Genomic DNA, 71,817 nt, shown 5'->3' on the forward strand with positions numbered 1-71,817 from the left:
TGTTCCCATCTGAAGAATGGAGATCACAGTCACTCCTGCTTCTCAGTGTTGCTAGGGAGTCCCAGCACCAGGCCTGGCACAGAGCAAGGGTCCATGAATACCAGTGACTACTTATGTTATTATCAGGGTCTCCTGTTTTAGGAGTGGGATGCAATCGAGGGACCATTACAGGCCAGCCTGGAATGGACTCTAATTTATTTTTCGAAAGTAAATGACGTGTAAACTGCTCTTCTGCTATTATTTGTGAATGTAGTGCTGAAACCCCCATAGCTGATGGAGATATAGCACAGGACCCAGTGTCAGGGACGAGCGTCTAGCCACCTGCCCCAGGCCACCAGAGATCCAGGGGTCATGACCTATATTTTCTGAGAGGAACCCCGTCTGTCCTGGAATTCAGTCCTGTGAAATCCATGGCCTTACTAGGGGCCTGGGTGGTGCTGGTGGTTCCAGCTGGGCTTGCGAAGGAGCAAGCCACACAATAGACACCGCAGTACTTAGCTAGGAGGTAACCAGTCAACCTGCCTGTTCTTAGCCAGAGGTTACCCTCTCTTCTCCCTACTTTCCACCCAGGGTTGAGTGTCTGGGAAAAAACTGAGCTCCGAATACCTGAGCTGAGGTAAGCAGGGTACCCCTGAGGCTCTGAAATTAGACCAGAGGGTACAGACAGACAGATTTTCACCAGGGACAGGTGCGTCTCCCCATAGCCACTGCCCTGAGAAGCTCTGGAGCTGTAGGAAGAACAGTGCTCAGAGAGAGGCCCTTTCCCCTGCTCTGCTTCTCGGTTCCCTTGACTCAGGAAGGAGGATTGGACTACGACTCCCCTGTGATTTAAGATCTCTTCCGGCTAAAACAGGCGAGGAGCCGTAGCAGCACAGGCTGAGAGAGGGGACGGCAGATTGAGGTGGAGGCTGCCCGCTGCTGGGATGTAGCTTCCCTGTCTGTGAAAAGGAGCTGCTCCCTTCCCTCCTCAGGAGGGGCCCTGGGTTGGGAATGATACGGGAACTTCAGGGCCCTTCCAGTTGTGGATTTATGAGCTAGGTGGCCCTGGGTGCTGACATATGACAGAGATCTCTTTAGGATAGCACCTGGTAGATATGCAACAGGGTGGTCCCCAGGAAAGGGGGAGGTTCCCTGCCCCACCCAAGGGAGGGTGGAGCTGAGCAGCAAGAGAAGAAGCTGCAGGAAGAGACAGAGGAAGGAAGCAGGATGGAGCAAGGAGACCTGGAGGAGGCGCATGGAGCCTAGAGACACGTGAAGAAACTGAGCTTGTCTTTTGGTCGTGGACTGGGTGACACAGATGTGGGTGAGACCCGTGGGGAGGTGACAATGGCAGCTTTTATCTTAATGTTGATTTTGCTCTTTTCCTTCCGGACTTGTCCGGTTGTTTGTGACCCTTCTCTGTGGGTCCCCACTGGAAGATGCTTTAGACTTTTAGCAGGCTTTGGGGCTTTGCTCTGGGCCAATCCCATTTGGATGGACTTTTACCCACGAGGGGACGGGTAACTTTGGATGCTTCATTTAGAAACTAGATTATTTGCCTTACCTGTATTGTTTCCTAGTTTTATTAAAGTTCCTTCCCATTAAAGTCTCATATGTTTTGTGTTGATGCGGCGGATGGCAGAACCCATTTAGAATAGGCAGTTTTGCGGGGTTTGGGCTGCCTCTCTCCCTGTCCTATAACAGATTCCCCAAGGAGTAAGGTAGGTACAGAACTGAGAAGGAGGGAATAAATGACTGGCTCTTAGAAGCAACCTTATGAATAATCAAAATTAAAATTTATGTAGCATTTAATAGTTCACAAAACACAGTGATATCTAACAATTCCCCAAATCAGCCCAACTACCTCACCAGTTTTATTGCACCCTACTTATGTATGAGGAAACTGATGCTTGAAGAGATTAAGTCCTGTCCCTAGAATAAGGGGAAACTTCCTGGCTTTATGATTTTTCCAGAGGCATAGCTGAGGAAGAACTCAGGACCATCCTAGGCAGTTGATGTGATGGCAGCCCTGCCATAGACGGTTGGGCAGGTTGTTCACTGTACCAGGGTTCCTGACTAAAGGTTATGATTATGACTGGGATCCAGTCTCTCTGCTCACCAAGTCACACTCCTTGTGGAGCTGCAGTGCCTGGGGCGCAAAGACACCATATAGATCAGTGGCACCATGACTGCGCTAGCTACCCTGTGGACTGCTTTGCCCTTAGTTTCCTGAATTGAAACACAGGATAATCTTCTCTTTTCCAAGTTCCCCTTCCCTCAAGGGAAGTAGAACCAATGAGCAGTGGAGAAAATCAATACACTAGAAGTGCTTTGAGCTCCTTGAAGATAAGCTTCCTGACAAAGAGAGAGGTGATTAAAGGCAGGGCCACTTACTTGGTGGCACTGATAGGGATCACAGAACGGGTCTGGATGTCTGGGATGGGTGTGTGTGTGTGTGTGTGTGTGTGTGTGTGTGCATGTTTGTGTGACAGACATTAGCCTGTGGACACTGGCTTCAGGATTTGGGGGACCAAAGCTTGTGTTTCCTGGTTTCTGAGCTCCCATGATGCTCAATGACTGTACCTGTGGGAGTTTGATACACATTTGTTCTCACTGAGTTGAATTGCCTGTACATTCCTATCATTGCTTCTGCTCCCTCTACAAAAATGCAGTAACCCACTAACCACACCCAACAGGGCGCTGAGAGTGCAGAGACCAGACTTCAAAACCTGACTACATCAGGAAGATGCTGCAATCTCTGACATCTGGCGCTCCTGATTTCAGTTTCCTGGCATGCAAAGTAAGGTGTTGGACCAAAGGGCTTATGGCGGGGCTCCCTCCATGCAGTCAGAAACAGTGGATGCCTGGATATGTACATGCATCTACACAGAGCCCCCCTCTTTTCTCTGAAGGCGTTGAGATAAAACAGAGCCTAATCTACACCAGGGAGCTGGGCCTTTGCCTGAGGGGCTGCAGGCACAAATTGGGCCGTCGTGTTTCATTACTTCCACCAAGTTGGGTCCCACCATCTCACCTCTATCCCCCGGCAAACTGGGGGCGACAGGCAGACAGCGCAGTGGGGGCAGGAGCCCACACCACCACCCACCAGGCCCCCTGACTCTACCATCAAAGAGGACAGGAGAGGGAGGGGGCCCAGCCGGGGAGGATTTTTAATGACCCCAAATCCTGGCAACTCATTACGTCTCAGATAAGGCAATGGGAGCTGTCACTCTGAGATGCAGCCAAGGAGGCTCCCTAGAGAAATTTTGCCGCCTTCTCGTTAATCTTCTTATAAACATTGTTATTTATTTTTTCTTATTTTATCCGACATGTGTCAAGCAGCCCCTGCTAAGCCTGTGACATCTCCAGGGAGGCTGGAGGAGGTTTGAGGATGGCCCATGGCTCCCCCAGCCTAGCCCCTCCCCAGGCCTGTCCTCTGACTAGCCAAGCTCCTGCCCCAGGCTGGTGGCTTTGTGATGCTTGCGGGAACCAGGTCTTGGGCCAGGACATGCTGGACATCTGGGAGCTGGCCGTCAGAGCCAGGAGATCACAAACCATGCCAACCCGGGCTGGTTCCAATGCAGAGAAGGAAGGGCTGCGTGCCACCACTGGCATCTGGGAGAAGCACACAGCTGCATGGAAGCCCCCAGGCTTGCTCTGCATGTATGTGATTAGCACCCAAAGCAGCAATCGTCACCTCTGCCACCAATAGAGACCTCGTGCCCAGCACTGTGCTCAGTGCCCTTCAATCATTAGTTCTTGTTTACTGCCCAGAGCAGCACCATGAGGTTGCTCCTGATATCAGTCCTGTTTTTAGGTGAGGAAAGTGAGAGCCAGGGAGGTTATACCACCTACCCAAGGTCGCCCAGACTGGAGGGCACAGGCTGAGGGTTTGAACCCTGCTGCTCCAATGCAGAGCTAATACAGTGCTTTCCTGCCCTTCCCGTGGCAGCCTCCTTGGAGCGTTCTGGAATTCTGGGAGAGAGGCAAAGCGGGGGATCCTCTCCCCTTTTCAAAGATAAAGAAACAGGCTCAGAGACTTGCCTGGGGCCATGCTGCTATCGCTAGAACCCAGGTCTCCTGGCTCTGGTTCAGAGTTCTTTCTGGAAGTCCTCAAACATCTTCCATATAACCTCTTCTGAGTTCCGAGGGGCCTTCTGACCCTCTGTTACAGGGACGGGGCAATGCTGGGAGTGTACAGAGAAAGGGTCACAGGGCACAGGGAAATCAGTAGAGCTCCCTCCAGTTATAGTTCCTGGTACACATTTGTAATGAGCCTTATGGATTTCGCACGGTGGGTCCCTGTTAATAAAGTGGGCTATAAAGCAGCAGACCCCCTTTTAGTGAGTATGTATTTATTATGTGTATATGCATGCTCCCCCCCACACACACGGGGGGGAGGGGGAGAGAGAGAGACATTGCATAGGAAACAAAAGATTGGATTTGTTGCTTTGCTTTCAGAATAGCCAAGGCAATATTTTGAATATTTCTGGGTTTTGGGCGATCCTGAATCAAGAAAACAGCACATGTGGTTTTTTTTTTTTTAAAACCTTTTATTTAAAAATAATTTTAGGTTTATAGAAGAGTTCCAAAACAGTAGAGTTCCCATGTACCCTTTACCCAGCTTCCCCTAAAATTAGCAATGTTAACATCTTGTTTCATTTTGAATTTCATCAGTTTTTCTATTGGTAAAAAACTGGATCTTTATCACATCCTATCAGAGACCCATGGCATCAGCAGGACTTCTCACTGGAGATGCTGACCTTGATCACAGGTTAAGGGGTATCTGCTGGGTCTCTCAAATGCTGTGTTGCTACCTACCTCTCCATGCTCCATTCTTAGAAGCAAGTTGCTAGGAGAGGATTTAAGCCCCACCTCTTGGGATATGTATGACTTGGTGGGCGTATGTTAAAACCACCATACTAATTAAGAAATTTGGGGTGGAGGGAAGAGGTACTTTGAAACTATTCAAGTTTGCCCCCTAATTTGAACAGCCTTCGCTGGGTGCAGCCAGCATCAATGCCTACCTTGGTGATCTAACGGGGGTTTTCTACTTCCCTGATCCTTCTAATTTATTAGTTGGAATTCAATATTCTTGTTATTTATTGTGTCATTTAGCTGCTTCCAGTTCTGGTCTCTGGAAGCTCTTGCAGGTTTGCTCCTCTGTTTTTTTGATATGGTTCCTCCCCCACCTTTTATTTTTTGGCTACAAGCCTATCATGTAGTTTTTGTTGCTTTGTTTATAGCACTACCTTTCTTTCTAAGACCACAAAGTATTCCAGGATGAGCCTGTATTTTCTCTGCCCAGCCGTGGAATCAGCCATTTCTCCAAGGAGCCCTGATCTCATTTATTGGAACATATACTTAGAAACCAAAATCTGGGTGCTAGGAAGGCACACATCTTGGAAATCACTTTTTTTTTAATTCAAGATTTTATTTATTTATTTTTTATTATTTTTTAAATTTTGTATATTTTTTACATCATTTTTCATTTTTGCACAATGTATGCATTTCATCTTGGTTATGGCCCCCATACAATTCCCACCCCCTTTGTTTTGATCCTGCTCCCTCCCCCCCCTTAGTGTGTCTCCGGTTTATAGTTGCTTATTGATTTTGATTTTTACTTTATTATAATGAGTCTTTTTCCTGGTCCCTTATTTAGGTTTGAAGTCACTTTTTACACTAATAAAGTATCTGGTACTTGGCTATTGGCATCTGGCATCATCAGGGAGCCGTATACATTTGTGGCTGTGTATGTTTGTGTAACACGCCTGGACCTCCAGGTCTCCCTCCAGAACGACTTTGGAAGGTCATCTCCAGGGCAAGGGATGCTGCTCCAGATTTAAATCCTTACTGCTGGCATTATAGTGCCATGCAGTCCGCTCTTCATCCGGCCTCCAGTATAAACATCCAACTTTTCATCCGCTCGGGCAGGATGTGCAAGCCAAAGAGTTTGACACGTCTTCAAAATGTCGATGAACCATTTGGGAAATATTAAATCGTCATTTAATGATTCTCCTCAGATTTTACTCAATTATAAATTTAATATTCCTGACATTTTCCTTTACTCCTATGGAGGCTCTGAGGCTCCAGAGACTGGGGAGAGAGCCCCAGAAACAAGTGTGAGTGCAAAGGAAGTAGGGTGGGGAGGGTGCCTCACCCCTCTGGCTAGCTTCCCAAGTTACATGGGAACAACGGAAACAAAACCGAGGCTGAGAAAAATGAAATGGGAATAGTTGCGAATGGGTGCTGTTCTGTTTGCATGACAGAGTCCAAGCTCAGGATCCAGATGGCTCTCGCTTCCACACCTGCCTCTGTCGGTGCTCACCTGTGTGACGTGGGTGAGTGAGCTCACCTCTCTGGGCCTCAGTTGTTATGTCTATAACATGGAGTAACAGTTTCTACTGCAGGGGGTTGTTACAGGGGCCAAGTGCTTTACCACAGTGCTCACAGATGCTCAATAATAATAGCAATACTTAACAGTAAGAAGGGAGTCCCAGTTATCAGTCAGTGACAATGTTATCCTGATCACCTGGAGTTAAGATCAAAACAGGAGTCAAATTTAAGTATCCGGATGGTCTCACTCATAGCAGGAATTTAGAAAACCTAAATAAGGGACCAGGAAAAAGACAAATTAATACGAAGTAAAAATCAAAATCAACAAGCAACTATAAACCAGAGACACACGGCGGTGGGGGGTTCGGGGGCAGGGAGAGGAAGGACTAGGGTCAAAATAAGGGGGGGGGTGTACTTGTATGGGGAATATAACCAAAATGATAATGCATACATTGTGCAAAAATGAAAAATGGTGTAAGAATTTGTAAGAATTATATAAAATAAAAATTAATTAAAAAATTTAAGTATCTGTTATGCACATTTTTTTTTTTAAATAGGCTTTATTTTTGCAGAGGTTTAAATGCATAGCAAAATTAAATAGAAGCGATAGAGATTTCCCATAGCTCTCCTGTCCTCCCCCAGCTTCCCCTACTATCAAAAATCTCACACCAGAGTGACACATTTATTACAAGTGGTTAACTTAATTGACAGGTCAGCACCCAAAGTCCATAGTTTATATGAGCTCAAGCTTGTTGTTATATAGTCTCTGTGTTTGGACAAATGTATAATGACAAATATCTCTATCATTATAGTGTTAAACAGAATAGTTTCACTGCCCTAAAGAATCCTCTGTGCCTTGCCTATTCATGCCCCCCTTCCTCCCATAATCCCTGGCAACCACCAACACTCTTACTGCGTCCATAGTTTTGGCTTTTCCAGAATCCCATATACTGGGAATCATATAGTATGTAGCCTTTTCAGATTGGCTTCTTTCACTTAACCTTATGCATTTGTTTCTTCCACACCTTTTCATGGCTTGATGATGTATTTCTTTTTAATGCTAAATAACATTCTGGATCTACCATTGTCTAGATGTGCCACAGTTTACTGACCCAATCACCTATTGCTGGACATCTTGATGGCTTTTTGGCAATTATGAATAAAGCTGCTATAGATATTGTGAGCTTTTTGTTTGGTACTAAGTTTTCTACACCTTAGGAAAAATACCAAGGAGCATAATAAGAGTATGCTTATTTTATTTTTGTAAGAAACTACCACTCTCTTCCAAAGTGCCTGTACCATGTTGCATTCCCATCAGCAATGAGGGAGAGTTCTTTTTGCTCCACATCCTCACCAGCTTTTTTGATGGTGTCAGTGTTTCAGATTTTGGCTGTTCTACTAACAGGTGTGTTGTGGTTCCCACTGTTGACACTGTTGTTTTAACTTTCAATTCTGTAATGACATATGATGTTGAACCTCTTTTCACATGTGTATTTACCATCAGTACATTTTCTTTGGTGAGGTGTCTGTTAGTATCTTCTGCACCTTTTTTAAAGGGTCTGTTTGCTTAGTGTTGAATTTCAAGAGTTCCTTATATATTTTGGATAACAGTCCTTCATCAGATGTTATTTGCAAATAATTTCTTCCGATCTTTGGCTTGTCTTCTCATTCTCTTAACAGTGTCTTTCATAGAAATGGTATTTTTAATTTTAATGAAGCCCAACTTATCAATTATTTGCTACATGGGTCATGCTTTTGGTGTTGCATCTAAAGAGCCAGCAAAGTCATCTTGATTTCCCCTTTGTTATCTTCTCAGAGTTTTATAGTTTTATATTTTAAATTTAGGTCTTTGATGCAAGCTGTGATAAATTTTCTTAAGAGTATAAAGTCTGTATCCAGATTCATTATTCAGTTGTTCAGTACCATTTGTTGAAAAGTCTATCTTTGCTCCATTTACAGGCATTTTCTCTTGAGTTGTTCAAAAACATCCCAGAACAGAGTGCCCTATAGTCCCCACACACCCTGCTTACCCACTGCACTGGGAAGGACCCTTTGGAGAGAGGCCTTGGGCCTGATCTACAGATCACGGAGTAGGGAGGAACTTCAGTCAGGCATCCTTCAATATCAAGGGCAGGGACCTCATGCTGACCAGGATTGGGGACAGGTGGTTCTCAGAGCAGGAGACTAGGGGATTAGTCTCCATGTTAGCTTGACCAAGGGGTTCTCATGGTTGAGGAAACTGCAGCCTCAGACCTCCATGAGTTAGGAGCACAGCCCAGGGGTGGGCAACCCCACAATTGGGCACACAGAAACATTCATGCACACTCACCTTCTCAGGAACCTGGATAGCTGCTCCCCTGACTGACCAGTTATACTCTGCTGTTGTCCCCTCCCCTTGAGGGGTTTATTTTGGGGCTTCCAGCTAGCTTCTCAGTGGCTGGGGGAGGCAAGGATTTCTGTTCAATGTGGGTCTCAGGAGGTCGGGGAGGAGATAGGTCTGTGTATATGGTGCTGTCCTCTGCCCCCAGCCAGCCCTGTGGGATGACTCAAGGTCTGTTCCCCATCAGTGAAACGGGCAGCACGAGACCCAATCCTCCCTCAGGACAGAGTCTTGGTCCTTCAAAATGGAGGCAGGGACACCAGCCAGCCCAACCCTCCTCCAGGCCCCAACTCCTAAAGGCCTTATTGGCCTGGCGGCTAGAAAGTGGGGGTTCTGAGAGACCCAGGCCTCCCCCAGCCCTGTCAAGCCTGTCTCTGTACAGAGAAATGGATGCTACTCCTGACATGTTTGCCACCTGAGCCAGGTGCTGTGCTGGCCCCTTCCAGCCATGGTGTCTCATTTCATCCCATGATAAGCCTGCAGACCTGGCACCACTGTCTCCTCCATATGTGAAGCCCAGAAAGGCAGCTCAGCAGGGTGGTCAGAGCTCCAAGCTATAGCTTGGTATTCTCAGTCTCAGCTTCCTCACCTGTCAATGGGAGTAATCATACCCCCTCACTGAGCTGCCGTGAGACGTGCATGAGACGGAGCTAAAGGACACAGTGGCAGCGCAGAGCAAGCGCTGGCGTGGATCTCTGCTACTGTGAGTGCAGCCCTGGGTCTGAACCAGGAATGCCTGGCTCTGGAAACCGCATCCTTTCTTCTCCTCACTCTCCTGCCCCCCACTAGACTGTCAAGGCAGGTGCTCAGGATGGGGAGACGCGCAGCCTGTGGGAGTGAGTTTTGAGAGCTAGGGTTCGGATATGGGGGAGCTCACTCCGTGGGTCCAGTACCTTGTCAGGCGTGTTCCTCTGCATCATTTTGTCACCTGGGCTGGGACCAAACCAGAGATGGTTGGGACCAGGCCAAGGTCACCCAGTGGGCCCCTAGGTCCCAGCTCCTGCTGTCCCCAGAGGAGCCACACTCCTGATGAGCAAAGCCCTCACGTCTGCTGCTCTGTAACCACTGACCACGCTGTGCACTTGTCCATCTGGGTTGGACACAGTGTCCCCAGGGCATGAAATTCATTTTCTTTATGTCTGGTGGAGGATTGAGTGCTCGGCTGAAATCCAACAAATCATAGTGATTGCAAAAACAAGCACAGCTATGGCCCTGTGTTTGCGGGACACACTCACACACACACACACACATACAGGTATGCACAGCTCCTCACACACACACATACACTGCTTCACACACACCCTCATGCTAGCTCACTCACACACACAATCTTACTGATTCACACTCACTTATAATCTCCCACACTCACACCCATTCACCCTCATTCAGACTCACTGCTTCACACACACATACTTTTACCAGGTCTTGCTCACAGACAGTTTCACACTTAAGCACATATACACTTATGCACTAAGAAAATAAACACACAAATTCACACACACACACACACTCACACAAACTCAGGTGGCTGTTGGACTCCCCATTCTGCATCAGTGATGCTCTCCCAAGCGTGGGAACATCCGAGAAGAAGCTACTTCCCCTTCTCCCCCCTTGCCTTCCCCTTCTCCTTAAATTTTTCCAAGTCCAGCTCCAAATTCACCTCCCCCAGGAAGGCTCCTGGACTTCACCCCTAACCTGGACTTCCCTTCCTCTCTGGGCTCCCATCAAGTTAATGGCAGCATATTTCTCTGCCCTTGTTCAGCAGCCAGTGTTTGCGGAGCACCTACTATGTGCTGGGAACAGATAGTCCCTCACATCTTCCACTGGATGGAGAGATCCCCCGGAGGACAGAGCAGCCTCACAGCATTTATGCTCTGAGGGTGTGGCTCCTACTCAAAGAGTAGAAGAAGGCCTGTCTTCTCCAGATTCCTGTTGGCCAGTAGCCTTCCTATGACCAAGTATCCCCCAAAGCTTGCTCTCACTCATGCAGCTCTCCTGCCTCCGCACCCCTGACCCTCCATGCCCACCTCCTCCTGCACATCCACTCAGATCCAGCCAGGTGCCTCAGCGAGTCCCCGCCCAGGGACAGTCTGGTTTAGTGTGGCCCCTGCCTGTCTCCCTGTGGGACCATGGACACCTGTCGGGCAGACAGGTCTGTGTTCACAGAGCCTCCCACTGAGTGGCTTTTGTTGGGATTTGAGCTGAGCATCCCAAGAGGTGCTTTCTCAGTGTAAAAGTTTTTCTCTCCAGAGGGATGCAAGCTGGTGCCCGCTTACTTTTCTCTGTACATCTGAAGCCCAGATCCCGTTATGCTGCAGTTTATAGACTCCACAGACCTGAGCCTTGGATGTGAGTCCTCTCCCCCCAACTTCCTTTTCATGTCTCAATTGAAATTCTCCATATACTTGGATATATACTTCTCAGTATACTTTCTCCAGGAAGTCTGGAGAAATTTATCCCAAATCTAGGTGCCCCCCTCTGGGCACCCCATACTCCATCATAGCTCCATCTTGCTCTAGTACAATTGCTTGTCTACCTCTGTCAGCCCAGCCTGTTTTCTATGAAGACAGATGTTTGGTATGCTCCTCACTGCTGCTGCCTCTCCAGGGCCTAGCATGGTGCTTAGTACACAGCAGGCATTCAGCCACTGCTCCAGGAAGGGGTGAGGAGTGCAATACATCCACTGGCTTCTCCACACTCTGTGATCTTGCAGACTGTGAAGTCGAAGGGAATCCTGGATTTTCCTTTCTACAATGCAGCTCCTCCTGGGTGAGCGTCCACCTTGGGCTTTTCTAGTCCCATGAGCTTCATCCTTCTTTGAAAACTCAGTCTTTGCTCATTACTCCCCCAGGTATTCTCTGTCCCCATCACTTTCTCAGATGCCCGAATGTCCCCATGAGATCTTCTGTGCTGAGTGCCAGATCCCAGAGGCTGTCCCAGGATATGTAAGACAAAGAAGCCCCATGCCTGGGAGACTCCTGACCTAGGGAGACCTTCCTCCAGTTATTTCCCCAATTCCTGGACTGCTCCCTCCTTTGATATTGACCTCTTGGGGGAACAGCTTATATCTCTTTAGGCACTGCCAGGAAAGTGAAGGCAGAACATGCTTCTTCACATCTGGGGCCTGAGAAGGGGAACTGGAGAAAATAGTTTTCACAAATTCCTGGGATTTTGCAACTGTCAGAGTTTGATGGAAACTGGGGAGTTTGGGGCCATGGCATCCTGGTGACCCCAGTGGGACACATGGCTTGGCCCAGGACCCACATGAGTCATGGCTCTGAGGCTCCTTCCTGTGTGACCTTGACAGAGCCAAGAAACTTTGCACGTCTCCTTGGCCTATAATTCAAGGGTCTTCACCCTCTGGCCTGAAATAGTCTTTTCTACCACGCTTATTTCTTTCCTTGTTGATCCCAGGCAACCAAATTCCCAGGATCTTCTAATATCCTGCCTCAAGGACTTTGCCTTTTATAGGTGCCTCTGCTGGAGAGGCCCCATCCCAACTCAAATTATTATTTGCTGCCTGCTTCTTGCTGTGTCTCCCACCAGAAGCTAATCAGTCATGGTTATGTATGCATCTCATGGCTCAGCCTTTGGCGTAGAGTGGATACTCAATAAATCCCTGTTGAATGAATGAGTTGAATGGATCAGCTCTCCTGGAAGCAAGCAGAGCCTGAGTGAGGGATTCTCATACACCTGTTAGATTAGGGGATGCTCCCAGGTGAGCCCCATAACGGTATGAGGACACAAGAAAAGCTAGCCCAGACTATGAACACAGTGGCAATCTAGCCTCAGCCTCAATCGACTGGGAGGGACATGTGCCCCCTTTAGGCAACATGTCAGCTTTTTCCTCCTGGTACCAGTCAGACCCCAGGTGCAGGGATAAACTCTCAGGCACTTCCTTTCTCCCAGTGAGGGAGACATCAGCAGCCAGCACTGGCAGGTACTGGGGGAGGGATGTACAAGCCTGGGTTGGGGAGGCACACCCACAGTGTGCCTGAGCTGAAGGGGCCCAGAGCTGAAGGGGCCTTGCAGCCTAGATATCTCAGGATGGGCTCAGTCACGCCTGGTGAGTAGCAAATCAGACATCTGACAGCTCATCTCGGTCTCCAAATGTCACTTAATTTCTGTCCCGTTCCTACCTCCTAGCCTATTTTCTCGTTGCGTTTTCCCACTGGCTATGAGAACAGTAGGTGAACATTTTCCTCGGAGTCACCACCCCAATCTGTGTGTCTGGGAGTTTCTCCCTGCAGCTTATTTCCTGAAAAAAAAAAGGAGACCCAGGAGACAGTGTCCCCATGGCCACACGTCTGAGACAGCCCTGGGAAGATGCACCGTGCCCCAGCCCTTCTTGGGACTCTTCGAGGTGATGCGGAGGGCAGGCCAGGTGGGCGGGGCTCGGCAATGACAAATGGACTCTTCCCTCCTCCGACAGCTATTGACGACTGGGGCATTTGAGTTTTTCTCTCTTCTCTGTCGGCTCTTTTAATTGAAAAATATAAAGAAAACGCCTATTGATTCCTTGTAACTGATAAGCTACTCACTCCTGGGTCTTTTTAATCAGGAGCCTGAGTCTGGCTTGAAGCCCAAGGGAAGGAAAGGGGTAGGAGGGGAGGAGCACAGTGAGGGCTCTGGGCTGCTCTCCTCTCCTCCCAACACACTTGGCCAAGAGGCTTCAAGACTGAGGATTAAAGAAGAGTTCAGGAGCCTTCCCCTTCTGAAAGGTTTAAAGTTTCTAATTTTTGAAGCACATAATTATCCTTAACATTTACACAACACTTTGCATTTATCAAGCAATTTACATTTGCAAAGCTCCTCCATATTAATTGTCTCATTTGATCAAACTGTTTACTGCAGGGGACAGCTGGCCCAGGCATCATCCTCCACTTACCAAGCTTCTGGACGATGGAAACTGCTCGCAACAGTCCTGGGAAATAGCCTGGGCAGACATTACTGCCCCATTTTATAGATGAAGAAACTGAGGTTCAGAAACATTGTAACTGGGCAGTAGAAACAGTCCAGAGTGAGACCCCCTCCAGGTGGCTCTGCACTAGAACCCCTCCAGGTGGCTCTGCACTAGAATTGAAGTTCTGGGTTCCCCTAGTTGCTAAGATACAGGAATCATCTATACAGGTTCAGCAGGCTCCTGTTCAGTGTGGATCCCTGTCAGACTTGAAGAAAATCCTCCTAAGAAAAATGGTGATTGATCATTGTCATGTGCTAAGCAGAAGATTTTCCCTTCCACAGAGAGCGTTCATCTCAGGCAGAATCTGTCAGCAAGGCGATGGACGAGATGACCCCTCTAAGCCCCTTCTGGCACAAGAAAGCTACGATTTGCAGAGTTCTAGGAGAATGACTGCCCCTCAGCCTAAATGGAGGAAACTCAGCCTACTTGTTTTCCTTTTGGCACACACCAAGACATGAGTCATAGAAGGTGAAGGGAAAATTTATTGTATTATCAATATTTAATATCTCCAGGGAGGTGACATCAGCAAAATTGCCTGTCCTGGCAGAGCCATCTAGGTGGACGGTGGGAAAGGCCTTCATCTCCCGGACACCCCGCCCTTCCCACACAGGAGCAGTGGAAATTTATGGGCTTCTGGAAGAGGCACAGGCACTGTGGAGGGTGACGCATCCTCCGGCACCTGTGCTGGCCTGGGGATTGCTCCCCATGGCCCCTCGCCTAGTCAAGATCCAGCAGAGGTGGAAGCTGGTGATTTATTCCTGGGCCTGGGGCTAGTGAAAGAACAGGTGAGTGTGGGGTGGTTGATGATGTGATGACCCAGCCGGGGTGGCGACCTCACCACTGTGAATTGCCTGAGATATGATCTCAAGCCCCTGGTGTCATCAAAGTTAGTGTGAATCTGACAGAAACTTGGCCTGTGGCAGGAAGACATCAAATAAGGAAGAGAGTCAACATCTTGTGGCCTCTCCTGCCCAGTGAGTGACCTTCTAGAACTTTCCCTGTAAAATGGGAGTTATTGGCTCTGCCTCATTTATTGTGAGTGTTGAAAAGGTGATCCTCTTGATCTGGCCTGGCCCAGGGCTGGTCCAGGAGAGGCTCAGTCCCAGCCGCCTCCACTGTGCCTCAGGGGAGCAGGCAGGGAGAACCCGGGGAGCAGGTGGTATGCAGGCTGTGATGTGCAAGAAGGGGAAGGAAATGGAAATGAATGTGAACTACGGGGGAGGGGGGGTTGGTAGTGGTGGTGGTGGTGTGTGTGTTTCTTGGCTCTCTGATGCCTCTCATTTAACCCCATCATTGCTTACTGGGAAAACTAAGGCTCAGAGATGCTACGTGGTGTGCCAAAAACTAAATCTATGGCTATTTGACATTTTTTGTGTTCTTAACCTGCCCCAGGTAAGACTGGGGAAGCGAGCAGTAGCAGAGACAGTCCCCACAGCCTTAGAGGCTAGAGCACGCCAGCATCCGTCTCGCCCAGCAAGGATTCCTCTTCCCAAAAGGGTCTGGGACTACTGGGGTAACCACCCCAATCTGACCAGTGTACCCCAGCATCTCCATCAGGAGCAAAAGTCTGACAGTTATAGGGCCTCCCTGGTGGCACAAGGGGTTAAGTCTCAGCACTGTGAAGCTATTGGCAGCCACTGCAGCACAAGTTCAATCCCCCGGCCAGGGAGGTGACACATATAGCACAGCAGACCTCTCCTGTCTACCCCGCTGCTCCCCTCAGCAGTGTGTTTCAGTCAGTCTGCCTGTCCTGTTCCCCACCCTGTCTCTGGTGAGTCCTCTTACCACCCCCCTGTACCCTAGTCTACACCTCAGCTCTTGTATGCATAAATAAATAAATAAATAAAAAAATCCTGACAGTTATGAAGTCTTGAGGTACCCAGGAAGTGGCTCCTGCCTCCCCCAGGAGACCAAAAGGACTGTTCGCAGGTGCTGCTTCTGCCTGGGGTCCTGGATGGCTGTGTGACTGTGTGCAAGCTCATTCTGCTTTCTGGGTCTCAGTTTCCCCATCGCTAAAGAAAAAGCTGGACTGGATTATCACCACCAGCTTTTATGTGACAAACTTCCCTGGAGAGCACAAGATGGACTCTGCCCATGGGAGTTTGCGTGCCATGAGTGACTGTGACAATGAGCATGTCACCAGCTAGGAATGAGTGCCCTCAGGGTCAGCCAGAGCCAAGCAGGACCCAGGGGGCAGGGCCACTGCTGGAGAAGAGGCAGAGTTTTGGAGTATGGGTGTGGCTCAACCGGATGAGGAGGGGCCAACAAGGACATATCCAGAGCTGTGGGGTGGGAGGGGCAGCTCTGTGTCCCCAAGTCAGGCAGTGAGGCTGGGTGAGGTGAGGATGAATGAAGTTCAAAACAAAAGAAATGGCAGAGAAGGGACTTGAGGTCAAGTCGGGAGTGAGCAGCCAGCATGCCTTAAACTCATGCCATGTGAGGTCAGTGAAACCGTGGGGGCAAGGTAGAAAAGTGACCAAGCTGTGCAGAGAGGAACCTATTAGTGTGTTCGGGCTACAGAAACAAATGGCTGCAGATGGGTGGCTTAAGAGGACAGAAATAGATGTGAAATGCAAAAGTCCAAAATCCAGGTGTTTGCAGGGTCCAGCTCCTCGGAGGCCTCTGGGGAGGATCCTTCCTTACCTCTTCCAGCTGCAGGGAGTTGCCAATTTTGTCTTTCCTCTGCTTGTAGATGTCTCTGTCCAGTCCCTGCCTCCACATCACAGGGTGATCTCCACATGTGCCTCTGCTCCCTCCAAATGATACTCTTCTTCTAAGGATGCAGCAATTGCATTAAGGCCCACCCTAATCCAGGGAAACCTCACTTTAATAACATCTGCAAAAGCGCTGTTTCCAAATAAGTCACATCCCCAGGTATTGGCTGGAGGGAAGTGGAGGGACACCATTCAGCCCAGTCCTGGAGGGCTGGTGGCAGGTGGGAGCCAAGCATGGCTGCTCTGGCCTGAGCCTGTCTGAAAGGTGGCATCGTCCTGCTGAGACCAGGCCTGCTGGCTCCCAACAGGGCTTGGTAGGAATGGCTGGGATTTGGGGTGGGAGTCACTCTTAGAAGTTTTTTAGATATTTGGGGCCCACTTTTAGAAAAACTTGCCACTTTGTGTAGCTCCTTATGAGTATAGAAAATTCTAGGCAGTGGGCTAATGGGCCAGAGGAGAATGGATTTCCTCCTGCAGAGCAGGGTGGTGCAAGGCAAATGCAGGAGCCAGGAGCTCTCCTAATCCTTGCCTGCCTCACTCACTGTGTGACCCTAGAGAAATGAATTCCCTCTCTGAGCTTTATTCCCCCATGTGAGACACAAGGCTGGGACTCACTGACCTCCACAGGTGCTTGCATGAGTAGAACTTTATATGTATATGTATGCGTGTATTTGCATGTGTATTTTAATTGAAGTAACATTGAATTATAACATACAAGTTCCAGGTGTATATCATAAATCGTTATCGATCAACATCTGTATAAATTGAACAAAGCTAACTACCAAAAGCCCAATTCTATCTGGAGGTTTGTTTTGGAAGACTGGTGCACCCCATGATATGGGAGTCAATCCCAGCGATGCAGGGGCTCCCTGAGCCTGACCCCTGGACATGACCACTCACTCTGGCAAAAGCTGGCCACTTGTCAGCGCAACATGGGCTCAAAGGATCCCCTACCCCTCAACACACAACCACACTCATTATTTTTTTTTTGAGAGAGAGAAATCAGAGGATCTGATGGTGCTGAGTGAGGCAGATGGGGGGTGGGGGACATTGGGGGACATGAAAGGCAGAGGGCAGGGGCAGAAATTGTGCTTCTCCTAGCAACCCTGGCTCTGCAGCTCCCAGGACAGGGGTTGTATGAGAGATGTCTCCAATCAACAGGATGGTAAATAAAACTGGGCTTGGTCTGCCCCACATTGAGGCCAGAGCAGAGAGCCACCCACTCTGGCTGTGTGTAAATATCCAGGCATAAAGGACTCTCTCTCTCTCTCAATTGCTCTCTCCCCCTTCTCCCCGCCCCCCACTCTCCCACTCTCCCCACCTTGGTCTTCTCTGCTCCTGATCCCCAGGCCCTGGGAAGCAGAGAACCTGGCCTTTTCTGCTCCCAGAACATCCCTATTCTCTTAGCACAATGGGGGGTATACTCAGTAATTCCCTGCAATCATGTCCCCCCAGGGCCCCACTGGATTCTCAGAAGGCTGGAATAGTCCTGCCCTCCATGAGGTCAAATCCAGCCTCTACCTGGAGGTGACAGACCCCGCCCCTCTGCTGGCTGCCCCTGGGGTCTGAGGTAGCCAGAGAAGGATGGCCAGGGGAGCAGACTCCCGAAGCCTGAAGCCCCTTGATTCTGAGCATATGAACACACACACGCGCACACAAACACACACATGCCCAGGGCCACATCCAACCAGGTTTACATATATAGACACACCCACCTCCTCATATTCACATGCAGCTATATACAAAGCCCCCCAAACATGAGTTCCCACCATCCCCAGAATCAGTCCCTCCCTAAGTGCATGCTGTGGGCTCCAGGTAGAGGCCCAGGATGGGACCTCATCCTCCCCAACCTGCCATCAGGGGATCCTGTCGTGGTCTGGGCTAGGACACTTGTTTGCTCAGAAAAGAGCAGCTTACGTCTCCCCCTCCCCGTCCTGCACCTGTATAGGGCACACCAACAGCACCCAAACTTCTCTCCCATCATCACCCTATCTTAGCTAAAGTACCCATGTAAGCTGCTCTCAGACCAGAATTTGGGGCCAATAGTTTATTTGGGAGGTGATACCAGGAGATGTGGTGAGGGAGTGAGGTGTGAGGCAGGGCGAGGGGTGGAGGGTGTATCGAGAGTGGGTTCCTGCAGAGAGCAACTAGAGCTCAATCCTGCTCAGATCCTTCTGGAAGATTAACTACTACAATCCTCAGAACGGCTCCCCTCCTGGAGGGGCAAGGATGCCTGAGTATTTACCCATCAGTTCCCATCCCTCATTGCTTGAGGGTCTAATTCCCTGGAACATCTGTCTCCTCTCTAAGGCAGGCATGCTTCTTGGCCAGAACACCCTCCAGAAGGGAGATTTGGTACAATGGCACAACCCAGCCGGGCTGCTGGTGACCTCTGGGATATCCTGAGGGGATCATCCCAGTGCTCTGTGCCCCACCCACTCTAGTCATGTGCAAATATCCCGGTGTAAGCTACACACACGCACACACACACACACACACGCACACACACACACGCACACACACACACACACACACTTGTGCGCACGCGCTCTTTCTCTCTCTCATCTTAGCCATTCCCCCTGCTCTCCCCACCCAGATCCTCTCTGCTCCTGGTCCTGGGAAGCCTTTCCCACTCCCAGAAGATCCCCATCCCCCTGGCAGGAGGACAGGTCTGTCTCCCCCAGCTGTAGGAGCCCCCATTCCCAAGGCCCCTCCTCACCACCATCTTCCATTTGGTTCTCAGGTTTCAGCGCCTGGCTTCAGCCCAATCTATCAGCGGCAATCTCAGGCTTTGAAGCTAGAGACTCCCCAGACAGACAAAGGGGCGACTGCAAGGAGGGGGCTCTGGGGTGCCAGCCCAGGTGTGCAGCGATTATCTTGGGGGCCTAATCAAGGTGCCTTGTCCCCAGCTCAGTTTATGAATGACGGCCACCCCCGCCCCTCCAACCACTCCCCATGCTGGCTGCCAGGACGGCGACAGACACCTGCTAGGCTCTGGACCCCTTCCCTCCCCTGCCCTGCATCCTTTTGTACCAGCACAAAGGGGGACAAAGCCAGGGCCCACCTGCTGAGGGGGAGGCCCTAGGGCTCCCACTTCTCAGCTGTGACCACACTCTGCTAGTGAATGCCAGAATTTCCTTTTGGGCAGGGGGTACCACAGAGAGATCGACAGACAGACGGACAGCAGCCCGAGATAAATAGCAGGATGAGAGCGGATCCATCCTGGATTGCTGCCGAGAAGAGGTGCCCCTGGGGTGTGCAAGATGAGTGCCCTTGGTCACTGAGCTGGGTGCACCCCCACACTCCCCAGGGACCCTAGAAGATCTCCTTCAACCCCATTTGGGAAGCAGGACCAGAACCAGCCCCATCTTTTACAAAAGGAATTGGAGAGAAATAAAACTCAGAATAGTTGAGTCTACAATGTTCACCCAACGTGGGGCCCTGAAGCCAGACTGCTGGATGGCACCTCTCAGTGTCTGAAGCACCTGCCCTCTGCGTGGGGATGGGGAGGGCCACGTGGGTATGATGTGGAACAGGTGGGTTTAGCAGGAGCCGGAGTGGACTGACCCACGTTGACCTTGACCAACCTCCTGTCTCCTGGGCCCCTCAGGGACAGGGGCAGCCAAGCTCTCACCCCCTTCCAAATCCTCTTCCTCTTCCCAACTCTCTCTGAGCCTGCTACAGTGGGGGGTTGACTCATATACAGTATGTGTGGTGTGTTTGTGCAACATGGCGGCCTCAGCTTTTCCTTGGAGCCTGGGGCAGAGGGGAAGGAGAAATACAGAGGGCATGGAGAGAGACAGAGGTCACCTGAGCCTCGGCCCCCTAGAAAAGAGCTGGAACCCGGGAGCTAGACAGAAATAGAAGGGAGCCAAACTAGGCAGTGATGTTTCCTGGAGAGAGACCATCTAGCTAGGCTCCTCTGCGCCCAGACTGTTAAGATGAGCCATGGGCTTCCCCGGGACCATCCTTCAGAGTTGGGGAGGGCTGACGAGGCAAGGGAACACATTATTCACAGCTAAAGAAAGACTCATTACTTTGCACCAACCTTTGGCTGGTATTGAATATACCATCGTTCCCCTCTTAACAAATGGCATCTTGAGGGTTTAATTAACTTCTTAGCACCCTCAGGCAGGCGGCCTGGCCCCCACCACCAGATGAAGCCTGAGTCAGCCTGCTGAGGTACAGTGATGGCCTTCAGGGGAGACAGCTGCAGCTGATGTGGACAGGCCCAGGGGAAGGGCAGGACCCTCCTCCCCCTCACCACTCATGTTGTAGATGGGGACACTGAGTCTGAGAAGGGAGAAGGTGACTTGGGCAGCTCACTCAGGTTCTATAGCAAAATAACCAGGTCTAGAATTCAAGCCATGAGCAAGTGGGACAATTCTGGAGCTTTAACTTCCTCAGTTCATTTGCTTCAGTGTCTGCATGGCACAGAGTGATTCTGTAATTACTGGCTTAACTTGAGCGAGATGCATGGCAAAGCTGGCTTGAGACTAAGTCCTTCCAAACCATCATTCTCATCACCGTAAACACTCCCCAAGCCCTTCCGCTGCATCCGACACTGAGCTAAGTTCTTTCATGCACTGTCTTCTTTAGTGCTTATGTCGGCCCCAAGAGACCAGTGTTATTACTGGTCCCGTTTTTCAGATGAGGAAACTGAGGCTCCAAGAGATTAAGTAACACTCCAGAAGGCCCCTTAGCTGAACCCGTAAGCCTGACTGCTTCTGTGGAGAAGAACCAAGCCATTTCACTGAAAGGAGAAACCGAGGGTTGCCCAAGGTCACTCAGTGGACTCGTGGCTTCTGATTCCGGGTCCAGTGAAGACCCTTTCATGCGCGGCACGTAGCCAATCCTTTATGCTCCACTTGACGCTCTCCCCTCCCCTCACCCATTGCCTTTCCCTCTTGTCGGGCCAGGCCCCCAGCTTCATGAACCTTGCTGGGAAGCCCCAGAGCAAAAAAACTAACCAGGGCTCGGGAGTCAGGCCCAGACCGTATCTGCTCTGTCTGTCCATCCTGTGGTCCTGAGGCAAGTCACTCCCCCTAGCAGAACCTCCATTTCTTCATCTGGCAAATTAAAACGTGCCTCACAGGACATTTGTGAGAATTAAATATGTGCTTAAAGCACTTAGCCCGATGTATGTCATATCATAGAAAGCACTCGATAACAGTATCATTAGGATGAAGATTTGACCTGGCCAAGAATCAGCCCCTCTCTCCTGCATCCAGCTACTGCACTTGCCCACACTCCTTGGGATGGGGACCTGTTCAATAGCCCCTGCTCCCTTTTTGGAATTGGGGCAGAAAAGTCCTGGAGCCCAAAGATGCCAGAACAGGGCCTCCCCGCCCAGAGGAGCAGGAGGGCTGCCTCTCGGGCTGCAGGCTAATTAATTGTGCCTGCTGACAGCAGAGAGGGGCTGCGCTTTCTGCCGACGAGTCCAGAGCAATGATGGAATAATGGGCTCTAATGCACTGGTCTTCTCCGGGGACCTGTCTTTCATCCCCAACAAAACTAATTAATGATAGCAATAAATAAACCAATCCAGCCCACACTGCCCGGAGCAGCCAGGGCTCAGGGAGAAAAGCCTGTTGCTGGCCAGACCAGGGAACATTGTGACCCAGGTCCTCCGTGCAGGTGGGGTGGAGAGAGGACCCTAGAATGTCAGGTGGGGCTGGGCAGGAGTTGTGAGGCCCAAGATCTCCACTAAATTTGAGGCTGGAAACTTGGGAGCTATGAGTTCTAATCCAAACTAGCCACCGCCCGTTGCTAAATGACCTTGTCAGGTCATTCTAGATCTCTCAGCTTAGGATGTTAATGCCATTTGGATAAAACCCAAGTAACCTGTAAGTCAGGGAAGGGCATGTTTCCTTTTATGGCCTAGAAAGCCGGATAGGTCAGGCATCTTACAGGAAGGATATCCTACCCTTGGGCCTTGGGTTAGTGGTTGCTGCAACTCAAAAAGCACTAATATCAGTGGTCTTCAACTTTGAGCACCACTCAGGACCCTGGAGGGCCTGATGAAACCCAGATGTGGCCCTCCCCCAGTTTCAGAGTCAGAGGGGACCTGAGAATCTAACTTTCTAGCAAGTTTTCCAAAGCACATCCCCTGCCTCTTCTTGCACACCTCCACTAACAGGGAGCTCACTCCCTCCCATAGCAGGGTACCCCATTCTAAGATTATATAGAAGTTTATTTTGCCATTTTGTTTTTAGTACAAGTTCAAATCAGCCTCCCACAATAAACTCCCCTGACTACCTCTATTTTGGGACTCAGTTTCCTTAAAGTTCCCTTTCAGCCTCCCCGGTGGCCCAGCAGTTGAGAGCTGGGTTGTGAAGCTGCCCGCAGCCTCTGCAGCACCAGTTCGATCTCCGGCCAACGGGCGAGGGTCCCACATGGCGTGCAGACCTCTCCTGCTGCTCCCCTCAGCAGTATACTTTGGTCCTTCTGCCTGCTCTGCTTCCTGCTCTGGCTCTGGTGAATTCTCTCACCCTCTCGTGCTTCTGATTGTACCCAGTGCTTGTATGTATAAATCAATCAATCAATCAATCAATCAATATATAAATCTTTAAAAAATAAAAAATAAAAAAAGTTCCCTTTCAGCTTTGATACTATAATCCCTGGATTGGAGACTGGTCTCTACCATTCACTGGGGCGTTGGGAAGGCCAGTGTGAACTCTGAGCCTCCATTTTTCCCTCTGTACAATGGGTTAGGAATAAGATACAGAGTTGAGTATGTAGAGCTCAGTGTGGATGTGAGATGCTATTGCTGTGTTATGTGTACCTTGAGTTCAGCTGGGAATCCCATCTCTAGACCAGTTAATTTTTCCCCAAGCCTCTCTATTTGCAAGTGAGGTGAGCTTCATCTCCCTCCCTGGATGTACTGGGGAGAAAGGATGTCCTGAGCAAACTCCATACAAGTTTTGTGGACTCCACTCCTACTCCAGACCAAAGCCATCAAGACACTGGGAACTACAAATCCCATCATCACCAAAGGGAGGGCTGCTGGGAACTGAGGGTGGAGTCAAGAGCCAGGTTTGGTGTAAAATCAGACATGTGGGCCTTGAGAGATCTCTCTTGGCCTCTCAGCTCTTGGATTGACTTTTGGCTTTTTGCCAGCTCTCAGCGTGCCATTGGGATTCCAGGTCAGCAGAACTGGAAGAATGCATGCACGAATCTATCTCCCTCTTTTTCTCTCTGAGTTATTCATTTCTTCATTTCCACTTCTTTTGTAAATAAACCCTTTATTAATGTTTTTGTGTGTGCCTGCAATTGAGTGTTATTATTAGTCCCTCTTTTTTTTTTCCCCAAAGATTTATTTATTTATTTATACAAGCACTGGGTACAGTCAGAAGCATGAGAGGGTGAGAGAATTCACCAGAGCCAGAGGGGGATCAGAACAGGCAGACTGACGAAATACACTGCTGAGGGGAGCAGCAGGCGTGGCAGGAGAGGTCTGTTGCACCATGTGGGATCCTCACCGGCAGCCGGGGATAGAACTGGTGCTGCAGAGGCTGTGGGCAGCTTCCCAGCCCAGCGCTCAACCGCTGCACCACCAGGGGAGGCCCTTATTATAAGTCCCTCTTAAGCGCGGATGAACCCCTTTCATATCAGGGTTGCCCTGTAACAGATGTAGAGCATTTTAAACCATAAACATACCCTTCTGTCTCCCAACTTGTACCCGATCCCCCGTGGAACCTGTGGCCAGGGCTCTGGTGTGCCCCTGGGCTGAGCTCTTCTCCTGGAAGTGCTGGAAGCCAAGGCCAGCGACCAGGGGTGTCTGCAGACTGGGTGCTGCTCCCACCAGGGGCATGAATCCTGGCTCCAGCTTTTTTGTGCAGCAGTTCAGCACCTCAGAGTTTGGCCCAGGATCTTACAAGTGTCTGAGCCCAATTGTAGGTCCAATAGAAACTCCCCCCTCCTTTGCATACAGTAGGGTTCCCAGGTGCAGGCAGCAGAAGTCCACACTAACTGAGTAACAATAGGATCTATTGCATGGATACTGGGCACAATGGAATCACTGGAAGGGCTGGAAAACACACCCAGACTGCACAATGCCACCCAATCAGTTTGAGGAAGTCTTGCCCTGAGCATGGGAAGCCACCCATTTTTCTGTCTAGAGGACCTCGGCACACCCCTACCTACAGCTTATACCCCTAATGCTCACATAGCTGCCTGGAGGCCTCTGCCCACCACCAAAATGGCATTCCCAAGGTCCTGAATATGTGCCATTGCCCACCTAATTGGCATGCCTCAGCTAATGGGCCCACATCTGAACCGCAAGGGAGGTTGGGATTTTCAGTTTCTGGAACAGCAGGTAGGCTCTGCCTCCCAGCAGGAGCGGGAAGTCCTCCAAATACAGAATGAGGGTTCAGATCTGTGGCAGGAAAAAGAAGCTGGTGGCTACTCCTATTCAATGCAACCTACCTTTGGCAAGCATCACTGTGCAGAAAGATCATGGGCAGGATGAAGATAAAAATAACAGCTTACCCTTGTATGTGCCAGCCATTCTTCTAAGGGCTAGGCGTGGATCACCCAATCCAGGCCTCTCAATATCCTTATGTGGGAAGTACTTTAATTATTGCAATCACCCGCTCTGTTTCAGCAACAAGAGAACTGAAAACCCAGAGGAGTTACCTGTAGTCACGCAACTAGAATGAAGCAGACCCCAGATTTGGCCTCCCTTGTCCAGTTCCTGGGCTTGCATTCCTGGTGCTCTCTGACCTTCTCCTCTGTTATACACACAGGAGACCCAGACACTGCCCTCAGAGAGCAGGAGAAATACTCACCGCTGCAATACAAGGCACATCAGGCCCAGGACCAGAATCACTGAGTGGCCAGGGACTGGAGTGGAGAGGAGTCAGCATTATCCTTTGGGTGCAGGAGGTGGGGAGGCATCCTTCAGCTGGAGCCAATCCTATTCAGTGGTTTTCCTGGCTCAGGGTCCAGCCCCGATCTCAGACTTGTCCACTGCTAGGATGCTGTGGGTGGTAGGTGCTGTTGACATTGGAAGATGAGGGGTGATTTCCTATAAGCCACCGTGAGTAAAGCCTGATCAAGCTTTGCCCAGACAGTGCCAGCTGTCCCTAGCAGCCAGAGGAGCACTTCTGAGGTCAAATGTAAACAGATAAAACCCAGGTTGGCCTGGGGTATAAGTTCCTGTTTCCAGCTCCGACTCTACTAATGGAATAACAGAATGAAATATACCTATGTGTCCACGTCTGAGCTTTGCTCACAGGGACCACGCTTCAGTTAATTGATCTGAGGTGGGTCTTTCATGGGCAGTTTGAGATATTCCCAAGGTGATTCTAAGTGCAGCCCAGGTGGAAAACTCCTGCCTCTGGGAATCTAGACCTCCTCTCGGTCTGGTAAAACTGGGAGAGGCTTCTTGCAGAGCTCCACCCATTTCTATATCCCCATTCTGAGCTCCCAGAGTGGGCAACTAAATGCTAGAATGCAAGACTGAAAAAAGACCCCCTATTGCACCCAAAATAACCCAACTTACTCAGTGCTACAAACAGCCTGGAGAGAGAGAAACAAGGGCTCTTAGGGAAGCCACAACAAGATAGGGACAATCTGAATCCCAGAAAAGTCACCCTCTCCAGGAAGCCCCCCCACCCCCGATTGCCTTCACTCCTTTCTCATGTACAAAAGGGATAAATGATCATAAGTGCTTCCCATCCTCCTTCACACAAGTCAAATGTAGTCTCCTCCGTGAAGCTCCCTGGATGCTCGCAGTCAAGGAATGCAGGAAGACTAACATTGCCCCCACAAATGCTGTGTATGAGTGTGCGTGTGTAGTGTGTGTGTGCATGCATGCATGCGTGTGTGTGTGTCCTTTTCTCTCTGGCACCAGACTATGGAACTTTCTAGTTTACCAGCCTCTGCTCCCCTCTCCCACCCTCTTTATTCCTCTCTATCTACTCCTAATCTCTGTGAGCAGCTTCCTGGGTTACCCAGCCTAAAGTATAGATGATCAAATGGGGGACACTGAGGGACCTGAGAAAGAGCTATATTCACCACACCTGTCCCCTGGCATCTATTATCCAGTCCCTCCCCAGCATTACCATTGGCTGGGCCATCATCTCCAATAGCAGAGGAAGCACAGAGTGGATGCAGGCCACACATCTGGGTCTGAGTCTGGGCTCGGTCACATTCTGGGCATGCGTGCTTGACTGAACACTCCCTCTCTGGGGCCTGAGCTGTCTCTCCATCCACAGAATGCTCAGGTACAGGACGGCAGACACTGTCGTCCCTTTCCGACGCAAGCATTCTGATTCTCAACATAGGCCAGAGAGAGGGCTTGGGCCTCACGTACATATTCTCCCCCTTTTGAACTACAAGGTCTTGTGTGGTGGTTTGAGAGCTCCTTCAACATAGCTCTGCACCGATCCTACCCTGAAAAGTAGGCGCGGTCTCTCCTCTGTTCTGGAATGGTAAGCTAGACCGGGGGCCGAGGGAGGCCCCATGCGAGGCACACAGGGCCCCCTTAGCTGAGAGGCTCATAACAAGGGACTCCCATCTGTGTTGCCTTCAGCTGAGAGACTCAGAGCTCTGGGTCCAAGAGCCTAAAGGGAGGGATATTTACGGTTTAATAACTGGCCTATTGATTCTCATTTATTTGCCGCCAACGGGGCTTACTGAGGAAGTGAAGGCGAAAGGACTGTGTTTGTAAATAAGTCTCCAGTTGTCCCCATCACTCAGCCTGCCAGGCTGCTTCTGGACGGGGAGGTGAGCTGGGTTAATAAACTGCAGTGCCCTCTGCTTAGGCAAGCTCAGACATGCAGCCAGCGGGACAGCAGCCACCCAAACCAGCCCCCGGGGCCCTCCTGAGCTCAAGCCCCTTCCCTGCACTCTTCCTACTTAGCCATGCACTTTCACATTTATGATCTCATTTAACTGTTTTGTTCAAAGGAGGAAGAGCAGAGTTGAGTAGCCTACTTAACAGGAGAGAAATGTAGTGATTATATAATGTATTTGAAGGTATCCCGCCAGGAAAAGGAGGCTGGCTGTGTTAGCTATTGCTGTGTAACAAACCGTGCCCAAATTTAGTAGCTTAAAATAAAACTAGCATTTCTCATGAATCCGTGGGTCAGCTGAGCAGTTGGGCTGATCTGAACCAGGCACCAGTGACATGGGAGGATGCCTGGCGAGCTGGAGGACCAGCTGGGTTGCTGCTGTCGGACAATCTTGGCTGGGACTACTGGGCTTTGCTCCATGTGTCTGTTATATCCTGGCGGCAGGCTGGCCTGGGTTTGTTCTCACAGAGGCGGCAGGAGCCCAAGAGGGGATGTGGAAAGGCACAACCACCTTAACAGGCCTCTTCTTGTAAGACGCTTGCTACCATTGACCAGAGCAAGTCAGTGTGGGAGGCACCACTTAAAGCTGCAGATACTGCGAGGAGAGACAAATTGAGGTCATTAGTGACATCAGTCTAGCACACTGACCCAAGAGCACTGTACTTCCCTCTTCTTTCAAGCATTACCCTTTTTCCCTCAAAAAAAGAAAAGAAATCTGAGCTTTGAACTAACAGGAATGCTATTGCCATCCCCCATCTGAGAAGCCAGGTCAGCCCTCTAGAAACTTGAGGCTTGATCTAGGTGGTACCAGAATGCGCAATTGAGACTGAAAGTTTGAGCTAAAAAGGTAGAGGGACTTTCCAAGGACCAAAGCCCTTATACAATAGAAAAAAAAAAAAAGACTCTTTAGAAAGGTCATGAGCATCCTGTCCCTGGGAAAGTGTAACACAGAGAGGGTGCAGACTCAATGCTGTGGGAGGGATTCTGCCTTAAATGAGATTGGATGCAGACCAATAAAGTCCAATCCCCCTTCCAGTCCCATAAATTCAGAAGTTTATAAAAGAATGGGCCAATTACTGCAGACCCAAGACTGGGGAATGCTATTATCCAACCCCTGTCTCTTCTAGTCTGGCGCGAGGCATGGTCGTCCCTAAGTACAAGTGCAGGAGAGAGCTGCTTTGAGCAGAGAGCATAAGAGCATGAGAAACACAGATGTCTCCTCTCCAGTCACGTAGAATCAAAGGGAGAGGGAAGCTTGGAGCAGAAAGCCCTCAGCCAGCCCTAGAGAGGCAGCCTGGCACAGCGAAGAGTGTGGACCCTGGAGCCAGACACCTGGTTGGAAATGACCTGGGGTCAGAGTTTGCTCTTTCCCAGCCTCATGCCCTCATCTAAAAGCGGAGAGCATTGCCAGGCTGCACGGTCCTGGAAGTTACATGAGATAATGGAAATGTAACTTCCTTGAAATGAAAAGTAGACTCAGCAACTGTGTTTTTTTTTTCCTTTCCTCTTTGAGTCACAGCAGATGAAAATGAGAGATGACATAAAATCCATGTTCCTTCAGGCCCACCGTGGCTACTTGCCCCTGCCTCTCTCTGCTTATCCAGAGGGGGCCGCTCAGACTTCTGGGTGGGAGGACATGATGTCCCAAGGGAGGGGCAGGGCCAGGTGAGAGAAAGGAGATGGCTCCTGGTCAGGACAGCCCCCTCTCCACCCACCCCCAAGTATGACTAACCAGGCAGGCCCCAGACTGACTGCAACAGTTCACTAACCACCTGCCTCCTCCTCCAATTCCGGCCTCCGGGAAGAGCCCCTTCTCTGTGGCAGGAACCTCATTAATGGAGAGAGAATTGGCGGGGGGGAAGTAGAACGCTGTCTATTGAAGGACTGTTTCTTCTTTCCGGAGCCTTGGGAAGTTTCTTAGATAATAATAGTTACAGAACCTCACCTTTGAGCAGGCCGCAGAGTTCTCCCCAAGTCTGCAGTACTTTTGATCATCTCTACTTTAGGTTGGTTCCCCAGAAAGCTGCTCACAGAGACTGGGAGTAGTTAGAGGAGTAACAAAGATGCAAGAGGGGAGCTGGGGCTGGTGGACTGGAAAGTTTGATAGTTTGGTGCCAGAGGCTGTCCTGAGGCTGCCTGGCTGGCATGTTGCCTGAACTACCAGTCACCAGACTGACAGACACAGTGGGCATTCGACTGACAGATGTGTGACTGACCGGCTTTCACATCTCACTGACTGACTCAGCAACGAGCCAACAAAGGGAGTGTCTGACTGATGGACTCGGAGGTTGGCTGACACAGCGTGTGAATGAGGTGCATATGGATTGCCTGACTGAAGACTGTCTCACGGACTCACTGACTCAAACACTGACATGGGGACTGGCCAATTAATTGCCTGACTAGATTGATATAGTGTCTAACTGACAGACTCATAGGTTACCCAAATACTGCCAACAAACTTAGCATCCTTCAGTCTGACTGACAGACTTGTGGGTTTCCTGACTAAAGTTGTCTCACCATTGTGGGGGCTGACAGACAATATCTATATGGCAGACTGATTAACTAGCTGTTTCACCTTGGACTACCTCATGACCATCTCACTGACTGACTCACACTTGCTAACATTATAATTGACCAACTAGCTAATTTATTGATTGACATGCTGATCACTGACAGCTCTACGCAGACAGGCCTTTCACACTAACCCTCATAGCAATGGGCTGCATACCCGCAGAATGACTGACAACGCGGCTGACCTTGTAATAGTTAACTGACTGCCTGACAGCAGTGACTAAAACATTGACTGACGGAACAGCTGACCACCATACAGCGCAATTCACTGGATGATTGAAAGCAGACAGGCCTGCTCAATGACAGCTGGACTGACTTGCTAGCTGATGGACCAACCCACCACTTAACAACTGTGCTATTGCCTGACTGACCCCGGCACTGACAGATGGCTGGCTGGCTGACCACCAACACAGCAGCAGCCTGCTGTGCAAACGGACAGGACTAACAGGTCGATAGGCTTCCTGGGTGATAGAGGGAAGCATTTTCAGGAATCCTCTTTAGTGCCTTGCTCTGTCTTCTCCCTGATCCTTCATCTCCCAGCTTGACTCCTTCACTACACACTTGTTTTAATCTTAATTTTTTTTATTTTTTGTATGACGCATACATACAAAGTTAGCATTCATGAAAAGCCTAAAGGAGGAAAATTAAAGGAACACTGGTAGACTACCCATTAGACCTAGAGGTGGGCTGGTGGCCTCCATCTGCGGCATAGTACAACTACCTGGGGAGCTTCTGACAAATATCCACGCCTGCCTCTGTCCCCAGAGATGCTCAGCTAATTGGTCTGGGGAGGGCCTAGGGTTGCTGGATCATAGGGTCATTCTATTTGTAGTGTTTTTTTTTAATCTTTGTTTTTAAAGATTTATTTTATTTATTTATGCATATTAGAGCTGGGGTGTAGACCAGAGATGCGGGGGGAAGGGCACAGGAGGAAGGTGAAAGGATTCATCAGAGACAGAGTGGGGAGCAGAACCGACAAATTGACTGAAAAACACTGCTGAGGGGAGCAGCGGGCGAGACAGGAGAGGTCTGCTGCGCCATGTGGGTTCGCTCCCTGGCTGGGATCGAACTTGTGCTGCAGAGGCTACTGATAGCTTCATAGTGCTGAGACTTAACCCCTTGCACCACCAGGGAGGCCCTATTTGTAGTGTTTAGGGGAAACTTCTTTCATTTTCTACAAAGGCTGCACCAATGTGGCATCAGTGCTTTTGAGAAGCTCCCTGAGTGGTTCTGATGTATCATGGGCCATCTGTCCCTGGGCTAAACCATTACAGTATCTTGACTTAACCTCACTACCCAAAGTGTGCTCTGAACCTGCAGCAGAGCTGCATGTGGACGTATAAAGGAAATGCAGACTCTCAACACCCACCAGACCCCCTAAATGAGAATCTGCTTGTTAACAAGACCCCTGGGTGACCGTGCACATATTAATGTTTGAGAAACCCTGCCTAGGTAGTCCCTGCATGTGCCTTGCAAACTGTTCCTCCTCCCTCCCTGCCTGAGGTAACCACTGTTTCCCATTTCACTCATTATCCCTTTGCCTTTCTTTGTGGCTTCATTTAAATCATCATGTTTAGTTTGCTTCCTTTGGTTCTTCATACCAATGAGATAACTCAGCATATATTTTTCTGTGATACTTTTTTTGCCCCAATTTTTTTCTACAGTTGTCCATGTTGTGTGCAGCTTTCTCATCCTCAGTTTTCACTGCTGTATAGTACTCTAATGTGTAAATAGATACAGTCTATTTGTTTATGCTAAAAATAGACACCTGGATTATTTCTAATTGTTATTTTGGGCCATTGTTTCATAGCTTGATGCATAACACCATGCTCATTCTTAATTTCTCTGGCACATGTGCACAAGAATCTCTCTATGGGGTATTCTCTCTATTCAGCCAGTGAGAATGCATATTCTGTAGGATAAGGAAATGTCCGTCCTGTTCAGTAATATCAAACTGCTCCATGTGCACACATATAGACTGCCCTGCTCATCTTCTCCCTGTTCCCAAGGTCTCCTCCTGTCTCTGCCAGCCCCACCCCATCCTCCAGATAGCAGAAAGCACAGATCTGCCATATCCTCTTCATTAGCACCTGCTTCCCACTCTGGAACTGCCACATTTCTCTGAGAACAGGTAGTGAAGTAACTATGGTCTGTCTTTTACCCACAGCTTCTCCTCTTTTGTTATGGCAGCCCAGGCACCTTGGGGATAGGCCTGTCTGGAATTTTCTGGCTCCAGTCTGACCTCAGGTTGAGAGACTTACAGGGGTTCAAGTGACTTTGGGGCTAATAAGGGGAAAAATTTTGTTAGTCAAGTTCTCCAGAAAAACAGAATCAGTAATGTGTGTGTGTGTATGTGTCTATGTGTGTATGTGTGTGTGTAAATATTGGCTCCTATGGTTGTGAAGGCTGAGGAGACCTACAGTGTGCTGTCCACTCACTGGAGAATCAGAAAATCTGGTATAATTCAGTCTGCGTTTGATGGCTTAAGAATCATAAACTCCAATGTCTGAGGACAGCAAAGATGGACATCTCAGCTCAAGAAGAGAAAGAATTCGCACTTAATTCATTTTTTGGTTCCACTTGGCTCTTTAATGGATTGGAGATGTTCTCTGTGAGAATATCTTTATTCGGTCCTCTGATTCAAATGCTAATCACTTCTGGGGACACTCTCACAGATGCACCCAGAAATACTGTTTTATCAGCTATCTGGGCATCCCTAACCCCAGTCAAGTTGACATAAAATTAACCATGACACATGTGTAAACACAAGGGACAGTGACACTCAAGATTTATTGGGTGGTGTGTGGACAAGGTAGCCTGAGAAGGGAAGTCCCACACAGCGTGACATGCAGAGTTTAAAAGGGAAGGGGTCAGCAGGACTGGATAGACTTAGTGTCTCGGTGATGTTATTCTGCTGGGATTGTGGGGGAGGAGAGGAATTGTGCTGGATCCAATTGTGCTGGAGCGTGGCCTTCTGGCAGCGCTCTCTTATTATGGCCATCGGAGTGAGGTTTTGTGGGGGTGGGCAAGGTTATTTAAGTAGGTCATAAATAGGGCACTAAATAGTTAAAATCTGTTTGTTTGGGCTATTTTTTAAACTACTGGATGGGTAACAATTTGAATTTAGACAGCAGGCTTTTGAGCTAATGGAGCACATTCTGCAGAAAGAAAGAAATAACTTAGGGGCTCCTACTCAGAAGTCATCTTTGGCATATACATATATGTTCCCAGAACTTTAGGAAACAGAGCCCAGAGAAGGGTCCCTGACAGGTTCAGTGTGGGTCTGAGGTGAGTCACAAGGTGAGCCCACAAGCCTCTATTTGCATTTCTGAAAAATCAATTAAGGTAAGCAGCACACACAGTATTCCCTCTTTCAGGCTGCAAACACCTACTGTGCACTTGGCCCTGAGTTGTTCTGCCTGCCACCTGAGGGTCTTGGAGCTATGGGGTTTTCCTGGTCTGTGGGGCCCCCTCTCACTACTCCCCTCCCCCGCTGCCACCCCTACTCTTTCCAGCAGGCATCCAGGTGGAAGGAAAGAAATTTGGAAGTCAGGTGCCAAATGAAAGCAACAGCAAGCATTAACTGAGCACTTACTATGCAAAAGGCACGCATCAAGCATTTTCTCCACATTCTCTCCTTTTGTCTCTACTGATGAGATTGTTGGAGTGCGGGGTCCTTGGGTTCACTCTGGGAAATGTTTCACCAGAACTCCTGTTTCAGCGGCACGCGGCCATGACACAGAGACGTTAGTTATATTTAAAGAGCAAGTTCATGTGGGAAAGAGAAAGGGACAGGTTTACTAAGAGAGGCCTGCATGGTCACAGGCGGGCGGCCTTGAGGAGAGCGGCCTCCACTGAACAAGGTCATTGAAGTGAAGTCCTGGCACGGTACAGATCATGGGCATCCAGAAATCTTCTGCCCTGCAGAGGGAGAGAGTTGGTGAGACGAGGCACCTGCATAGTCACAGGAGGGCAGTGGGAGCGCTGCTCCGAGCATATGTGGAGACTGCATTGATATAGGTCTTTTCTCTTTGGGAGGGGTCACTCTTCCGTGGGGTGGCCTGCTCGTTGCTGATGTTGGGTAACAGGCAAAACTAGAAAGGGATCAGAGATTCCGGGGTGGGCCCAATCTCCATGTCTTGTGATAAGGCACTGGTGCCTAAGGGTCACGACCTCTACAGCTGGGTTAATGTCATGTTATTCCCCTCCACCCCCACCTCCTTGTGTGAGTCAGGGTCTGGTCTTGGACACCTCCTTTCCAGTCTTTCTATTCTTGTCCTCCATCATCTACAACAAACTTATGCAGAATTAGGTCATGAGGTGCATATAGAAGAATGTGTATGTGTGTGTGTGTGTGTGTGTGTATTTGTACACAGAGGGTACATGCACTCTGTGCATGCTGGTCTGTATCTTGCTTTGTTCCCCTCAATGACATACCTTGCAGATTATTTGAGTTCGTTACATACAGCGTGGTCCAGGGTTCTGTTGTACTAAAATGAAACAAACCTTTCTTGATAGACATTTAGATTTTTCCAACATTCCTTTTACTTTGTTTGTTTGGGGGGAAAATTCCTAGAGGTTGAATCGCAGTGTCACTCTTAGGTACCTCCCGTAGTCAGAGCCATGGGTTGGGAGTCGGGTGTGCAGGAAGCTCAGACTGTGAGTCTTAGGAGAGGAAGGGATGAGAAAGGAGGAAGCTGAGAGTGGAGGAAGAGAAGTGGGGGTGAGGTGCCCCCTTCTGCAGGTGCAGGTGGAGCTGGGGCCTGCACCCCCAGGGACACTCACTCTGGGCTGGGCGGGTGTGGGGTGGGAAAAGAGTGGTGAGCGGTGGAAGGCACCGGCTCCGTGTGCGTCCATGTTTTCCAAAGTCTGTTCTGAATTGCCTTGTTCCACCTCTCCCCGTACCTTCTCCCCCCCATGCCTTCCCATCCTCCCTCCTTGCCCAGCCTGGAAAAATCCAGTCAGAATTAATAAAAACAGCAGCTTGCTTAGAGACGGAGGGCGAGGGATAGAGAGAGTTTGGGGGCCTGATATTTCCCTCATGTGCAATAATCTGGTGGTGAGATCTGGAATTAAAACCCCCTTCCTAGAGCCTTTATTAATATTAGCTCCTAATGCATAATTACCTGGCAAACCCAGGGGGCCTGATGCTGTGTCCCCCTGCCCCCACTCATCTCCCATCTGCCAGGCTCCCTGGTGGGGGGAAGTCCCCGGGGCCACAGCGCAGAGGCACTGCTGAACAGGCAGGGCTGCCTGTCCTCTCTGCAGCGACTGGCCTCCTGGTGACCGCGAGCAGCTCACTGCCCTCTGTAGCCAGAGAGGGCCAGAGCACTTGGGGGCCCAGGGGACTCGCTCAGTATCATACAGCTGCTGGGGGGAAGGATTGGGACCAGGACCACACCTTGGGACACCCAGTCTCTGCTCCGCTCTTGCCCCAAGGAGCTCAAACTCCCATTGGGGACAACAGAATGAGACAGAGAGATCATTCAAAAGACAATGGCAGATGCAAACAAGGCCAGGCCGTCGTGGGCTGGAGTGACCATAGGGACTCCTAGCCACATCGTCCAAGGATGAGTGAGGAAAGAACCATCGATACTCAACAACATGAGTGGTGATCCAGGAAGGCCAGGAAAGAAGGTCAGGCCTGGACTACTGGAGGCCTTGAGTCAGGATGAGCTAGGGCTAGGCTCTCCCAGAGATTTTGACAATCGCTTGAGTTCCTACCCTACTGCCCATAGCTGAGACCAAGGAAATGGCCACCCATAAGCCTCACCTCAAGCTGCACCAGCTCCCTCGCTGGCCGAGTTCCTGAGGGCCTACTGTGTGCACATCTCCATCACTCCTTACACTTCTCAGGTTTCACCAGGCCAACAATAAACACCAAAGGCCCAGAAAGGGGGAAAGACTCATTAAAGTCACACAGCAAGCCTGTGTCAGAGTGCCTGGGTTGTGTCCTCAAGGAGTCAGGAGTCCCAGTGACTCTGTTCTTAGCTTCAGGACCACCACCTCAGAGCTGTCTGGACCTCCCATCTGGGGGCAATGAGAAACCAGGGTGCAAAAGTTTAAGACAGCCCCTGTACAGTTCCAAGGCCATGCTGGCTCTCTGTTCTCAGTCCCACAGTGGGCCAGGCCATCTGCTTTATGCAGTTGGACTGAAAGACAGCTCATGCTGCCCCCTGGCTGGGCTGACCTAGATTAGCAGAAAATAACTCTCTCCAGTAAAAATAATCCAAATGCACCATTGCTCCCTACCCTGTGCTCCAGGCATAGCCAGAGTACAGCTCAGGCTCAGGCCCTGAAAATGGCTCCACCTTCCCCACCCAGAAGAAGCCCCTTGGGTGGGGACCACAGCCTGGAATGGGAGCCACACCATCCCTGTTTCTCCTGTGGCCATGAAGTGGTCAGTCTCACTAGATCCTCAGAGCACCAGGTGTTGGGCATTATTGGCCCCATTTTTCTGAAAATGTACCTAAGGTTCAGAGGGGTGAAGTGATTTGCCCAAGCTCATACAGCAAGTAAGCAGCAAGGATGAATATTACTCTTTCTGGCTCCAGAGTGAATGTTAGTTTTAAGGCCTGCACTGTGCCTCTGAATATTCTGGAAACCTGCTCAGGCCTACTTCCTCTAGAAGACCTCGAGCCCTGGCCCCACAGAGGCTTGAGCTTCTTGGGCTCTGGCAACCTTGCTTCTGTCTCCTGCTCCCATAACCCTCTCCTCCACCCCACAGCCGACTCGCTTTGCCTGCCTCCTGGTGCCTACGAGTCAGGTTCCGGACTCCTAATGCCTGGTAGTGGGTCCTAGCTCCACCACTTAGGAACTGATTTGGGAAGGTGACAGCATTTGCTTTCCTGTCTGTAAAATGGGACCAATAATAGCATCCACGTCCCAGGGCCATTGCATGGTGCGTGTGAGATGATCTGTAGCACATGACAAGTGCTCTGTGGGTACCACCTGCTGCTGTTGTGGTTCATCTCAGGGCTGTGAACTGACTTCAAAGCAGAGTGACTGGTATCCAGGCACCAGTCTCTTCTTTTCTGCTCCCCTCCTAGCTGGAGAAAGCTCCTTGAATCTGGATTGTGTCCCCCAAGGTCCAGTCTATGTGGATTATTCCGCCGACTGCTCAGTGATAATTACTGAGTGGTGGCTGAGTGCTGGCTGCTTTTGGGGTGCAGGGAGAAATGCCAGTGGCCAGAGTGGGAGGGTACTGTGTCCAGTCTCCCTCCCCAGGTGTGATGAGGGAGCTCTGGCATGCACTGGCTATTTGTTGCCAGCTCTGCCTGGCAACAAGGCCAGAGGAAGGCACAAACAGGCGGGTGGTGGGAACTCTGGCCCAGTGGTGGGTGGGTGAGTCTAGCAGATAGTGTCCAGCTGGACCACTTCTTAGTGAAGGCCACACAATCTACCCTCCAGTGGGTTTAAATGATCTGTCTACTGATGTCAAGCCAGAGGCTCTCCACGACATGCTAGCAGATGGGCAACAGGCATCCCTTTGCATAACTCCCATGATGGGGAGCTCATTTCACTTCTCCAGCAACAGCCAGTATGGAATGTCTTGAGCTGAGGTCTGCCTCCTCATAACATCCATCCTGTCCTCCTTAAGTGCTTCCCCCAAGACAACTGTGCCATCTCTCGCACACTTTCCTTCAGTTGGGTTAAGGGCTTGGAGTCTGGACACAAGGACCTGGGTGTGATTCCTGGCTCTCACTTCCTAGAAGTGTGGCCTGGGGTCAGTTACATATCCTCGCTGAGCCTCAGTTTTACCTCCTACAAAATGGGTATTTAAAAAAATACTCTACAAAGAGCATTCTAGGTGCTCTTCAATACCAGATTTCCTTCCCTTTATGAAAGGCAGTGGTGGAAGGTGGTCTCAAGCTCCAAGCTCCATCTACTCCTTTCATAGAGGGCAATAAGGAGCCATGGAGGGCTTTAGAGCAGAATTAGGGCCTGATTGGAGGTGATCTCCATCTGCTAAGTCATCAGACTGTCAATAAGATCTAGAGGGGCTCAAGTGGGGCAGAATTCCTACAAGTAAGGGCCCAGGGAGACTTCTTCTGAAAGCCTGAGGAGCTTCCAGGAGCTCCCAGGAGCTCCCAGACATTGGTGGGGCTCCTATTTAACCACCCTGACACGCCACAAACTCTGAGGCAGCTGTCTTCAGTGGCAAGTGCTATCTATGTTCATGTCCTGGTGAAAGGCAAGGTCATCTCCAATTCCAGCCTCCACACCAGTGTGTCAACCAGCTACTCAGCCAGCAGCCCACAAGCCAGGCTCTGCTCCTGAGAACCTGGAGGTGACAGACCAAGGGCCCAGCACGGGGCAAGGCCCTCTCAGGGCCAGGAAGTCCAGCCCCTAAGGACATTCTGTCCTAGCCAACCAGAAAAGTCTTTGTCACAAGGGATGAAAGGAGAGAAGCAAGATACGAATGCCACATTTCCCGGTAAGCCACCTTAGTGATTTATTAACACCCCGACATTCACTAGTTTCTTCTATGAGTCTCTTTCTCTCTCTCTTTTTCCCCCACCTTCCTACCTACTCATATATCATATCTATCTGTCTATCTACATCTATCTATCTATCTATCTATCTATCTATCTATCTATCTATCTATTTATCTATCTGTCATTTATTAATCAAAAGCCCTTATTGGTCTTGAGAGGTTGTTATGAACATCAAATAGGAGAATAGATACAAACTGTAAAGCCCTTTTTCTGCAAACGGAGTTATTATCATCCTGCATTTGTATATGGAGAGAGTCCTAGACAGCACTTCAGTGAGGTGAGGGGTCCCCTCCCCACACCGATCCTCAGTTTCCCTGCCTGCACAAATGCTCTGTAAAGTCTGCGCAGCTCTAAAACGCCAGGGGCAGATTCCTCTAGGGGAAAATGGACATGCCGACAAGCCCTCTGTCTCAGCAAAGTGATCTCCTCTCTCAGGGGATGCAGTCTCCCCACTGGCGCGGCTGGTGATTAATACGCCCTGAGTGGGGCTCCTGACCTGCTGTCAGGGACATCAAGGTAAGTGCCCATCCACAGGCTGAGGGCTCCATCGATGAATAAATAATAACAGCAGAGAAGTAATGGGATCTGGGGAGGCCGCTTAGGATAATGGAACGACAGACGTGGCGTGGAGCCCCAGGGACCAGAAGTGCCGGAAGAGCTGCCGGGAGGGGTGGAAGGAACTGGGCGTGTGCACACGCAGCAGGGTTCTGTCTGCTGACTGGGACGACAATAAACCCCTGTCCTGGTCCTGGGTGACTACACCCGGTAGTTCCTATTACAGCTATAAGCAATGGGCTTTCAAATCATGCAGACCTGGTGCTTTTCTGCCTCAGGTTCCACACTTGAGCCACAGTTTCCACATTTGCACAGTGGATGTGATAAGAAGATAATGTGAGGTGCTAACATGCATAAGCCCCCCGCCAGTGCTCGTGTTGCCTGGCCCCAGAGTGATGGTGCTTCTTTCAGCTCATTGAAATCGTAGTTCAAAACTGTCCTGTGAACCAGGCAAGGAAGAAAGGTGCTCACTTCCCAAATGAGGAGACTGGGACTTGGAAAGGTGATGTCTATTTGCAGAAAATTCTAGCTGTGCCCCTGGCTATGTTTACTGAACACTGACTCAATACCTACATTGTAGCCCTGTCTGCTGGGCAGGTCTTAGGGGACAGCAAAGGGTGGATCAATATTCTAGAAGATCTCATGGTCAAGAAGGAGGTGTAAGTGAGGCAAAGGGTGAGTCACCTAAATAAGGCCCCAAATGAAAACCACAGGACATCATCATACATACACTAGAGTGGTCCAGTGGAAAAGGCTGATGATCCCTTTTGTGTGGCCAGGGATGTGGGCCAAGTGGAATGCTCACACTTTGCTGACGAAAATAAAATGCTACACCCACATCACAAAAGGTGGGACACTTTCTTATAAATCAAAACTTACAACTATCCTTGACCCAGCAATTCTACTCCTAGGTGTGAACCTGAGAAAATGAAAGCCTATGTTCACACAAAGTTTTGTACACAAATACACAGTTAATAATGTCTAAGGCCTAAAATCAACCCAAGTTTCTATCGACAGGTAGAGGGATCAATGCATTGCAGCCAAGCCATGCAGTGGAATAGCCAAACTTGCTTCATGTAGACATGTGGAATCACGTAGCCTAGAGTCAATACTGTGCTAAAGGAAAGACTCCAGACACAAGAATACATATGGTATGATTTAATTTATAGAAAAGGGAAATCTAGTCACCTTTGATGGAATGCAGAACAGAGATTTTTTGGGGGGGCCAAGTTGGGTAAGGGAAACTAATTGCAAAATGCAGGAAATGAATTTCTGGGGTAATAGAAATGTTCTATATTGCGACTGTGGTTATATACGTATATACATTTTCAAAACTTATGAAATTCTTCATTTGAATGGGTATATTTTATTGTACATAAATTTTACTTCCAAAAAGTTGATTACAAACCAAATCAAAACACAAGCACCAAAATATAAAAATGCCAGCCAGAGTAATCTGAGCAGCTGGCAATCCCCAAAAAGCATATGAGCATAAGGAGTGTCCAACTAAGGGCCCCAGTATAAACATCCCATTAGGCATGAGGTCAGTGGCTGGATTAAAGGAGGGACAAGTCTTTCCCCCTCTGGACTGGCTGAGCTGTGCTGCCATGGGGTGTAGACCCCCTTCCTGAGCACTGGGAGCAGAGCAGCCTCTCCTCAGACCCAGTCTCCTGCCCCTTCCTCCCCAGGGAGCTCCTCCAGTTGAGGATCAGCCAGCTCAGGGCTGCCAACAGCCCACACAGCTTCTTCATGAGAATTCAAAAAGAATCCTCAGCTGAGAAATTTGCCAAGATGATGAGAATTTGTGTAAAAATAAAGGAGCCCCATCCTCCAAGTACACCCAGCTCCTTACCACTTGGTCAGCAGGGCACAGATTGGGTTTCAGTCCCCACTTGCAACCTAAGCTCAGGCCTTTGTTCAAGATTCCACTGAAGGCTTCACACTATGCCTCCATCCAGGAAACTGCTCTGCCCTGTCTGCCCTTGAGAAAGTCCTGTCCCCCTCCTGCCTCAGTTCCCCATTTGTCAAATGGAAACAAACAGTTGTAAAAATCTGATGAGATAAGAAAAAGGAAGTTGCTTTGAAAAGTATGATATGCCAGTTTTTCCCGAGCTTACTGGAGGATGGATGGATAATGGATGAATGGACGGATAATAGTTGGATGGATGGATGGTAGGTAAATAGATGGCGGACTAATGGATGGACAGTTGGTTGGTTGGCTGGCTGGATGGACAGATGAACTGAATGGATGGATTGTTGAATGGGTGCGTGGATGGGTAAGTCGATGGATAGATGACATGATGATCTCTGAATCCCAGGGTTATGTTCCCTGTACTCTCCCTGGCGGTGAAAAGCAGAGAATGAGATCTGGGGTCCACATATTAGTATCTTCTGACCTCCACCCCACACACACTCTCTAGTCATTCCCAGATAAAATCTATCCCTAGTTCATGACCACGCGGAACCAAATGCCAAGTGCAATCTTCCTTCTGGGGCTTGTGGCAACAAGTCTGGCATGTGGATCTTGGGTGTGGAAGAATTGAGCCTGCTTCTCCCCCAACCAGGACTCCTCCCTCCACGGGGTGGAAGACCCTGGCTGAGGAGCTTCCTTTCCAAGGCGCTGATCTATAATGATTGTTCTTGCCTCTTAGTCTCTTTCTCTATAAAAGGATGGACAGAGACAAGACAATTAAAAGGCGGCTTCCCAGCTGCCCTGGAGAGAGTCAATGAATAATAACAGACTTCCAGCTGCAGCCTGGCTAAGGCTTGGGAACAGCCAGCTCCAAAAAGCTTAGGATCCCGGGTAGAATCATATAATTTCTTAAAGAACCAGGACTTTGAGGGAACAGAGGGCCATCCTCCCTTTGTTGGGATGAGGAGCGTGACTATCTCCTACAGGAGGGGCCACTTTCCTCTGGTTCCCTCAACCTGCTGCCTGAGCCGAGCAGGAGATAGAACTGACTTGCTGTCAGCTGGCTAATGTCCACAGCTCAGTTCTGGCCCTGCCCAAGCTGTGTGGCCTCAGGTAGGGTCTGAGCCTCTCTGACCCTCTGTTTCTGCACGTGTGAGATGGATGATGAGGCAGCAAACCCCACAGGCCTCCCACTTGAGAAGCAATGCTCTGCTTTGTCTAGGGGAGCAGAACAGAGTAGGTAGAGGGCTGGCGCCCAGGTCTCCTGGTGTCTCAGTGTTTCTTCAAAGAGCAGGAAATCAGAGCCTGGGGAGGGGGTGAGGGGTACATGTCCCTCAGAGCATTGCCTACATCTCCCCCTCCCACCACCTGCAGCCTCGTCCTAAGGGGGCTCCCTCACAGCCTGTTGCAACACCCTCCACTCCCACAGAGGCAACTGTGACCCAGGAGTTCAAGCCAGGGTGTCAGCATTTGCCTTCAGCCCATGCACTGCTTCAAGGTTTCACAGGACTAAGAGCCAGAGGGGAGAAGCAGCTTGCCCAAGACCACCGGCTTCTGAAACAAAGGTCTCAGCACTCCCCAGCAGTATTTTAGCCTCATCCTTACAGGATCCACCATGTGCCTTGTCTGCAGGAAGATTTCTTGAGCCCCCTAGACCAGATCCTCCTTTGTGGACCCTGAAGCCCATCTCTCTTGCACTCCTACTTCTCCCTTAATGTATGTGCTCCCCAGAAATCGGACACACCCAAGGACATTTTGGAGAGATCCCCAGTGCCTAAGGCAGTGTCTCTGCATAATAAATGATTAATGGGACTTTCTTTGCAACATCCCCCTACGTTGGTACTTTGGCTCCCAAAGATGGGGGTGGGGGGCCCTATGGAGGGAGGTGGGGTGGTGAGAATAACTCACAGGCAGGCCCTGGACTTGGGCAACAATGATGAGTCCAGTCCTAACTCCAGTTCTGACCTGGCTGCACTGGGCCACTGAACTACCAAGAAGGACAAAAGAACTGCACGGTGGCGCTCACTGCAGCAAGGTGAAGAAGGATGGGGAGCCAGGAGTGATGTGCTCGGCAGGGAAGGTGAGTAATGAGTGCAGGTGCAGGTGTTTATTTAGTGAGCAGGAATCGCGAGGCTGAGGACCAGTCCTACCCCGGCACGTGGCCCAGACTCTGGCCAGGAGAGTCTCAGTGACACCAAGAGGACTCAGGAGGGGCCTGTCCCTGCCTCACCTACCCTTCCTTGCCCTGGCTCTGGGATCCCTTCCCGAGGCCCAGTCACTTGGGGAACTCTGCCTTCCCATGGAGGCCCAGCGCCCCAGTCTCATCTCCAGTCAACTTTTTCCTCTCTCCTCACCCCATTCCTCAGCTCCTAGGCTCAGGCCTCCAGTGTGGAAGAAACAATTGTTTTCAGAGTCCAGGATTTCACCTTCGGTCTGACTCCTGGGTAGTGCTCTTTCTTCATCTATCTCTGTGGCCTCATTGCCTGCATGTGCAGGGCCTTGGTTTCTCCATTTACATAAAAAATGGTTTCCTGAAGGAACATTCCCTTGCCCTGCCTGCCCCCAACTCCCTCCTCAATGTGTGAGCAGATGAAGTGTGGCCTCCAAGAGAGAGTGGCAGGGCCTCAGATAAACAGCAGAGTGTGGCCAAAGGCCAGATGTGGGTCCCCTGCCTTCCTTTGCCTGTCCACCCCATGGGAGAGGACAGCCAAATCCAGTGGGCAGGTGTGGACAGGGATTGGTGCAGAAGACCCTGACTTCTTCATTTGTGGAGGAGAGAGGATGCTACCCCCTCCCCTTGTGGCTTCACATTTTCCTCTGGATGGAGAGAGACCCTTTCCAAGCAGGGCGGGGACCAGCTGGGGTTTTGAGAAGTGAATGTGATTGCAAGGAAATATGTGTGGCTGGGACAGGTGCCCAGTTCAGGGCTGCTATGGAAGGGGCAAGGCTGCCCTCCCCTAGGTCAGACACCTGGCTGGGGAAGCAGGACAGCCACCTCGCAGGCCTGCGGAGGGTCAGCCTGCAGGGCTGGAGCCTGCCTTGAGGCCTCCCTGCCTCCTATACTCACTGCCCAGCTCGCCTCCTCTTTGTCTTTCCAGCTCAAGGAGATGCGGAACAGAGGCAGGACCAGTGGCTGGCCAGGCCCCTTCCTTCCAGTATGTGCTGATGTTCCCCGCACCGTGCAGCAGGGACCTGGGAGAGAAGACACCCCGTCGAGCAGGAGACAGCCACGGCTTTGGAACCAGTGGACTGGGGGCAGATCACAGCTCCTGCTTCTCCAATGGGTGGATGCAGCCCGAGCTCTCCAAGGATGTCCTGGATAATGGCCTTCACCCCCCACGAGGAGATGACTGGCACTAGTTAAGCAATTGGGTCCAGAACAGGCGTAGAGGGGGCAGGGGGAGAGGTTCATATTGGATGAAAAGAGTCTGGCCTAGGCTAGGGCTGCAACTAAGGTAGATTTGGTGAGATGGGCAGTGACCTACTCCAGGGGTCACCATGCTGATCCACTGATGCTAATTTTTCTGTGATCAGTTGGCCTTAGGGAATTCCATATATCACCATAAGTCTGAATTGGGGGTGATACATTTGTGGGTGCAGGAGGAATTTGGGTCACCTTGTCATTTGATTTCCTTGTGTGTCTTCGTGTGTGCGCTGGTCCCGAGAATCAGGCCACTATCGCCAGCAATGAGTCCCTGCGCTGTCTGACTCATGATGCCCCAGCTCCAAGTGCCTTCCTGAGCGCCAGTCTTCTGAGGCACTCTGGGGCTCAGTCTGAGGTCCCTGGAACTGGAATCTAGGAAATGACTTGCTTGAAGGTAGTTGGGGAAGCGGGGAGGTGATCCTAGGAAGCAGGTGCAAAATGGTGAGCAAAATAGGGAAGGAGGGAGGTAATCCCATGGTGTGTTATCATACGGGTAACAGCAGCTGGCAACTGGGGCTCCATCTCAGAAGCCTTGGTTCAGAGCTATTCTGAAGCACAAGAAATGGGGAGTATTTAACCTATCAGTTCCCAACTCCACAGCCAAGGGTTACCATATGGATGCTAATTGTCCCCTAACCACACAGACACACACACACACACACACACACACACACACACACACTTCCCAGTTGCACACACAGGAGCCCATGCCATGGTGAGTGGACACTATTCACACCTGCAAAAAGGTGAGTCACTGTCAAGTTGAACCTGTGGGAAGCTGGTCAAACCTGTGCAGAACAGGAGCCCACGCCGTGGCTGGAGTGAGAGGCGGGACTGAGAGAATCGGGTCTCCCCTACAGTTGTCTGCTTCAAGGTGTGGCGGTACATCTCAAACTAGACATCTTTACTGGGGGCAAAGGCAGGGCTCGGGGCTGCCATTCAACTTTGGCCTACGACCCCTTTGAAGTGGACACCTCTGTGCAAAGAAGCCCCCCATCTGCGTTTGGGGTCAGGAGCCAGAGTCTGACCAGAACGTCTGTGCTAGTCCTGGGGTAGACGTGGGAGTGTTTGGTGAAGCCCACAGGGAGGCTGTGTGTCTGCCTTTGAAAAATGGTCCCATTGGACCTGTCTCACCATAACGAATGAGCTTGGTCAGGAGCTAGTGAGGCCTACAGACGCCCAGAGAGGCTTGCCCACCTGCCAAAGCAGACCTGTCCCATTGGCGGTAGTTAACCTTGTGCTAATGGAGCGAACCCAGCCAGGCAGCAGCATCCTGGGAGCGGGCTCTGCCGACTGCGCAGCCAGGGAGGGGGCTCATCTCTCCTCTGCCTCCATTTGCATTCCCTTTCCTCTGCCCTCTGACTCTTCTACCCTCTCTGGACCACACCTGGAGTTCCTGGGTTGAGTGGGGGGGAGCACTGAAGATCCCAGAGCCCTTTGGGGTAGCCAGAAGGCCCACAGCACCTCCTCCGCAGCTCCTAGAGAACCCCAATAAAAGCCAGCTCTCCCACAGCACCAAGAATCAGCCACCCACTCAGTGACTCGGCCTTCATGGAGCAGGGGCCTCAGAGATGACAGACTTGGGTAAAAATCCCTATTCTGAGTGACTGCAAACAAGTTCCTGCCCCTGCCAGGTCTGCACCTCCTCGACTGTGATTGGGGTTGTGCAACTTGTCCCTCAGGCTTGCTGCTGGCACGAGAGCTCAGGTACAATGCTTGGCTCTTAGCAGGCACCCGCTATGTGCTGATTTTACTGTTGTAGCAGGATGGAGAGAGTATGGGCAGGAGTCAATGTTCAGAGAATGATGTTCCAGGCCCAGAGCTGAGAAGAAAGGGTCCACCTTCTAGGGCAGAGAACTTGCAGTGTTGGGTCCTAGCTCCCTCTCAGATCATTGGGGAAAACAGATTCGGTGCATGCAGATTCATGGTTCATTATTATAGTTTTAATAAACTGGAAGGAAACTTTAAAAATCATCAACTTCACTAATAAACTAACAAATACAAATTCAAATAATAATAATAATAAGGTGCAATGTATCACCTAGAAAATTGCCAACGATTCTCTAAATCCAACACTGGTTTGAGTGATGGTACATTATGCGTCCGAGTGAAAACTGGCACATCCTTCCAAAGAGCAATTAAAGAGGAAGATTTGAACATCTTCATGAGCACTTTTTAACTCAGTAATCCTGCTCCTCATATTTATCAAGGAAATGCCTTAAGGATGTTTATCTAAGTGCTGATCAAGAGTTATTAATGAATGCCTAGTGCCAATGATAAAATCTTGGTCAAATGGATCCGGGTACTCCCCACTTCTCACTGGAACACCAGGAGCCATGAAGAATGATGCATCCGCATGTTCACACCTTTCAACCATCTTCAGAAAGAATCAATAAAGGGTAACAACAGGTCCCTCTGAAGGCGAAAGGGGGAGATGAGGAAAGGGATGGGCGGGAAATTCATTTTCCATCAATCCTCTTTAGTATTGTTTGAATTATTTATCATGTCCCGGGATTATCTCTTCAAATAAAATAAACTAAGATTTAAAAGACAATGATGGAGAAAAGTAATTTTGTCAGGTCAACAGTTGAAGTAGACTAGGGGTGGCTATCTCCCAAAATGTTAACCATGATTATTTCTGGCAAGGGAACACTTTTTCCTTTCTCTGGTCTCTCTCCCACCCCCTTATAGCCCATGATAGAAGGGGAGTTTATACAGTAAATTGTCCCAGCCCAGGATATTTGGGGGCCACCTGCACTAGAGGGCAAGGTCTCCATACTGGAAAGCCATGAGCATCTTTGTGAGCTCTTTGTCCTGCCTCAACCACATCACTGCCGGCTGTGGAAAGTGGGCTGGTCCTGCCCTGAAGAGGCAGCCATCTTATATTTGAGGATCAGGGGGAAGGGACAGAAAGTTCTTAAAGGCTTCCAGGCCTGGGTTCTCTATCTTGACCCTTACATAGTCCCATATTTATTAGTAAATTTATAAATGGAGTAGCATGTGAAGTCCCACCTGACCACCGTTCCTCAGACTTTGCTTTTTCAGTCAGGAACTCTGCATGGGACAGGGTTGGGGGTGGGGGTATGTGGAGGGGAATGTGATCTAGGACTTTCTATATTGCATCGTAATAGCTCAGAATCTTCCCTCAGAACAATTCTCTTTGAGTAGTGGGAGTAAAGGATATTTTAACTTTTATGTTTATGTTAATCTATATTTTTCAGTCTTTCTGTTATTTAGTAATCCTAACATATTTTTCTGAGGGAAGAAATTCCCTGTTGCACAGCCTTACTGAAGATGGGGCCTTGGCGATGTTTTTTATGAGATAGACACCTGCCCCCACAACTTTCTTTTTAATCAGGTCATCGAATTCTCCTAAGAAGTCTTTTGTGGACATCAAATTGCCTCTGTGCTTGGAGGGGATTAGGAAATGCCAGTTTTGATCCCAGGGGATTGGTTTTTTGGAAGAACCATGTCTTCTGAAGAGCAGAGGGGCTGTGAGAGAGGGCGTTCAAGTCAACACGTATTAATGCCTGACATTTGTACAACACCCTGTGATTTACAGAGAGCGTCCACATCCATTATCCCCTTTGATCCTCCCAGAAACCCTGGGAGAGGCAGGACTTCCTCTGGGAACAGGAAAGAAATTATTAGCAGTCCCATTTGACTCATGGGGAAACTGAGGCACAAAGTGGTTAATTGCCCAAAGCGGTAGAACCAGACTATAAATGAAGCCGTCTGTTGCTGCAGCCTACCCCCTTACACTAGAGTCTTTCCCAAGCTTGAGCCTCAGTTTCCCTGTCTGACAAAGTGGGGGGAAATAGTACTGCTATCCTGGGTGCTGGGGTTCATGTGAGGATTGAGCTAGTCCACTGACTCACTTAGTACTGTTTGGCATATAGTAAGTGGAGTCAACTAACTCTGATGAACAGGTACAGGTCTGTGCCGTGCCAAGTCGAAGGCCGCCTCACCAACCTGCATCCTACGTATATGCTGAGTGCCCCTCTGCACAGGGTTTTTGGTGGGGAGAGAATTAAACAAGATAAAGGGGCTACGCGCAAAGGAGATGGTCCTCTAGCAGAACAGAGGGGCCAGTAGGCAAAGTGGTTGTTAACAACCAGGGCTTTATGAGAGCACTTAAAAGTAAGGCTTTTAATATGATTACCCCTAAAGTCTCTTTGGCTCTCTGAATTCTATCACTTTTTTTTAAAAGAATATTCCTTGCTCTAAGTTCAACTCCAATAGTAACTCCTTCAAACTTTAGACAAAATTAGCCAAAATGCCCTAGAAGTCAACAGAACCACCAGATAAGAATATCTTCTTGCTACTGCCACCTTCTTCACAGTGCTCTTTTGGATAAGCCCTCAAATCTGCCAGCTTGTAGAGTATCAAAAGCCCAGTCCCCCTCACCATAACTTCCTGCTGGAGCCAGATCATAGCTGACCAGAGAGCCGATTGTTAGCTTTTCAGAAACTTTGAGATTCAGCCGACCTTAGGGTAGTAGCTAGAAAAGGGAGATGGTGATTTGGAAACCGGCAAAAACTACAAAACTGTATTTCTGGCCCCCTCAGTCCCTTGCCCACTCATCCCCCTACTCCCCTCTGCAGACGGTTGTTAAATATTTAGCAGCAGCACTGCTGCAGGGTCACAAATTACAGCAAGCAACCATGAGAGGCTAAGAAGAAGGTCCCACTTTAATCCCAAAGCTAATGTGTGTGCTGTCTAATTTCATTTCCACTCTGGTTTCTTTCCAGCCCTGGACCAATGAGACTCAGAAGATCCCCTGTGCTGTGGGGTCAGGAGAAAGGAGGTGGTGGCAGTTTGATGTGAAATGAGACGATGTCTACCTGCAGCTTGGGAACTTTCCACATTTCAGAGGCCAGAATGAATGAGCCAGGTTTGCCCCAGGGCTGAGTCCATGGCCTTTCCCCAGCTCTCCTGTCTGCAAGTGTATCTGCTCTGTCTCATTTATGGTGTCTGCAGGTCTAGTTCTTCAAACAAATGAGCCCAGGATGTGGGTGCTTGGGTATTTCCTGCCCACATGCAAATCCTAGGGAGCAGCAATGCAGCCCATAACACTGCTACCATCCCTACCCGAGGCCCAGGCCCTGGAAAAGGTAGAACAGATGTTGGTCCCATGTCTGCTAGGCCAGGGCCTCTCACTCTCTGGCCTCATCTGCCTTTTGTAAAACAAAAGGGAAGGACACACTTCTCTTTTCCTGGAGTGGCTCTGGGAACTCTTCTTGGTGACAGCACTGTATTTGGAAAAAAATGTGTTGGTCTGCACATCAGGATTAATGTCACAAACTGTGGTCATGGAACTGCCACTGGGCCTGGGTTCTGTGCAAGGGGGCTTCTCGTGTATTGTACCTGGTGATGGGGCTCAGTTTGGGGAGGTAGAAGCAGTAGCTGGAGCAGAGCTAAAAAGTTCTCCGTAGTTTGGGGTGGGAAATATCTGGGCCTGGGGGAAACATGGAGGGCAGGAAGGGCTTGAGATGAGGAAGCTCAAGAGGCTGGCCTTGGGAGGAAAAAGAGGAGATAAAAACAAGCCAGTGGTGCTAACCCAGAAGGGACAGAAGCCTGAGCTAAATTCTGTTAAATTCTGTTAAATTCCTTCTGAAGTGTAGCACATAAGGAGAAGCAACAAATCATACAGCTATATAGTTCAGTGGATCTTGAGATACCGCCCCTTTCTCATCAATCTCAACCTCTGCACCCCAGCACCAGGGGACCCCTCTGAGCATGCACAGGAGCTTAGCCCAAATGAAGGGGAATTAACTCCTACAGGGCCTGCTGCAGAGCCAGCCTCCACCAGTAGGGACAGAGCCAGAGGGTAAATGTCAGCCCCCCACCTTCCCCGGGGACAATCCTGGGAGACATCCATTGTGTCTGGGGAGATCTCACCGAATGGAGCCCCAGTAGCTTACAGTGTCCATCTCAATAACACACCCATTTCCTTTTTCTCTTCTCCGGAAACTTGGTGATGTTTCTGGGGTCCCCTCCCGTATCAAGTACCTGTTCCCAAGCCCTTATCACTGCCTCTGCCTCTGCCTCGGGGCCACCTAAACTAATGGTCCAATTCAGGTTTTGTTTTTAAAGTTGGGAGACTGGACTTAATGGTTTGGATGTGCTCAACCAGTAAGACTGGGGTCCCAGGGGCATTTTGCTTGGCCAAGGGGAGACCTGAGTGACACCCCTCCCCAGTGTGAGGAATTATGGCAGAGAAGAGGGAAGACAGTGGGAGGACAGGCTTGGCAGGCTCCTGCTGTGACAAAAGGGTGCTGAGCATCAATGGGGTGCCGAGCTTGCCTCATCTGCGCTGGCCAGTTCAGCAGACACTAGCCCTGGGTGGCCCTGGGCACTTGACTGAGCTTCGTAAATGTAAATCACACCCCAGAATTTGAAGATTTAGTATTTAAACAGCATGGAAAATTAATGCTTTATGTTGATTCAATTTCACAATAATATTTTGGACATATTAGATGAACGTAAATATTACTGAAATTAATTTCATTTCTTTCTTTTTACTTATTTAATGTGGCTGTTAGAAAACGTGAAATCAAGGGTGGGCTCATGTTGGAGATAGACGCTATATTCCTGCTGGCGGCCTGGGTTAGGGGCTGTGTTCCACATCACATCTGCATCTCAGAGCATGGCAGATGCCACACTGACCTTGCCTCTTCCCAGACGGTGTGGCTGAAGCTCAGGGAGGTCAAGCACTTTGACCCAAGTCTCCGCATCCATGTTTGTTTCTAGTCTAGGGTGCTACTCTAACAAGGTGGTCCCCAGGAAAGGGGGAGGTTCCCTGCCCCACCCAAGGGAGGGTGGAGCTGAGCAGGAAGAGAAGAAGCTGCAGAAGAGACTGAGGAAGGAAGAAGCAGGATGGAGCCAGGAGACCTGGAGGAGGCGCATGGAGCCTAGAGACACGTGAAGAAACTGTGCTTGTCTTTTGGTCGTGGACTGGGTAACACAGATGTGGGTGAGACCCATGGGGAGGTGACCATGGCAGCTTTTATCTTGATGTTGATTTTGCTCTTTTCCTTCCGGGCTTGTCCGGTTGTTTGTGACCCTTTCCTGTGGGTCCCCACTGGAAGATGCTTTAGACTTGTGGCAGGCTTTGGGGCCTTGCTCTGGGCCAATCCCATTTGGATGGACTTTTACCCACGACGGAATGGGTAACTTTAGGTGCTTCATTTAGAAACTAGATTCTTTGCCTTACCTGTATTGTTTCCTAGTTTTATTAAAGTTCCTTTTCATTAAAGTCTCCTATGTTTTGTGTTGATGCGGCGGATGGCAGAACCCATTTAGAATAGGCAGGTTTGCGGGGTTTTGGGCTGCCCCTCTCCCTGTCCTATAACACTACCTTCAGAGGTGGTGGCTTCTGTACAAGAGAGTGATTCACTCTGTGAATCACAGAGCTTCCACTGTGAAGCTTCAAGTCCAGAGTAGAGAGGGTAAGTTTGGGGTAGCTGACCTTGAAGATGGCATCCAGCCCCGAGGCTATTTTTGGGGGTGAGGGGTAGATGGGCTGGGGACATTGCTTCCTTCTCCCGTCATCAATCAGGGGCCCCTGCCTCCAGGACTTCTCAGCCCCACCTTCCCACCCACTGGACTGCACCCACGCTCTCCCCACTATCAATCTCCTGCATAATTTATGGGAACCATCAAAGTTAATTAATGCTGTAGTTACGGAGCCATCCCAATGTAATTATTGTGTAACTGGATTATAATTTAGGTAATTCCCCACAAAGAGCTTATTGCTTATGCAAGAAAGTCAGGGATTTTTTTACCCAGTGATTGATGAGGGTGTTGGGGGCGGACAGGGATACTGGAAGACAGTGTGAGACTGGGGGTATCACCAGGAGGAGGGCAGAGCTTGCAATCCTCTGGGGCCTACCCTAGCCCTGGAGGTGAGAAAGCCAGGGTTAGGAGGAACATTTCTGCCCTCTGCACCTGCCTGGCCTTTCTTTCCTATCCTGCTGGCTTGGACCTGTGTGTAGCCTCCATCCCACTCCTGGTTGCTTCTGCCTCCACTTCACAGCTGATCTCCAGTCCCACCCCACCCACAGCAAACTGTTCATTCTGGCTGAAGTTCCAAGTTATCTGCCTGTCCCAGGGCAGCATATTTCACATCTCATGACTGTTCTCCAGCTGCCAGACCACAACTGAATAAACACTCAATGCCAGGAACAAAAGTGTCATGAACCCCAAACTCGCGCTGAGGGAGTGGCAGATAACCCGGGCTCCCTAGTGCCTGGAAACTTGTAGATCCGGGTGAGGCCAGCTGCACTGTGCTTCATGGCTATGAGCTTTCAGCATAGCCAACCTTCACAACCCAACCCATGCAGACCCCCTTCCTGCCTGCATAGTCTGCCCTCAGACAGGCCAAAACTCTTTGGAGCCTCTGTTTCCTTATCTGTTAAATGGGAATAGCATTACACCTTTAGAGTTTGTGGTTGCAAGCAAAATATCCAATTCTAGACAAGTGAAACAGAATTTCCCAGAAAACTATCAGGTAACATAAAGCATCAAGAAGAGACTGGGGCCAGGTTTGAGGACAGATTTCTCTGTGCTAAGAAACCTGCAAATAGCAACGATTTTGTCCTGGATAGTGCCCACTCTGGTCAGAGTTTGGTTGGTATTCTCTCTGAATGCAGACTCTTCAGAGCCAGTCCTCTTGGTTGTGGGCATTTCGGTCCTCCTGGCTGCGGGCATCTGCAGTGGCCAGGCATATCTCACCACAATTTCTAGGTTCATCTTTCACTTCAGTCTTTCCTCGGCTTTCTGGTACATTCAAATTATTCTCTCTCTCCAAAAACAATATGCTCGGTGACTGTTCTATTAAAGCATCGAGCCTCCACAGGTAGTGTTTACACAGGTTATATTTAGATATATTAAGAGCCAACTGGTCTCAGGTCTCCATCTGTCTCCTGTCTGCTTCCTGCCAAGCAGAGCCTGAGGGAAGGATTCAGGGGCACAAGATTACAGAGGTGTTTCTCTGGGAAACCCTCAAGGGGGTGGGTGAGAGAGTGAGAGCTGAAGAGGAGGGGTATGGAAGGATCTCAAGGGCGGTCTGTCCTGGCCTGTTGAAGGCACTGGGCAGCACAGCACCCCACCCCACCGCAGGTGGTCCTGCCTGAGGCAAGGGCTGGGCTTCTGTCCCAGCGGGTGGGCAGTCACTGGAAAGAGGAGTGGGGAGCGGTGTGGCTTCTCGGCCCTGTCAGTCGACTAATTCCAGCTGACCCAAGTGAGTCTCTGGGAGTTGTCGGCAGTGCTCATGGCACATCAGCTGGGGAAGAGACCCAAGTCTGAGCACAGGGGCCCTGCGTGTGGCCAAACAGCATCTTCCACAGCACCTTTCAATGCTCTGGGCCTCACTTGTTACTTTCTGTCATGTGCTGTCTAAAGCCAGCACAGAGCAGAAGTATATAAACAGTGTATAGAAGAGAGTGAGCACTAGAAAGAAATCTAACTGCATAAGTCCTGCCCTCTGGGTAGCCCCCCAAAGCCTTGAGTTTCTCACTGAGTTGCCTGAAAATCTCTCTTCTGCTGAGGGACTAGAGGGGCAGCCCATGAGAGGAGCCAGGTCCTAAACAGGCAGCTCATGGGCACTTTATGCCCCCTCTGGGGCAGGGGGATTTCATCGCTTGAAGCAAAACTCAGAGCATAGATGTGACTGGCCCATCCCACACTGCAATGGCAAAAAATAGGGTAGTACCAGCCTGGGCCTGGCCAGAGGCCCCCACAGAAGGCAGGCAATGCCCCTAAAGCCTAGCAACACCCCCATTTCACATAGTCCAAGGAGTCAGAAAAGGGCTCTAAAGCAGTGCTAGGTGCAGAGGACCACCTCCTGGCTAGGACCCAGCCTCAGGGTCTCTCCTGATGGGCCCTCTGCACCGACCAGTGGCTGCTTGCTGGGTCCTGCAAAGGCTGAGGAGGTGGGGCCCCTCATAACCCTTAGCATTCTCTCCTTGTAGGTGAGGCCCAGCCCAGGGCAGGCAGAACTGTCCAGGAAGAAAGGAGAGGCAGGACTGAGGTTTTGGTGGGCAGGTGCGATCACATCCCTGTGCAGCAGTGTGGAAGGCACTGTGCTCACAGCAGATGGGCAGGGAGGAGTGTTACCTGCTCAGCCTTCATGGAATTCTCGGTTTAATTAGGTAATAATATACCCATTATTCGCAATATATGCACATCTGTGTTTGGTTTACTGAAGCCTTTCACACATGCACAATCTAAAATCCCTTCAATCCTCTCATCCCCACTTTACAGAAGAGAGAAAGTGAGGCCCAGAACTCCAAGTTTACCCCATTAATAATTGTCAGAGACTAGACTCAGAATCAGATTCTCAGACATTAAATTCTCATGCTTTCCATTGAACCACACTGAAATAGGAATTAATGAGTCTGGTGTCTAGGAGGCAGTAAGACAATAACATAAATAACCTCAGGGTCCCTGGGCTTTCTTTTCAATGACTGCTTTAGCAAAGTCAGAAGCATATGGAGCATACTGTTTTGCAAGCTGCTTTTTTTCTTAATATCTTGTGACCATTTCCCCATGGCATCAAATATTCTTTTATTAGGCTATCATTTTTAATGGCTGTATGGTATTCCATCACATGAATGCACCATAATTTATTTAACCAATCTCTGTGTTGGACCTTTAAGCTATTCCCAGTCTTTTGCCTTCATAAACAAGGTTATGACAGGCACCCTTATACATAAATCTTTGCACCCATTTCAAATTGCTTCCTTAGGCTCAAAAGGATGTATCCTTTTAAAAACAATTTTTGGTGTCTATTACCGCATTTCCTGAGGTTGTTCATTTGCCCTCAATCTCAGAGATGGTAAAAAAAATCAACAAATAAAACTAGAAAAACACAAATTTTTAAAATTGCATCGTGATCCAAATCTGCAGGTAATCAATTTTGTTCCTTGGGCAGTTTACTCCTCCTCTCTGGCCCTTTGTAAATTCATGTATGGGACGACCAGTTAGATACACTAGGCTCTATATTATTTCTGCTTCTCACATTCTCAAAATGCACAGGGAAAGTCCCAGGCTGTTCAGTCTGCAGGATAAAGCAGGCCCCATGGGCACCCTGGAGGAGGTGTGACCTGAATCACCCCTGAGAGATACATGGAGATTAGGAGAAAGATATGGAGGAGTGAGTGCAAGCATCCTCTTCTATGTGAATTTGCAGAATAATGGGGAAACTTGAGCACATGGATTCTTGGTCAGCCAGGGGCCAGCCAGTCAGAATGCTGCCACATGGGTCTTGCCAGAGAGAGGGGCCAGCGCAAAAAACACAAGAAGTTATAGGGTCATTTGGGCCTCACAGACTGCTGCTGACACAGCATCAGGACCCCATCAGCTTTCCTTTTAAGGGGGTAAAACTCCTGTCTTCAGGCTCGGGTAGATTGACACCTGTGAGAGTAGGAATGCTGCCTCCAGGTAGGCCTGAAACCCAGAGGCAGTTTGCATGATTTTATGGATCTAGCAAGTGGAACTTGGACCAAGTGACATCACCTCATTATTTGTTATCTCCTAAGTTGAAAAGCAGGAGCAGGAACACACCCCACATTTGTTCGGTGACCACTTCACAGGTTGGCCTTAGGAGTCTCTGTGCTGGGCTCCATGCTAGGGACTGGCACAGTGGACAGTGACCATGAACTCTCACTGCTGAGGCTCCAGAGGGAGATGGGCACTAAAGAAAAGATCCCTAAATGGATCAATAACTATGTACAAATTCAGGTAAGAACTCTGAAGAATACAAGAGTTCTCACATTCTTATATTCTATAAGAACATGAAATGGGGAGCATACAATGATTCAGCCCCAGGAGGGGTGTCTTGGAATGTTTTCCAGAAGTGACATTTGTGATGAATATAAAAAATAAGAAGTGAATGATGAGATTTGGGGTGAGGGGAAAGGCAATCCTGGCAGAGAACTCAGCAGGCAAAAGACCCAAAGGCAGGACAATCAGGCCCTCTCAAGCCAGCAAATAATGCAAAGTACGAGAGGAACCAAAATTAAGAGGCTGCTGGGCCCATTTTGGGGGCCAAGCAAGGGACAGGTGCATAGCCAGCAAAGTTCAGCACCTAGGTGAGGGAAGAAATGCAACGGGAAGCAGAGGCCTGGAATTACCTTCCTTGACTCTCACTTGCTCAGGTTGGCAGCCAGCATTTGAGCTTATTCAGGTACTTACTGTGAGGCCACAGCTCCTCTGCCTTCCTGGAACCACAGGAGATTGAAGCAGCTCAACATGCAAGGCGGGAACCAGGGAGGCCTTGGAGGAGGTCAGTCTTTGTTTGTGACAGGAAGTGGGAGAGTAGATGAGGGTCCCCGACGTGGGCAATGCATCATGCTGCTAACTCACCTGGGGATCTTCAGATAAAATGTTTACTAATTGCTCTGAGACAGTACACACACACACACACACACACACACACACACACACACACACACACTCTCCTTTTGCTCATACACACACAAAGGACTTTTGGAAAATTGGCACTGGAGGCCATAGGCAACTTTCCAGCCCAGAACAATGGAAAAATAATCCTCCACCCCTGCCTGCTGAATTCTGGCCTGTGGGAGAGACACTGGTCACAGCACACCCACTGTTCAGGCCTGGAGTTAGTACTTCTACCGACATCCCTAACCCTCACCACAACCCTGGGAGATTAGGCATCCCAGTGGGGCAGGTGGGGAAACTGAGGCTTAGGGGGCATATATCTTGCCCAAAGCCACACAGCCAGCAGGTAGAAAAGGTGGCTTCAACCCAAACCTGTCAGCTGCCAACCCAGAGCTCATTAGTTTAGGTCTAAAGGCTGGTAGGGACATGCAGGAAAGGGCCACGGCCTTAGAATCATATAAGACAAGGTGAGTGTGGACAGTGCAGTCTGGAACTAAAAATCCAGTGCTCTGGACTGGTATTGCTGGCTCCCTCACTGACGTACTCATTAACACTGCCTGATCAATTACACAGCAGCATTCTGCCTCCGTTTACCATTTGTATATTGGGGGGTAAAATCCTGCACTCACAAAGAAGGGTGCACATCATGGGAGGACTGTGTTTCCAATGAAAACAAAGCCCAGTATGAGCAGCGGATGGTGTTGTCAGCATCATTATTAATGTCATTAATAATAATGTCTGTAATAAATCGTGAGGCTGCCAGATCACGTGCTAAATAGAGGGTGACTACTAATTTCCCCTCATACTTGTCTGGTGCTCTGGGCTCCTCAAGGTTTCCTTCATCCATCATCCCTTTAATCATCCCCCAGTTCTCCCTGTGGAGGAGGCCCAGGGTAGAGACTGCGGAAGGTCAGGCCTCAGGGTCAGCTGCCCCCGTATAAATGGATGGACACCTGAGACCCAGGGAAGGAGGGACTCACCCAGGATCACCCAGAAAAGGGCAGGAGGAGCTGGGACTTGGACCTGACTTTCTGATTCTAAATACAGCCCCCCCCCCCCTTCACTCACTCCTTCCCCATCCCCCAGTTCATCCAGAATTGGCCCTTTCAGCTGGGTTCTCATGGAGACAAAGACTGCTTCTGGCAGTGAAAATTCAGGCCTCAAGGCAGAGCATCAGGTGGAGAGTGGGGGCAGGGCCCTTCCCAGGCTGTCTGGGAAGAGAGGGTCCAGCTATCTGCTCTCTTATTCCTACTTACTTCTCCTTTTCCACATGGAAGCGACCCCAAGCATGACAGGAAGGTGAGGAACCAGCCTCCTGATCTCAGTCAAATTCCTCAGACCCTTATCTTGTGGTTTCTCCTCAGTTTACCCACCTCTGAAATGGCCCTGGAGACTTTACTCCCTCAAGGACGGGGCAACTCCAAGGAATCCAGCCTGAACATTGAGAGGGACATTGGAGGGAAGCAGAATGCTGGCCACAGTTCCTCCTTCCTGCCCTGGACTGGCTGCTGGAAGGTGCAAAGGATCTCCTGGGTCCCGCTCCTCTGCCCAGGCCCAGTCCCTAGGCCTCTCAGTCTGACAAGTTCATGCAGAGAGGAGGTCTGGACAGAGGAGCTCTCATCCCCATCAGGACTTCTCGTACAGGCCTTCCTATGAAGTCCAAGCCACACAGCTTCCCTCTAATTACTCTCATTCCCCCACCATCCCCCACCCCATTCCCAAGGTCAGATTTCAAGGGAACTCCTCCCTGAGTTCAGTATCCCCCACAGACACAATCCCACCTCCAATCTTTACTCTACAGGCTGCCCTGTGAGAATCCCAGACCCCAAGTTCAGGAGTCCAAACCTGGGCCTCTACTCCAGGCCTTCCTGATCAGTTTTCCCAATTTCCTGCAGCCCCTTGAGGGGAAGCCTTGCCTTCTGTGGACTCTACTCTTTCCTAAGAATAGATACCCCTTCCTCCAGACGTGCCCATTCCCCAGATACAGGCCGTCCCTACACTGAGAACCCCCAGGATCTTGATCTTTCCTCTCTTGTTGGCACCTCTGTTTTCAACCTGAGTTTTCCTGAATGTGTCTGCTCCCCACTCTACCCCCCAACACACAAGTACATCCCACACTGGGACCTCCTTGGGAGAATTTTATCTAGAGCAGAGAGTTTCATTCAGGAACTGCCACACCAAAGTGACAGTCTGTTGTATCAAAATGAAAAGTCCCCAAACTCCTAGCTACACAGCCAGCAGAAATGTATGCATGTAGTCTTCAAAATCTACATCCTAGGCCATTCAGAACACTATGCATAATAGCTAAAAACTGAAAACAAATTACACTTCCATGAACAGAGCATGGATAAGTTGGGGAATACTCCATAGTTGTGAAAAATGAAGGGCAACATTAGTGTGTTGCTTCACAATGAGGGTATGTTCTGAGAAATGCATCCTTTACATGATTCTATCATTGTGTGAATGTCATAGAGTGGAATTATACAGACCTAGATGGTACAGCCAATGGGGCCATTGACTTAGATGTAGTCCATCCTCGACCAAGATATTAAGCCATGCATGACTATACTGTTACATGTACATGTACAAGTATGAGACATAAGCAAGAACGTATTACATGATTCTAAATTATATAAAGCTCTAAATCAGACTAAGCTAATCTGAAGTGTTAGAAGTCAGAGTACTTTGTGGGAGAGAGTCTCAGGATAGAGGGGTAAAACCTGTGCTATCTTTGTAGTGCACACTTTCTTCAGCTGGACGGGGGTTTAAAAATGGAATTGAATGATGCCACCAACCTCTGAGACTTTCACTTTCACAAATGTAAAAGGGACATAATGCTCGTGCCCGACTTGCTCCAGTTGTCTAAAGCCTTCATGAAAATGTTCTGAGGAGTCTGAGGAGTCTCCAAGGGATCAGGGAGGTTCCAGGAAGCTTCCCCTGGACCTGGGATGGCTCCTGACATGCAAACCAATCTACCTTGAAATTGTTTGTTCCGGGTAGGCAGTAAGTAGAGCTCTGCCGGCCTCACACAGGCAGATGTTTGCCTGGCAAATGACCTGGTGGCCGGAGATACTGCACAGCGGCTCCTGCTTTCTGGGTTCAGTGATATACTGATGTTTAACAACCAGCAACTGCAGGGAGAAGGTGGAAAAGCCTTGGTTTGTAGTGTTTGCCAATTTCTGCGCTGTAAATACTCCCACTATGGCTGATTTCAGGCTGCCAACATGACATCACTGAACACAGCGTGGGGAAGACATGCTTCATACAAGCCGCAGTGAACCATAAACCAGCTCCAGTGCAGCACTGGGGGCCTCCTCCCAGGGCACAGCTTCCTGGCCCAGCATGGAGGTGGGGGTTCAAGGGTCTGAGGATGAAAGCCATGAGGGAGGCTTGGACAGTGGGAGGGTACGCCTTACAACCGCCCATTGTCCCTCCAGAAAGACTACTTTTCCCTTCCCAATTCGTATTTAAATAGGGGTCTAACCCTCTTCCCACGTGCTATAGCCTCACCTCTCTACATAACTACCCCCTAACAGATCTCCCACCAAATTCTCTGAGCTCCTCTGAAGCTGTCACATTCATCCTCTCCTCTCATCCACCATCACATCATCGTCCTTCCCTTACCTGTCACCTGAACTCCTAAAACAGCCTCCCAGTGGCCTCTTTCCTCCAGCCTCACCTTCTATGCCCCCACTCTTACTCCCCAAGAGATTTTCCTTTGTAGAGTCAACAGTGATCTTCATAAAACAGAAATTTAACTGTAGTAGTATGTCATTGGGGAACTCTCACAGGTCCCCAGAGTCTATGAAACCAACCTCTCTGTCTGGCAATTCAATGGCACAAGCTAAGACATTCCCTGCATGTAGACACCACCCCCTCTGCTACTTTTGCAAATAGTTCCTTTAGTCAAGCCTCCCTAGGGGCCTATCTGGTCTTTGCTGGGCTCCTGGCAGATACAAAGAGGGGAAAGGGAACATAAAGCCAAGAGCACCCTGCCTGGCTCCCAATACCAGTTCTGGTGGGGCACTCTGGCCCCTCTAACCCAATTCACCCCCAACTAGCACGCTGGGGGAGAGAGACCTCATCCGAGGTCAGGGAGGCAGGACGTAATGAGGGCAAAGGCCAGATTTAGGGCCCAGGGTTAGGAGGCTTCCAGTCGAGGGCACCCAAACTCCAATCAGCCCAGTGGCACACTGCTCTTGAATGAAAATGAAAATCACATCCCTCATGTGGGTAACATTTTGATTTCAGTGTGAAACCATTGACAACAGCAGGAGTTATACTCTCTGGATCCTACTGTGCACTAGGAGCTTCATACAATTGACTGCTGATCCTCACAGCCTATAAAATGGATATTTCAGTACTCTTTGGGCAAAGAGGATACTAAGGTGCAGAGGGGGTCTAACTTGTCCAGAGTCCCCGAGTCAGGAAAAAGCAACCCTAGGCCTCAAGCCCAGGACCACTTGTGTGTGCCCCTCACTCGTCTCGGCTGTGCACACAGACCTCGCCCTGCGTGCAGCTACTCACTGCAGCCGTGGGGCAGGCAGAGTTGGCTCGAGGGTGTCTTTTGATAAGTGGGGAGACAGAGGTACCTGGTTTAGAGGCTTCCAGGAGGCCAGCCACAGAGCCAAGACAACTCACACCCCTGAGGGTGTCCTCTCTGCTCACCTGTGTGGACGGGTGGAGTTTTATGGTTCCCATGGAAACTTGACTGACACTACGAAAGCCTTTAAGAGAACCCAGCCCAACATGTGACTACGGTGATGGCTTACAAGAGACTGGGTGGTGGGAATTTTATGGGAATTTATATATATATAATGATATATATATATATATATATAGTTATTTATAAATATTTAAAGTTTTAAAATTTTAAACATAAATATTTTTACAAAAAAAGAAAGATTGAGAACCCACCCCAGTTTCAGCTCTGGCTTCACAGACATTGCTCTGGGAGTCACCCTGGGAGCCACCTCTCACAGGGTGCTCATCCTCTGGAGTTTCCAGAGCCCTTTCTCGTGCACTGTTAAGTGTGATCCAAAAGCGAGCCAGGTGGGGATTCTTCTACCCATTTTACAGGTAAGAGCCCGAGTGTCATGAGGCCCTCAAGTCAGCCAACGCCCTGCCCTGTCTGCAGCCTTAAGAGGTGGCTTGACGATGATCTGTCAGGGCTGCCTGCTTCTGAGTGACCTTGGTCCAAAGGCGCTAAAGAATGGGGGGGATGGGCAAGGACTTAGGTGCTCCAAGTCAGGACCAATGTGAGCCCCGAATGGGGTGAGGTGTGCAGGGAGCGCCTGAGAGCCTTGCCCTGGAGGCTGCTGCCCACACTCTCTCCCAGCACACCTATTAGGGCTGAGTTGGGTCAAAAGGACTGAAGTGCCCCACCAGAGCTGGTGTTTGGGGCCAGGCAGGAGTGAACAGTTTTCACCTTTCCTTTCACCCTTTCATCTCTGAGTTCAGAGCAGAGGCCCTCACGTGCTGGCTGCTGGGGCTGCAACAACATCAGGAGCAGAGAACAGATAGTCTGCGGCCCCCTGTGAGGCCAGGATCCCGAGTCCCTTTGGGGATAACACTGTCTTCTTCCACCCATGTTCATAATTACGCAGGGATGATGGTATAGACAGGAACAGACGGACAGGAGGTGTGGTCACCCTGCCTGGATAATCAGCCCTATCCCCATTTAAAAGACAAATCAAGGGTGAGAGATTGTGATTTGCAGGGACTCCATTGGCAAAGGCAAGCAAGGTGCAGACCCAAATCAGATTTGACTGCAGGTTTGCTCCTGGCATGCCCTCTGCCCTACTCACACAGTTGTAATATCTCTCACTGATCAGCACTCCTCAGGCCAGACTTTGTCCTAAGCACTATACATTCATTATCTCATTAAATTCTCATAATCAGCTTAAAAAAGAGATGAGCATTATCCATCTTTTAGCTGTGAGGGCACCAAAAAGCTAAGTCACTTGCCGGAGTCACGCATTGTTGGCAGCGTTGGAGCAGAGACAATAAACCCAGCAGTCGGGGAAGTGTGTGGAGGAGGCTGGTGGGGGTGGGGAGAGGGGAGAACCAAGTCTGGCCAACTGCACGGTGGGGTGGAGGTGGGAGGAGAGTGGGTGGCCCATGGAGAAATGTCCATCTTGGAGGACTTCCTAAAGGAGGCCCCCACCCAAAGGAGCAGCCGACGAGGAGGACCACAGCGCGACCTCTCTCCTCTCAGCGCGCCCAGGCCGCCAGCAGCTTGCAGGAAAATGCACATTCCAGGTTTGCCGTCCCAGCCTGGAGGGTCCAGCACCCGCGTTTCCACAGCAACTGTATCCTTAACAGCATCCACTAAGGACATTATTTGGCTGCAGCGAGCACATACAATCTTCTGATTACCGCGGAAGGTATTGAGAGCTGTCTCCCTCTCAAGGGTCCCCACCCCTTCTTGGAAAAATGGATGCTACCCAAAAACAAAGTGGGGGGAAGATCAGGGAGGAAGCGTCCTCGAGGAAGAGAGGAAGAAATGGGAATAAAAATCAATGTTTGCATTAATGGAGCTGCCTGTTCAGCATTTCTCCCCTTTTATAGATTTAGATAACGTGCTCGTCAGGGATATCTTCATTTCCCAGAGCAAAGAAATTAATTACTCACTAATGGTTCAGTTCAAAAATTAATTCGTGCTACCGTCTTAAATATGTCATTATTAATCAATTGACAGTGTGGGGCTGGCGGAGAGAGGTGTGCGTTTGGGTCCAGGATGTTCTGGCAACCTGGAGCTAGACTCAGAGGCTGGGGTTAGAGGTTGCAGGTCTGAGAGGGGGGCCTGGGCAAAGTCCTCTGGGCCCCCAGTTTCCGGTCTATACAGGAGGAGGGTTGGACTTGAGCAACCTCCCGTAACTGCAGAATTCATTCAGTACAACAGGATGCAGAACTCCAATATCCAAGAAGTGTGGGGGGCCCGAGGCCCTCAGTCTTGCCTCCCCACTCTCCCCAGGGCTCTTCAGAGCAGTTGGAAACCTTCGGAGGAGGGTGTCTGAGCTCCATGACCCCTTGGTTCTCTGGGGTGGGGGTCTTGGAGGTTTCGTCCTCCAGGACAGCAGCTGGCCTTTCCTGTGCACTGACCCACACCTGCTTCAACTCGAGCACGACTCTCCGCGCTGGACAGGCAACTCCACAGGGCTGGGCGGTTGCTCCCTACTGCAGCTTCAGTGCCCACGGGACCTGGCACACGTAGGCACTCCATAGGTGTTTATGGTTTGACTGATGGTTTGGTTGAAGCACCCTGCCAGCGCCCACGCTCTCCCTGCTCTCCACACAGTACCACTTAACCATCTGTTGTTTCCCTGTGATGCTTCAAGTCTCCAAGGCACTTCCCTCCCCTCATGTGACTGTTGCACAGCGCATGTTGTAGTTCCCATTGGACAGATGAGGGAGTGAGAGGCCAGACCAGGGCCATGCTGGCAGATGGTGGGCCTGAGCCCAGGCCCCCTGGCATCCAGCCTTGTGCTGGGGAGGCGGGAGGAGATGTCCTCACCCTAGAGTGTGGACCTGACTCAGCCCAGCTCCCGCAGAAGAGACGTACAAAGAACTGAACTATGTACCACCTCTTAGACTCATGGTGTTCCAGACGTCCACAGGGATGCCTGGATCTGAGTATTTGTGCAGGTGGGAAACTGAGTCCCAGAGGGGTAGGGTTGACCCCCCAGCAAAGCAAGACAGGGACTCCCAAGGGTGGGACCTGAAAGATAACATATTCCCAGTTGTCTCCATCCCCTTGAGGACTGCGCCTGTCTGCCGGCTTAGGGGAGGGTCTCACTAGAACCTGGATGGTGGACAGGATGACCCTTAGTGCTGACCTGTGAGGCCCGAGGACTCTCAGTGAAGAGGTGGAAGCAGCAAGTGAACTGGCTGGGAAACAGCAGAATTAGGACTGATTTCCCAGGTGATTGGAGGGCCTGGGGAGAAGTCATGAGAAGGGGTGTGTGGTGGAGGGACTAGAGGCCCCTTTCAGCCTCACCTCTGCTGCTCGTGGAGGAGTCTAGGACTTGTCTAACAAACCAAAATTTACTGAGCACCTACTGTGTGCCAGCCATCTTGCAACTGTCCTTCCACTCAGGCTTCGTCACTGGCCCATTCACAGACAAAGAAACTGAGGCTCAGAGAGGGAAGGGGCTTCCCCTGTGTTACCCAGCTTGGCATAAGGCCCAGAGTACAGGGGAAGCAGGAGAGCTTCAGAGCAGGTGTGAGGAGAGATGGAGAAGAGAAGAACATTCAGCCTGGTTTCCCTGGCGACGCTGAATGCCCACAACCACTCTTACCCAAGACAAATAATAATTATAATCCACAACATCAATGGACACTTGCGGCTCTCTGTATACCCTGGAGGGGGAGGGACGCAGGCAGTCTGCACAGGTTTCAGAGCCCAGAGAGCTGTGCCTGGTCCCAGTGGCTCTCTAGACCCGCTGTGGGACCTTGAATAAGTCAGCCTCTGTCCCTTTATCAGGACAACGGGCTAAATCCCTCATGTTTGGTAAAAGATTCAAACAAGAGGATTCATGTAAAGGCTTAGTAAATTGAAAGCTCTATGTAAGTGTCTTCACACAATTGCTTCTTGGCTAGCTAGTTTCCGGCTTGATGGGAAGTCTGGGAACCACCCACTGACCTCTGCCATGCATTTCCTTCTCTCACCGGGCATGATGCAGACCTACTTTGCAACAGGCTCATGGGTACTGGGGCCCTGGCACAAGGCACAGCCAGCTTGAGGCAGCCCCCTCCATCTGTACTTACCTTCTCCAGCAGCTGCACTGACATGCAGGCACCCACACACACACTCCATCACTATGCACTTATATGCCTTCAGACACACTCATGTGTGCACCCTAACAACAGAGACATGCTCACTTAACCGATGTGCTAATGCATGCTTGTACACACACAGGTGCCCCCACCTTACACTCTCCTGGTCACAAAACATATGGGGTGGGGCAGGCACACACATACATCAGCGCATGAGCCATGAGCACATAGCACACACATACACACACACACACACACACACACACACACATACTCAATCATTCATGTTCTGACCATGAAAGAGAACTAACACTGCAGGTGGGATGGAGCACAATTGCTGCTGCTTTCAAGGGAAGAAGGAGTATTGGGTGTCAGCAGCACCCATCCACTTTGCCCTTTCTCTGTCTACCTCCCTCTTTACGCCCTCCCTCCCAGTCTACCTGGTGCTCTGGACGTGGCCCTGCCCTGCTTGGAGCATTACCACTCCCTGCCCCCCACCATCTCTGACTAGTTGGGAAGGAACAGGGAAGTTCTCCTTCTGATTGTGAGGATGATCTAAGCACCAGAGAGGCCCAGTGAGTTGCCCAAGGTCACACAGCAGCATCTGACATCCCCATAGTCAAGCTTTATGTCTCCTGTGGTCACTTCCTCACCCACCTACCCTCCTTCTCCTCATCCGTCATCAGTTTCTTCTCAATCTCTGCGGCACCTGCTCTCTCTCTGCCCTGTCTCATAATTTTCATCTGCCTCCCCTTATCTCTTTATCTGTATGTCACTCTGTGATTTTGTGGTTCTTTTCTTTTTTTAGAAGATTCATTTATTTATGCATACAAGAGCTAGAGTGTAGGCCAGAGGTGTGGAGGTGAGAGGATTCACCAGAGACAGAGTGGGGAGCAGAACAGGCAGATTGACTGAAATACACTGCTGAGGGGAGCAGCAGGTGCGACAGGAGAGGTCTGCTGTGCCATGTGGGTCACCTCACTGGCCGGTGATTGAACTTGTGCTGCAGTCGCTGCTGATAGCTTCATAGTACAGGAAGAGTTCTCATAGACTTTACCCCTTCTGCCACCAGGGAGACCCGATTCTGGGTTCTATCTCTGAGACCCCACATTCCTCTGTGGTCGTCTTACACCTTTTCCCTGGGCTGGACACTGAAGGACGAAAGGTCTTCTGTGTGTGCTGTTCACACAGTCTGTGTACCTTTCAGCCAGGTCGAGGCTGGTAGACAGTCATCATGGGCCCTTCATAGGCCCTCACTGTCCCACCAGTCCCACTGAGATAATTTAGGTGGAGGCAGAGAACCTCAGGAAGGGGTGTTGTGCATAGAGGGGTGACTACCTCTCCTCTAACTCCTATGGTGCAGTTTCCCCAGTACAGGGCAACAGAGGCTTGGAAACTGCCCCCACCCCCAACCCACCCAATGCAGACCTAAGCCAAGGCTCTTGGCCAGGATTTTGTGCAGAATCTAACCTATTTAACTCATAGCACCCATTGGCTGAGCAGACACCATTACTTTAAATTAAATTGAGTTGGGGGCTAGTTTAAAATGGACAGGTTTAAGTGTGAAGATGGCATTTAGCTCTAGTGAATGCAAACAGTGGGAGTTGAGCTAGGTGGGTCAGGTTTGGGCTGAATTGGGTTGGAGTGTTGCCTCTGGAGGAGAAGTCTCAGGCAGCTCAGATTGTGTTTGTGAAGCCACAGCAGCCTGGACACTATGTGTGTCTGTTCCCTCTTCTTTAGTTGGTGTTTATTACAACATAACCAGGCTCAGCCCAAGGGAAAGCAGAAAGTGATTAAAACGTATATTGATTTAAGTACCGTGGGAAATCGGCTGGTGCCTTCAAATTGCACAGAACTGGGTTAATCCCTCCTTCCACTCAAGCATCCATATTTCCTGAGTGGGTGTCCCTTAAACAAACACACTGGCCCTGAGATCCCAAAGGGAAAAGCCTCGCCCATGAATGGAGGGTACCTTGTAGTACAGGGACTTGTAGCAGAGCTTTGGGGTTGAGTCTAGGCAATGTAAGATAGACTAGTGAAGGCTATTATGTGGCAGGTGCTCTCTCTTCTATACTCTTCAAAATGTGCCTGTCCTTGGTGCCAAGCGTTTAGAACCTTGGAGAAGACTGTTTAATCCAATCAGTTCCTGCTAAGTGTCCCTATATGTGGTCTTCTTCATGAAGGACGTTCTGGACCTCCTCGGCTCTCAGAGAAGAGCGTAGGAAGGATGAAGATGAGATTTATGACTCTTTCAAGTTGTCCACAGACTCTGGAGTCCAACATACCTGGTGTCTATCACAGAGTGAGGGCTGGCATTAGTCTGTGAGAAGGAGCAGCATTTGTGTCGCTACTTATAATGCACCCCTGCGGCCACTATGTCACCCTCAGTCTGCAGTAAGTAGGGTGGCAATTATGAAGTACATTTTATGAATGTGGAACCTGAACCTTAGAAAGGTTAAGTGGTTTTCCCAAGGGCACACAGCAACAAGACTTGAACCAGCTGTTCATATTTTCAAGATGACATTCTTTCTCCCACATGATACTACATCTTGCTGGGATGTCACACCTCTAATAATGATTTCCTTGATTTAATTGGCTGTCTATTAAGCTCGCTCTAGAGCTTAGGAAATACTGATTGACAAGTAATTCTAAACATGTACTGGATGGTCCCAAAACTCTCCTCTCCAATCTATGGTGTTGACTTCTCGCCCACCTCCATCAGTGCCTTGTACTCCCCCAAACTGACATCTGCCTTTCCGTGCTCTCTGGGGAGGGTGATGATGTGAAGGTAAAGTGAAGTGGCAGTAGCCAAGTGAGCTGGTGAGCCCTCCCTCTCTCTCCCCAGTTCAGCTGGCAGACTTGCTTCACCTGGATAACAGCTTGGTTACCCAACTAAAGCACCAGCCTTGGTCTGAGCAGATGCTTACTCTACTATGGCAGCCTGGAAATGGAGTCAAATAAATTGGCCTTGAGCTGTCAAAGAAGAGCCAAGCTCCCAATCACAACTTGGTGTGGGAGAGTAACAATTGTTAAACACACACTCACACAGACACAGATATATATACACACATACATGTGAGTGCAATAAAAGGCTCCTACTAAGTATTCTGAGAGCTGGACCAAAGTATGGGATTCCTGCCCTCTCATACACATTATATGATGGTATTGGAAATGTGGGGTAAAAGGTTATAGGAAGCTATGCACAAGTGCTACCTAAGAGAGATCATTCTAAAAACTAGAACAGTCTCACCATTAAGCAGACTGCTTTGGAAGTAGTGAGCAACCCATTTCTGGAAATGTGCAAGCTGATTATGCCTTACTTGTCATAATACTCCACATCATACTTGTATGTCGTGTCAGTAGGATATGGAGGAATGTGCCAGCAGCTTAGACCTGGTCTTGTGATCCCCATATTTCCATTGACTGTGGTCCTAGGCAAACCATAGGCCTTCTGTTCTGCTGTGAAGTCATGGGTGAGTCCATGGCTTTGAAACTGAGCTCTGTGGGCCCTGTGGTTCCCAGAACTGCCTCAGAGGGGCCGTGATGGGAAGGCAAAGGGAAGAGTAACCTGGATGCTACTCTGGCTTCACAAAACTGTGCAGCTTCAAAGTAAGATATTTAATCAAGGATCCCTGCTGAGAAAGGTTGTTTAAAATCCAAAATAGAGGATTGAAAAGGCCCTCCTAGCTCTGGCATCTGGACTTAGAATCCCATTTCAGAGATGCTTCGCCAATTAATGCTTATTAGTGTTCAGTCTCACTCTCAATGGTCTCTGTCCTCAGTCCCCTCAGAAGACAAAACCATGTGTGACCAACATTTGAGTTCAAGTTTAGTTGAATCTAACACTTAGTTTGCATCAGGTGCCCTTCTGCTTCCCGGAAATAACTTGAGGCGTGATTGGGAAAGTTGCTAACCTTAGAGCGTTGGGCCAAGGCTGGTAGGGGAAATGCTTTTCCCTATTCTCTGAGGGAGGTGAGGGTGACCCCAGGGCAGATGAGAACAGGGAAGAGAGGACCCATTCAGTTCTCAAGGATGTGGGAAACCAAGCCTTGGGCCTGACCATAGAGATGGGGCTTCCCTCTAAGTCAGCAGCCACCAACAGGGACAGATTTCCTTCTGGTGGTCCCAGGGGCCTGGACAGAGAGGTTCATCAGCATATATGAGAAAACCATGACCACCTGGCATAAGTACAGCACAGGATTTGTTGGTTGAACCGACACCAACTTGCAGGTGTAGCCTCTGAAGAAATTGAATTAATTGCAGTCTTAAGATTCCCTGCCTCATGGGGCTCCTGGGTATGCAGTGAAGCCTACCAAAAAGGGTGAGACCTAAGATCAGGGATATATAGTAACCCCTGCACTGACCAGTCATACCGCAGACATACTGACATCAGTTTCTGGAACATAGCATGTGCAGAGTGCATGCTCCAGATGCTCAAAGTAGAGAGACCCCTGGGAATTTTCACCCCCATGGATGGTGGTCCAGTTATCCATTTCTATATAATAAACCACCCCAAAATGTATTGACTTAACAATTTAGTAGAGGCAGTAATAGCAGCAGCAGCAGCTTTACCCCACTGTACAGGTCAAGCATTCAGAGAGGTGCAGTGGGAATGACGTCCGTGGCCTCAGCTGAGATGACCCAAATGACGGGGATTTGGAACTGACTGGGCATCTCTCTACCTCCACAGGTTGCCTCCATATGGCCGCTTTGGCCTTCCCCACAACACGGCAGTCTCCGCCAAGAAATCCAGGGGGAACTGCCAATGCTTTTAGAGGCTGGGCCTGGATCTGGCATAGCTTCACTTCCGCTGCCCTCCTTAGTCAAAGCAGTCAGGCCCGCCAAGATTCAAGGGAGGGGAAACATAGCCACCACTCAATCAGAAGAAGGTCAAAGAATTTCTGGCCCTATTTAATCCACCAGATGATATGCTAATTTTCCATAAAAATTGCCACAAATTCAGTGGCTTAAAATTACAACCACTTATTATCTCACAATTGTGTAGGTCAGAAGTACAGGCAGGTTCCTGCTCTGGAACTCACAAGAACAAAACCATTCTGCGGTCAGAGCCCTGTTCTTTCTTGAGGTTTCAGGGTTGAATCTGCTTCGAAGCTCAGTTTGGTTGTGGGCAGAATTCCGTTCCACGTGGCTATAGGACTGAGATCCCTGTTTTCTGGCCAGCTCTTTTCACCTTCTAGAGGCTGCCTGCATTCCTTGGTTCCTGGCTCTCTTCCTCTGTCTTGCATCTTGCATCTCAGCAAAGGAAGGTCAAGTTCTTCTCATCCTTTGAATCCACTTCACCTCTCCACTGCTTTCCCTTCCATGTCGCTCTGAGTCTTCAGTCTTCCTCTTTTGTTTATGAGGCAATCCAGGATAATCTATTTTAAGGGGAACTGGTTAGAAAATTTAATTCCATCTACAAAGTCCCTTCATGGCGGTTACTAGGTATTTTTTAATTGAATAAGCAGGGACAAGCTCCTGGGGGTACCTTTAGAATTCTCCCACTACAGATGGTTTCCTATAGAAGATGAAGAGTGGGTTGGGTTCTGATCTGGATAGGATCTGGAGGGGCACAGAGAAAGGGGCATCCCTGGCAAGCGGTGTGACAGAGAGAAAGACACAGAAGCAGGGTTGCCATGGTGTGCCGAGGAAAAACTCATTAGATGGACACCTTTGTGGCAGCTGGGCAGGAGACAGCAGAGTGGGGGACAAGGTCCCCAAAAGAGTCCACATTGAAGAATTTGAGCTGAAGGAACCAGCACTTTGGTTCAGAGATAATTAACTAGGATTTCATGCCCCCCTGGGGGTTGGGGGGGAATAGTGGGGTTCAGGATGCCTTAAAACTTCACACAAAACACTATCTTACATGAATATATGCATTTTTCTGGAGAGACACTTTCATCATATTCTGCAAGGAGTCCCAGACTGACAAAGGGTACACCACTGATCATTAATCTTTCATTTTACTCATTCTTATCTTAGGTCATTTTTGAGCTAGGCCTGGTGTTGGGCACGGAGAAGACCAACACAAACAAGAAAGTTTCACTCCTCACCCTGCATGGATTTGTAGTCATGTGGAGTGTGGGCAAGCGATTGGGCTTTGATAATTCAGAGAGCTGAGTGCCGAGTGCCAAGATGGGCAAATACAGAGAAACTTAGAAGCAGGCATGAGGCACACGGAGTCCTGGCTCCCCCTCCTCCCCCGGTACTCCATGTCACAGGCTTATCTCCCCTCTACCTCTTCAGGCCCGTCTTGTCTCGCCGTGCTCTACAGGCAGGGTTAGAATAGGGCAAGGGCATTCCCCAAAGAGGACTCATCTGGAGGAAGTGAGATCTGCAATGTGGAATTAGCCCGCTGCAAAGTCATGGTGCTGGGCCATATTCCAAGCCAGTGGGTCCCAAAGGCCTAGAAATGCAAAAGAACACAGAGTCTTGAAGGAATGAATCTGTCCTGCTTTTCTCCTGGACATCCCTGAGTCCTTTCTCCCACTAGCTCTGGA

At 49.7% G+C, this 71,817-nt stretch overlaps 1 long non-coding RNA gene across 1 annotated transcript; it reads right to left on the reverse strand.

Annotated features, from left to right (window-relative positions):
* Positions 1-33,610: 33,610 nt before the first annotated feature.
* LOC129145077 (uncharacterized) lies at positions 33,611-47,211 on the reverse strand. The gene is made up of 3 exons (XR_008550124.1): positions 47,144-47,211; positions 44,324-44,551; positions 33,611-33,663 (listed from the first exon to the last, which is right to left on the reverse strand). It is a non-coding gene; the product is annotated as an uncharacterized LOC129145077 (long non-coding RNA).
* Positions 47,212-71,817: the final 24,606 nt, after the last annotated feature.

Source organism: Talpa occidentalis, unplaced genomic scaffold (assembly GCF_014898055.3).
Source record: "Talpa occidentalis isolate TD23 unplaced genomic scaffold, MPIMG_talOcc4v2.1 talOcc4.8, whole genome shotgun sequence".
NCBI classification, from domain to species: domain Eukaryota; kingdom Metazoa; phylum Chordata; class Mammalia; order Eulipotyphla; family Talpidae; genus Talpa; species Talpa occidentalis.